General features: G+C 36.5%; 2 protein-coding genes across 2 annotated transcripts; both read left to right on the forward strand.

Annotated features, from left to right (window-relative positions):
- Nucleotides 1-9,503: 9,503 nt before the first annotated feature.
- LOC136800503 (dedicator of cytokinesis protein 7-like) lies at nt 9,504-59,265 on the forward strand. Its single transcript, XM_067057163.1, has 43 exons — nt 9,504-9,612; nt 10,069-10,177; nt 10,492-10,673; nt 11,324-11,395; nt 11,836-12,003; nt 13,593-13,740; nt 14,559-14,644; nt 14,904-14,970; nt 15,583-15,810; nt 18,774-18,956; nt 19,473-19,676; nt 20,135-20,228; nt 21,129-21,199; nt 21,776-21,867; nt 22,303-22,423; nt 22,762-22,832; nt 23,361-23,502; nt 26,590-26,778; nt 29,977-30,199; nt 31,517-31,693; nt 32,869-33,055; nt 34,100-34,262; nt 34,950-35,093; nt 35,529-35,642; nt 36,483-36,617; nt 37,334-37,500; nt 37,914-38,181; nt 38,694-38,824; nt 41,293-41,519; nt 42,121-42,278; nt 42,679-42,813; nt 43,356-43,503; nt 48,310-48,470; nt 49,117-49,229; nt 49,869-50,106; nt 50,613-50,831; nt 51,578-51,712; nt 55,971-56,060; nt 56,397-56,487; nt 56,824-56,969; nt 57,469-57,612; nt 58,211-58,329; nt 59,109-59,265. The coding sequence occupies exons 1-43, from the start codon at nt 9,563-9,565 to the stop codon at nt 59,263-59,265; spliced, it is 6,267 nt and encodes a 2,088-aa protein (XP_066913264.1). The 5' UTR covers nt 9,504-9,562.
- LOC136800502 (clytin-like) lies at nt 46,810-47,567 on the forward strand. Its single transcript, XM_067057162.1, has one exon. The coding sequence runs from the start codon at nt 46,865-46,867 to the stop codon at nt 47,465-47,467; it is 603 nt and encodes a 200-aa protein (XP_066913263.1). The 5' UTR covers nt 46,810-46,864; the 3' UTR covers nt 47,468-47,567.
- Nucleotides 59,266-60,948: the final 1,683 nt, after the last annotated feature.

Below are 60,948 nucleotides of genomic sequence, written 5' to 3' on the forward strand. Positions count from 1 at the left end.
ATAAAGGGATAGACCAACGGGACATATTTAAAAAGATTCTGTCGTAGACCTTACCTAGTCTTAGAGACATGTATTTTTGGCACTTGACGCTGAGAAAAACAAACATATCATATCAGGTCCTTTGAGGTGTTCGAGGTGACTGTTATGTCCGTCCTAAAGTTGGAAAACTGGCCCTTAGAGAAGCGTTTTTACGACCCTTAAAGAGACCATTTTCCCAAAATTTTAGTCCAAATTTCCCCAGGGTACTACTAGGGTTGCGAGCTTACGACATACGAATATGTACCGCGCCCAACTTTCTTAGCGGGACTGAAAAAGAGGAAAAAAAAGCGAATTTTATGAGCCTTATAGGGCTTATAGGGGATAATTTGACCAAATTTTGATCTTTCAAGCAGCAAAAAGTAGAAATTTCCAGTCCATGGGACTCAAATATAATTTTTGTATTTTTTTCAACCCTACTTTGTCTCAAAAAATGCACCCTTGGCTGGAACATAATGTTCATATCCAGAAAGTGGCGTCTCGTGATTTACGAATTTACTCGAATTTACTGACTCAGTAAAGGGTCAAATTAAATTCCTGTCAACAAGATTTTATTTTCAAGAACTTAGATTATTAGTCTGCGGCTCAACTTTGAAAGTGATAGAGTATAGTGACTAAGGAGGTACAGATGGAAAAAAATTATAATCTAAACCCTGCAATCAATCTTGATTAACTAAAATAGGTCTTTTTCAAGACTATTCAGAGTTCAGACCCGGTGGAAGCAGGCAGAGGAGGCTTCACTTTAGCCTCGCTTCTTTTCAACATAATGCACTATTTTCTCCATATCCTGGTCTAGTGAAATTTAACTCATTTAATAGGTTTTCAGCCCCTACATATTTACGGTCGTTCCTCCGGGTCTGTTTATTAAAGCAGAATTTGGATTGATTAGTAAATTTTCCTTTTGCCTTGAAAAAATGTGGTCGGGCAAAGCCAGGCTGCCCCCTTCCATACTGCCGTGGTCCCTGCTTAGTTAAATCAAAGCAGAATTAGCTAGTCTTGTTCAAGAATACACTTCACTGGCTGATGATACACTAGGGAAAATTACGTACAGAGGTGACAGTGGAGTGATAGCAGCTCATTTTGAATGTGTTTCAGCATTTCCTCAGCACCTCTTACAGGTCAATATTTTAAATCTTAGTAGTTTTGAAAGAGCACTTATGAATTCGAACTAGAGTTTTCAGGACAAAAATATATCGCTAAATACGGGGATGTTTTCCTTTACCTTTCTATATATTGCAGTTCATCCGTATACTTTATAACACATAGAACATTCCCTTTAAGAGTTAAGTAATTTTACAGACCAATCGACAGGGTAAAAAATAAACTTTTCTCCAGCGATATTCATCAACTCCCTAGACCAAGACACATAAAATATTAGATTTAATATGTTTGTTACAATTTCATTGGTAAATTCGTTACGGTCAAAGAATTCTAAAGTGAAAAGAGTGCAAAAGTATTGGTCTGTAAAATACCCTCTAAGGTCACGTGGCTAGACCAAAATACAATACAATCATTTTGTTTTATGAAGGTCTTTTAGTGGTCAAAATTTGGAATCAATAGCATTTGGCGATCCCGAGATATCGGGGGGGGTCAAATATGTCCCCCCTGGGATTAGCCATACAGTAAACTTTTGTCCGTGCAAGGCCCCACAAGTAAATTCAGAAAGGCAAGTAAACGGTTTTGTGACCCTTTAGGCCTACTTAACCATCCCTGAAAGTTTCAAAAAGTCCCGAGTGTTATTTGATTTTTTTGGCGCTCTGCTCCCTGACTATATCCATCCAACCTCATCATTAACCAAAGTCTAAGCTATGTAACGTGATGGTATTCTGGTAAGGTAAGGCTTGATTGAGGGGTATGCATACGATGTCAATTTTATTCAATTAATTGGGGAAGCATAGACCTTTTCGCCTTTGCGTCCGCCATATTGAATTGTATGCAAAAATTATGGTTGCCGAATTGCCGTGGTGAAATTCCCTTAGAAAGTATGCAAAACATATGGAAAAAGAAAGTATTAAATAAAAACTTACATGCATAATTGGCATTATATTAAAGTGTAATCTTGTAGAAGAAAGATTAAATTTGCTTCTTTTGAAAACTAAAAACAATTATATTCACTCATCTCTTAGAACAAGCACTTCAAAAAACCATAACATTAGACATAAACTCAAACTGAAAAATCACCCGCGAAGGTAAAAAACAATACTTATTCGGCTGACGGCAAATTATTCTCCTGGGAATAGAGCCGCCAAATGATCAAATCAAAACATTGATGAAGTGTGACGTCATAATTACTGCTTTCAGTTTGCGTGTTTTGAAAGTTTGATGTGTGTACTCCGTCTTCGTGGAATTTTTTAATGGCATGAAAACAGAATATGCAATGTCTTTAAGAACAAATTCCTAAATGCTAAAAGGCTTTTGTTGTTCTGTAAATATTTCCTTTTGGATTAAGAAATTCCATCTCTTATTGTTCTAATGATTATAATATTTATTTATAAGATGCTTTGTTGTCTTTTTAATCTTTGTGTAAACTTGCATATGTTTTGCATACTTTCTAAGGGAATTTCACCACGGCAATTCGGCAACCATAATTTTTGCATACAATTCAATATGGCGGACGCAAAGGCGAAAAGGTCTATTGGGATAGCTTGATGCTATATATCTACTAGGTCACAGTGTAACACACTGAGGCGACCGCGGTCAAATCTTATGAAATTTATGAATTTGTACACCATTTACCATTATGAACAGTACATCGAAAAATCCTTAAATCTTATAGAAAGTTTGGTTTGACTACAGTTAGTTTTAACCAGACGGTTTTCCAAGTTTTTTAAGAATTATAAAATCGAAGTGATTCGCGATCTGAAAATGTCACGAATTTGAGCCCTAAAAAACACTGTTTTCATGCTGTTTGTAACAGTCGGGTCGAAAAACTATGGAGTATATTGTACTTTTTCCTTTAAAACTGTTTTATCTCTGTAATACTTTGCAAATACAGAAATCTAAGGAAGATAATTACTTTTTCCGAGCGAGTGTTATTCAGAGACTTCAAAGATAGAGAAATGAGATTGTTGATTTCGTCAGCTTTCCGTGACTTTAGAGAACGGATTACCGCGCGCAAATATGCGAGATTTTTCACCATACAAAACGTCTCTGAATACACCGCTCCGCGGTCGATTATAAGGCAGTTAGTCTAGTCACTAGTAGTTTATAGTCACACACTAGGAAATCTAGCTTTCAGAAAAAACAACATCAGTCATCTACAGGATGTATTTGCACAACAAGGATGAGAGTTACCTGAATCAAGTTTGCAAGACAATTAATTAAAACTTGAAAGTTTGAAACAAAATAAACCAACCAAAATTTGGCATTCAATTCCCGAGACAGCGCTTCGATTTTTAAGGCCTTTGTTTGTATGCTAAAGTAAAAATAATTCCGCACATGTAAATGGGTCATTGTATGAGGTCCGGCAAAATTTCCGGGAAACAGCCTATCCGCTGGTGCGCGGATCTCTAGACAGTCTAGTAGACTAGGTGGGTTCCGCCTCCCCCAGTAGATCTTTTTCTTGGGAAGTTGATCTTCAAATTAGCTTTCAAGGTTGGCTTGGCTCAAATTTTTTCATCTATGGCTCAAATTTTAGGCAATTTCTCAAAGTTTTTGAAAATATTAATTTCATTAAAAAGCGGCGGGTTATTTTTTCATGAATTCCTTTAAGAAGTTTTGCGGCGCATTTTTTTGCTTGAGAGTCAAGTAAACAATATAGCGCTTTCGTAGCATTAATCTTACATACGCATTTTGGCGGGACGCTAGTGTGACTAACTGATAGGTGCGTTTATCTTTCATCTTTTCATTCCTCCTGTATTTTCGAGTTTAAATAATCATTATGTCATTCATATTATATATATTATTGCAGATGATTTTAAAACTTTTTGATTTGAAAATATGTGGAATTTTTTATGTCAATTCTGTAAAGACTAGCCGTATCGAATAAGGGTTGTGTAGCGATCCAGACTCTACCGCAATTCGCAAGTTGCTAGCAAAAATAAGAGCCACTCCAGGCCACTCTGATAAAACCCTAATAGAGACAGGGTCTTAAACCTTATAATACCCCAAACACACCATAAAAAACCACGGCAGCACAACACCTGCCGCCCCGCCAAAGGCTCTTTCTTTCCTTATCTTAGTTCTTCTAATGTAAATGGTGCCTTAAAAAATCGAACAATATTTTTTATTCGTATCGTCTGCTGAAATCATCAAAAGTAAACAAAAGCAAAAATCTACAAAAGGCTTGTAGATGGCTTGTTGTTGGGTTGGTTCTTGGCCAGTTTTGATTTGTTTTCTTGACAAATTCGACAAATTTGATTACCTCCGTACCTCTTTATCATTGTATATCCACTTGGTTTTGCAAGGTGAAGGCTTCTTCATAAAGACGAAAGACATGTATCTATTTTTCGGATTCGGTATGCAGGAATAGTGTCAGGACCTGCAGGCGACCTGATAGGGTTGGGTATGGGTGTGGTTTGGGTGTGGTTACGTATCAGATTGGCTAGGAATTGGGTTATTATCAGTTAGGGTTAGGGTTGGAGCTCGAAACAAGCACTCTTTTGTGATTTTCTCTTAATACAGTCTGTTCTGCAGTTTGTACAATATAAATAGCCATCAGAAGCGCTATCTTAGCATGAATCCGTGACACAGTGGATAACTATCAAAACATCTTCGTTTTTCAATCAGCTATTGCAGCTCAATAAATCAATGAAATAATTTGAAATGAAAAGTAAACAAACCTTCAGTTAGGAACATTTGGCAAGTTCCTGTACGCGGCTGTAATAAAAAAAATTATAACAACACTCATTAAAAAATGGCGTTCGTGTCTTTTCTCACTTTTTTAGCCTAGACGATGTAGCAAATAAAGTAAGTATAAGCACACTGTGCTTTTAATTGACTGAAATATTTTTTCGCGTCAGAAAAACTTTTTCAAACTTTCAGCAATGATTGACCAAACTGTTATAATGAAAATTATCCACCCCATTTTTTATCTTCTTACCTTCTTCATCTTCATTGAAGCACTCAAGGTTTACTGAAGTCAAGCACATAAGATATTCTTATAATCCAGACCCGATCAATCGAACTTGTCGAACCAATCGAACAATCGAACTAATCGAACTCCATCGAACGATTAAAGTTCGATTAAATAAATTAATCGAACTCTAAGATTTTTTAAAAGATTGTGAGTGTTCGATTAAGTTCGATCAATGGGTTTCGGTTCGATCAGTTCGATAAACCACCACAATTTTGTTTGACAAGTTTGTGCTGCTCCGCCACCGTATATTAGCTTCTTTTCAAAGCCAAATTCGGAATGTAAATCGTGAAATTACTTCCGATAACGGATTACACACTTTTCCTGTAGTAGTATTCCGCCTCTCGGACCCTCTCGGCCGCACGAGAAATCGCAACAGAGGGGCTACGGACTTTTTTTCCGGATAGACAAATATCCGGGTACAATAAACATCAAGTCCGGGAACTGTCGAAATTGGCAATCGCGTGCCAGGACAAAGTTTTTAATATCATCGAACTAATCGAACTTTTTACTGACCGAACTATAAATCGAACTGCTATTGCTTCAAAAATTGTGAGTGTTCGATTAGGTTCGATAAATTTTTTTAATCGAACTTTAATCGTTCGATGGAGTTCGATTAGTTCGATTGTTCGATTGGTTCGACAAGTTCGATTGATCGGGTCTGGTATAATTATTGATATTCACTGAAACACCGTTTGTTGTGCGCTGAGGTGGAGTGCGTGACGTAACTCGCGCGGCAACTAACTCGCCTTCTGTTGGAAGATCATATTGGGCGTTTTGGCGCTACCACCCTCGAAGCAGCGGGCGCTTTTGTCCTTCTGCAACTCTTTCCACCATTTTAGATGGCCTTAACAATAGATCCAAAAGGGCGCCATAATCTTGGAAGATAATTTGTTTTGGTCTCCGGCTTTGGGAAGTAGTCAATGTTTTTGGTTGTTTTCGATGGGAAATAGTAAGAAACTTAAGTTTATAAGTGTCATTTAGTTTTTGCTGGTTTATAGAACGGCAGGATCCTGGAGGGTTTCCCTAACTGACCTTGAACCTTTCATGAATTCAAATAAATAAAAGTATTCATCTAAATTGAAGATTACATTTCAAATTAAAACGATTTCCAAACCAACCTAAAGTCAGTGTCTGCCAACTACCGTGAGTGGTCCTAAATCCGACAGCCCTGCCTAAATCCGACCCCTCAAATAACTGCTATGAAAAAAATTCTATGTTTACAAACATTCCCTCTCCAAGTTGAACAATAAACTATTGCAAGAAATCTCAAAACAAAACATCTAACGATGGCTATAATGTCAAGATGTCAATTAATGTGATCAAAAAAGTGCGAGTTGTAAAAATAATTACCTCTATTATCACGGTTGTCGTCTGAAAAATGCACAAAGATGGCGGAAAAAATTCAAGAAAATAATCAAGAATCACCATCAATAAACGACTTTCGCAGCCTGTCAAAGGGCATCATAAATGAAGAAAACGCACTAAAAGATACCCTACAATGCAGGAAGTGCCACCGTTTAGTCCATTATCTTTGTACAGAACTGCCACTTTACCAGATCCAGATATGCTTGTCATACAAATCAAGAAGTTTCCAGTGTCAAAACTGTACCAAAATCGCACCACAGGTAATGGAAAGGTATAATTCAAATGAAACATCAAAAATTGAAGGATTCAGAAACGAAATCAAAGCCTGTGAGAAGATAATGAAAAGGCAGGACGAAGAAATAAACCATTTGAAAGCACAAGACGTCAATGTTATGGTCAACGAAATGAAAGAAACTATCAACACCAGAATAGCCACGCTTGAAAAGAAGATTGAAAGCATCGTCGAAAAGAAAGAAGAGAAAAGACCACCAATGAGCTACGCTAAAATCACATCCAAACACATCGAGAAAAACATTGGAGATGCGATTCGAAAAGAAAAGCAGGAGGAGCAGCTGATTCAATCGACAGCACGCAACCCAATTTTTCATGGGATTGATGAATCGACATATGAAACTGAAGAAGAAACAAAAATCGAGGACGAAAAATTTATCCATGACAAAAATATTGGTAAGCGGCTCCATCTGAGGAATATAAAGATTACCGAGACGCAGCGGATCGGGAAATTTACGAAAGAAAGAGAAGATAAAGCGAGATACCAACCAATTGTTTTTAAAAACAAACTTCAAAATAAAATTGTTATTAATGAACTTGTTACTTAAAATATCACTTACTTACATAATTTATTTATGATATAACACCCCTTTCTTAAATAAATGGCCTCTTATAAAGTCTTTTATGTTTGCCGCAAGAAGGGAGAAAAATTTAATTTGACCCCCGGTTTTTTCTCTCTTTTTCTAGACATTTCCTGCGTGTTAGTGTAGACGCAACTTTAATCCGGGGAAATGAAGCGTTTTCATTGGTCTAAAATCACGAATGGTCATGTGACCAGAATTTTTATCCAGGGAGATGCCGTGGCGGCAATGTTTTGCTTTAGTGAGATTGACCATTTTGTTGTTTTGATTTGAGCGGGCAAAATTTCTGTACAAACCAAAATATGGCTTCGTTGTAATACCGGTTGAAACACTTGTGACTTGCATAGCCATCAAATGACTGACCAATCAAAGCAGCAAAATATCAAAACAAATGAACTATACAGCTCCGCTTGCAGCTCTACTCTACCATTTTGTTTTGATTTAACTTTGTATTTTAATGACCAGCAGACAGGTCATTCATTTCAGGGGTATGCAATTTTGCCTCCACTGATGCAAGTTACCCGATCTCACGGTAAGGCAAGGGGAATTTGATGTTTTGTTTACCGTTGACTATTATAAGTTCACTATTTCTTAAAAACTCATTATTTTCTTCTTTTCCTGTGTTAATCCTATCCAAAACACTCAAAGTGAATCAAAAATAACATCTTCGCTAATAAAATATGCGCCTAGAGTAAAAAACATGGTTCCAATCATGTCCGCGAATGGGGCAGACATTTTTTTAAGCAGTGGGCGGCTACAAGGGCGTTTTAGAAATTCGCATTTTAGATGCGTCTCGAACACGTTTGAATTTTTGCGTATGTCATTTTGATTCCGAAAGTGAAAGCAGCTAGATTTCACGGTGGAATTCAACTTCGTTGGAGATGGGAAGCACCAGGTAGGAATAATGAAAAATGAATAATGAAATTTTGCCGCATCAAATATTTTTTGCAACGCGACGGTAAACAGAACATCAAATTCCCCTCGTCTAACAGGCAGTATAGCCTGTTCATATAAAAGTATGGGAAACGGGCACATTTATATCTGGCTGGACTTTGAACCCAATGCTGAACGCAAGCATTTGAGCTAAAGTCCCACAAGAGTGTGACATAAATCATTTTTTTGAAGTTTGCAAAAAAGGCCAAATAAAAGATCTTTCAAATTCAATATGTGGGTAAAGACCACATTTTTGGTACACTGTCCCTTCTGTTACGTTTTTAAACTTTCTCTTCGTTTGTATATTTTGAAATGCAAGGTAAAGTTGGTAAATTTTTTTTTTGATTTGAGTTTTATGGTGTGGTGCCCCTTTAAATTCAGAAAGGCACCTCCATGACCATTTTTGAGAGTTGAGGGGCCATTTGAAACCTGAATTTCCCAAATTTTCAGTAAAAATCTTTAAAAATAATGTTGATAAAAGTGAAATTACAAGGATTTTAAACTTTTTAAACTTTGATAAATTTAGGGTCAATCTCAGACATAGAAGTTTAAATTGTTTGATGCAGAGGTGCCAAATCTCATTGAGTGTGAGACTCAAATATTTTCACATGGTCTCACGCAATTTTTGAACTATATTTTGATTTCCCATTCACTTTCGATATTCAACAAAAGTTTCCACACTTTTCCTGATTTTCCAATTTTCATAAAAAGATTTCCAATTTGTGGAAAATTTTTTCTCAATTTTCCAAAATCAGGCTGAAATTTCAGATCTCGCTTCAAAATTTTTTATATCACACATTGTGAGCATCTGACGTTGGTACTTCTGAAGTTGAAGGTTCTTCTTTCACCAAATAAGGCAGTTAAATATCGTCAACTGCTCTAACTTTGGACTATCTGACAAAACATGGGACGACAATTTGACCACCATTTCACCAAACCTCTAAAGTCATTTCATTTGAGTTAATGAACGGCGCATTAAGAAATACATGATTTTTCCTTCGCACTGAGTATGCTTTTAAATTTAAATATATGAAAAAAATTTATAGTGGAACACACACACAAATGTCTGGAACAAAGAAGACCAAATTAGAGGCAAAACAATGGAGCGTTTGTTGTCACTCGTTATTTGTTAATCCCATCGGGTGATAGTATAGTGCTAAGTAAAAAATTTCAATTATATTTTTTTTCATGTTTGAATCTCTACTAAATATTCTGTTTCAGGTACTTATATGAAAAATGTATTAATGTAACGATTTCAAAAGTTTAATAGCCTTCTGTGATGTCAAGTCAAGCTGGTAAAGAACGAGCATTTGCTCAACGCCTGCATAGGTAAAATATTTTCTTTTCTTTTGATCACAAATCATAGTCAATACAACAGGCCATTTTTCATGCCCTTTTAGCAACTGGTTATCCGGCGCTGCCCCTACTGAAATTATTAATATAAACCAGTATAAACAGCCTTTACAGCGGAAAACACTAGAAAAAGTGCCCTTTTTGACTAACAATGAATGCTACCCCAGGCTACCCTGCTTTTCGAAAGTATGGCCTGTTTTCTCAATTTAAAGCACATAAAATTCTTTGAGCAGCCTTCATTTTTTAATGTCAAACTGCCAAAATTTGATTTAGTCTTTGATTTAATTTTTTATTTGTATGGATTGTTTTTTCTGCAAGAGACCTTTTTTTATATTATGTCTTGATAACCATCACTTGAATAAAACAACTAACAATTACTTCCAGATAATGTTGTATTTTTTTTCTTTACCCAAACTTCCTTTTATTTTATAGAAACACAACATCACAAACACCTTCAGCTGCCAGTATCCCTGGCGACAGGAGATCACAAATTTCACGAATATCTTTTTCTGAAATACAAAATTATCAAACTGGAATAACGGTAAATCATGGACATTTGTATATCCGTTTCCTTTGATAAAACTGGAAATTAAGATTAATTCTGGAAATAATATAATAGTTAAATTATGCTGACTTTTCACACAAGTTCTAGCTAGGTTCTAGCTTAGCTATTCTTTATTTTTCTGTTACCATCCTGTACCATCCTGTACCATCACTAATTTAGGTAGCAATAAATTTTTTAAGAATTTTAAGAAGTAAAATCCAAATTCATGATTAAGGATTAATTGCATTCCACAGAAAGCCTTGGTATCAGATAAATGTACACAAAGTATATCTCTCTATTTCTTCCAACAGCCAACCTATCAAGATGTTGTGGACCCTTTAGATTTTGAAGAGTTCATACTACAACATCAGCCACTGGCAGATGATAGTTCCACCATTGCAGTGTTGTCAGAATTCCCTGATGATGATATCGAAGTTACCAGTATTCAACGCAAGTCAAGAACAGTGGGACTGACCGTACCTGATGTCTTACAGTAAGTTAATACATGAGCCGTTTGTTTTGTGCTTTTTTGTGTTTTATTTACGACTGACTTTTTATTTGAACTATGAAATATAAGGGGTCTCAATAACCTAGCCCTGTTTTATTAACCCAAAAGAATATACATACAATTTGTTTATTCAACAGTGAGTGTGGACTTCTTAGTGTTACAATGTACCCTTTGTAGCTAAGTGTTAGTCTAAAGTTCATTCCCTTTAAGCGGGCATTCTGTTTTGCTACCATGTAGAAACCACATCAGTCTTGATACGATAGTCGACTAATAACTTTATGGATGGTTTCTATATGGTAGCAAAAAGAGAGTCACAAAACAAGCATGAGAAGTAAAGTTTGAAAGTGAAGGTCTATATTCAAGGTAATCCTGGGGGACCTTGGGTATCAAACTGTAAGCTCTTATGTTTTTCTACAAGCTCAATATTCTTTTATCTTTTTTTATCCAATTATTTTCCAAAATAATACGTTAAAGTCACACACATTTGCATTTTGCAAACAAAAGAGAAAATAAGTTAAATGTTTAGCAGGAAAGTGTTGTCAATACCAAAGAAATAGCTGACTGATTTGTGACAAGAATTGTGTTATGTCCTGTGAATTACTTGCCTAGTAACTGATTTTTTTGTTTTATTGTAGTAGTTCCAATGATCCACTGGTTAAAGATTGCGTCAAATCATACACTGATGATTGGTCCATTGTCAACCGAAAGTAAATGTTTATAATCTCTGAATCTTGAATAGCTTTAGAAAATTACACATCAAAATGAATATTGCACATGCTACAAAATTGTTACGCCAAATACTTTTTTTTGAATTTTCTCTTGGTTTTCCTGCATTTTTAATTTTTATAGTTTTTGCCAAGGTTTCCGAAACAGTGTTGTCTGTAGACTGAATACAAATATATCATTTCCGTCTTGCCAGTGTAAGAGGGTTTTTGGTTCAAATGACCATCTAATCCTAAGGTTTCCGTCCATATTCACAAAACCTAGTGTAAACACAGCCGAAAAGAAAGTTCTCAGATTTTCAAGTTTTTCAAGTTTTTTCCTCATCAAAAATTGGTTACATAGGGAGATTGTGTGCAAATTTTATATTTTGGCTTATTTTAAAAAAATAATTAAAAAAAATAATGTTCATAATTTTCAATTTAAGGTACCAGGTCAAAGGCTTTGGAGGAAAACAAAAACAGCGTAGTCGAATGGATAGTTCCACACAGCGTCTTCACAAGCATGAGTATGAGGTTGATGAACGAAAGGAAAACGATGGTAAAAACAATAGGCAATTATTGCAAGCCACACCACGTGGGAGTTGGGCTTCTAGGTATTACTTTTCTTCCAAATTTCATCAAGATAGGAAATACTCATCAACTTTTGTTCTAATATTTATAATTTTTGTTTGCAAATTTGATACCATGTATGATAGTCATTTTGGTAGTCAATAGGTTTAGGCCGATAAAATTTTAGTCGTGTTATCGAGAGTCAAAAAGCGTCATAATTTTGTTTTTCCTATTTTGCTATTGCCATTTTGTTATTAATTCATAATATTCATATTCGTAATGTTTTGTACGAAATAGCCCAGTCGTTTGCTACTAGTTTTGAATTCAAGCTAGTGGCAAACACACAATCTTTTTTGAGTACTTCAATATAAAATATTGCGTCATGAATATCAAAAATTGAAGTTTTTAAAGCCTTAACAACAAAGAATTTTACAGATTTTTAGTAAGTTGACTACAGTGTTGATGGTTTGATGGTATATAAATTGTTTTGTTTATATTGTTTTTTTTTCTTTATAGTAACCCATAGTTATCAAGAGAAAGTTGATTTATAAAAGGGATAAAGTCAAAGTTGTGAGCAGTACCTTTAGCTCCCAATGATTTGCAACTTCTTCATTTCCTAGCTTCGTTTAAAAAGTTAAAAGAAAACCTAATTTGCTCTCCCATGAATGAATTTGAAAAAATGATACCAAAAAACTAAATCAAAAAATATCTTAGATTTAATATTCTATGCAAAGCTTTATTTCACTACTCACAATTTGAACTATTTATCCCTTTTTATCGATTTTAACAGAAGATATGAACAAGACAAAGAAACAAACTGAGATTAAAAAGAAAGAAGCAAGAAGAAAAAGTGTAATTAAAGCGCAGTAAGTAAAGTTAGAAGAATGAAGTAAAGTTTTATATAAAAACTGAAAAAACCGTAAGTTGGTCTAATGTCGACATCCCTCTTCTAATTTCGACACCCTTCTTTAGAGATAGGAATAATATGAAGGTTGGGATCACTGATAGACAAAAGATTTTTCCTCCCTGATCGCTAAGCAAAAAAGATTCCATCAGCGATTCCGACCTTCATATTATTCCCATCTCTAAAGAAGGGTGTCGAAATTAGAAGAGGGATGTCGACATTAGACCAACTTACGGTAGTTAATTATAATAATAGTTGAAGGTTTCTCCCAGTGTCCTAGTGTCTTATTGTTATTTGTAATGAGATTCGAAATAGAAGGCATTGTTGAGGAATATCTTTGAGGAATATAGTAATGTAAGACTGCCAAATACATGAATAGAGCAGCAATGCTCAGAAACTTCTACATTGTTGGTGTTTAGGGGGGAGGGGTAAGATATGATGCCTACCCAGCTGGCACACAACGTTGTTTTAACGTTATATGGACGTTGCGGACGTTAGATAAACGTTAAAAGAACGTTGCGTGCCAGCTGCCTTACTGATAATGGTACAGTTAACTCGCACTAATTCGAACGGAAAGTCTAATTTGCTCGAATTATAGAATTAACCGAATTGTAGAAAGCATTTTACAAGGGTTTTCCCTTTACGAAGACTGAGAATTAGTTAGAATTATAGAAATTCGAATCAGTGAGAAGCCACTTTAATAACATTATTACTTCACTATGTTTTCAGTATTTTCGACCTTCAATCATGTCAGCCGGATCCATTACTTCAAGGACTTTTGGATAACATTCCTATCGAAGACGTCGATAAACAGAATAAAGTTTTCCGAGAGAAGAATCGAGTCAGTTCCATCTTCTCGATATTCCCACAAAATGAGGTTCGTTTTATAAGGCTTGTTTACATGTTTACCAGGAGGAGTTGCTACTCATTGCTTTTATGTTTATGTTTCTTTTCTTTAAAAGTTGATGTAAAGTAGTACAAATTCTACTTAGCTCGAGGCTAATCAATATCAACTTTTAATTACAATTCTATCTAAAAGGCTGATAGTCAAAGTCAAGTATTATTTACAAATTAATTTAAATTCAATCGATAAAACCAACGCCATGGATAAAGGTGCGACAGTTTCGGCAAGGACAAGTAGTGGGCCTCCATTGCTTGATTTCTTTTTTACACCGGGCTACAGCTTCGCCAACTTGGCAAAAACTTGTTTCAGATTCCCAAAGGATAATGAGAGATAATGAGAAAACATGAAAAAATGATAAATTTTACACACTGGACTATTGTTCAAATTATAGTTCTATCACTTAGGAATATCTGCCTCGTCTGCCTCCTCACCGATTCCCCCGATCTTTAAATACTTGACTGGATCGGGATTCTCGTATAAAAGTAAGTGCGCCAGGTTTTAAAAGCAAACTAGGCCACCATGTTGTTTTCTCTTCTGATTATAAAAAGTGGGATTCAAATGTTTTGAAATTTGAACGTTCCAAAGTCTAGTGTAAAGCAGAAAACAACATGGTCTCTATCATTCGACCATAAAACTGGACCCACTCTCAAGAGAAATCTGTAGGCAGTTAGCCTGTGTAGTGTGTAAAGGAATATGATATCTAATAGTATACTCCCCTTTTAGCAAGTCTCACTACTACTTGTTATCCACCTGTGCCTTTCTCTAAATCCTCTTTTTTTTTTCTTTCTCAGGAAGAACAATTTGTAACTCGAGCTCCGGCTGTTATCCCTCAAGAACATGTTGGACAACGTATTCTTGTTCGGTGCACGGAATTGAAGTTAGTTCTATTTTTTGTATATTCATTTTGAAATTTCTTTTATTTTTCTATTGGCATTTTAAGATAGAGGTGCTTCGTTTAAGATATATTTTTTCCCAGAGTGAGTATTTAGAGTGCGTTGCAAAAAGTGGTTATTGAAAGAGTTTTATTTGATAAATAATGAAAGCTCGATTCTTGTTCCTTAAACTTGGTTATTTCTGTGAAATTTACAAAATGAAAATTCATTTAAATAAAATTTCATTTTATTGTTATCCCTTAGGTTAGAGTTGGATATCGAACCAATTTTCGCCACAATGGCATTGTATGACTGTAAACAAAAGCGAAAGGTGCGGCATTGTCAAGTTTACAGACAGAGTTGATATCACTTGATTATATTTTGTAATACGCGATTCCGCCCATTCTTTTGTTTTCCATCTTTCAAAGAAGGGATTAGAAGAGGGTTGACTATTTAATGGTACAACAATAGTTACAGAAGATACTTGGATATTTTCAAGGAGACCAATTAAGTTCCCTAAATAGGAAAAATTCATCTGTAATCGTTGATTTTGTGTACCTTCTGTAACCGCCGTAGCAATAGACCTAACCAATTCTATGGTTTTACTTGTCATGTTTGTTTTCCAGAGACAGAACTTCCTGATTTTTAGCCTGACATTCTAAAAGTTAGAAGGATAATTAGATGGTGTGTAAGATATTTTTGTCTGTCAAACCCTTCTATAGCCTTGAGCAAAAGCTTTGAAACTTTTTCCGTAACTTTTTTCCAAGGTTAAGATATTCAAATCACAAACTCTTGACTTTTGAAAACAACTGGGTCAAAAGACTTGGAGGTTTTCCTCATAACCATAGAAGCGTGCTACAGACCAAAAATTGCAAGCGATCTGATTACCCCTTGAAGTTCTTATCATATGTAACTATAATTTGCCTTTTTGTTCTATATTTAGATTTCGGAGAATTTCCATTTCGACATGAACCAGGACTGGCACAAAAAGATGTTATCACCTTACAACAAGGGCAAGATAGACATCTCCACACTGGCAAAGTCTTGTATTTTTTCGGTGACCTACCCTTCAAGTGAAGTGTGTTTGGTTGTGAAACTCGAGAAGGTTCTCCAACAAGGCGATATCACTGAATGTGCTGAGCCGTACATGAAAGATACTGAAAGCCAAAAGGTAAACGATGACCGAGTGGTCAAAGGCGTTAGCGTCTTAAACCAGGGATTCGCAGTTCGAATTCCCGCTCCTTCCGATGTTCCGTTCAGTTATGGCCGTGGACTCCGTGGAAACAATCGAATAACTGCCTAAAGGTCCTAGATTACTGGACTATCCACGTAAAATATCGACTCTATCCATCCAAACACTCGAAAGAGTTACCCTTTTTATAGAGGTTTTCTATGTTTTGTTACATTGCGTAACTTCCACCATTATGGAAAAAACGTTCGATTTGCGCAAGGGGTCACGCCCATTGACATATACCCTGGACCAAGCTTCTTCTACTTTCCATCGAAAACTTTTGATGATGTAGCGCTGTTAGACGCTAATTGGTCAGCCCCGATGACCCTTCAAATCCCTTTTTTCCAGCCGACGCTTAAGAGTTTGGTTTTTTTATTCCGATTTCTAAAGTTTTTATCCGATCGGGTTAAGTTTGGTCTCCCGATCTGTGTATTTACTCTCAAGCTTTTTTAGGGCAGTGTTCCGGTTGGGATACGCTTTCAATTCATCCAATCGGGCTAAGTTTGGTTTCCCGATATGTGTTAAAAACAATTCAATATGGCTGCCAAAGCGGTGCTTTTTCGTTCGTTCGTTGTTTATCTCTTGCCAGCTTTTATTTTATATACAATCATTATATTTTGTTGAAGTGGCTTTTAAACTTATAACTAAGGAAGATACAACACTGGAGTTAGATTATTAGGATGTTCTTTTCTTTAAAGTATGAAGATTAACTTATTTGCTCAAGTTTTTTCCTGAATTGTGAGTTATTCTTTTACCTATGCTAGACCTCATTATTTTGTAGCATGAAAACATAGTTTTTCATTTTGAACTTGAATATAGAATAACCACCAACAATTGCTGGAATTTGATGGAGTGTATATATATTACAGTTCACAGCTTAATTATCTGATTATTCACAAAAATAATGTTTTCTCGAAATGAGTGTTTTTTTTATTTGATACATTTATAGACATTTTATATGCTTGTTCTTCTGGACAATTGGAGATAATATTGATAAAGCGTAAATGGAAATTGTTCAAGTATATTAAAGTACAGCTCCTATGTAAATTTGAGAAGGAACGAAGTTCTTTATCAAATTATATTGACGCAAAAATGATTTTTTCTAGACTTGCGTTTTTCACTGGCAGTTTACGTTTGTTTTTTTGGACCGACTTGGAGATAATTATTATAAAGCGTAAATGGAAATTGATCAAGTATATTAAAGTACCGCTCCTATGTGAATCGAGAAAGACCGAAGTTCTTCATCAAATTATATTGACGCAAAAATGATTTTTTCTAGACTTAAGTTTTCACTGCGATTTGAAAGCAGACACTTGCATTTGTTCTTTTTGAATTGGAGATAATTAGGATCAAGCGTAAATGGAAATTAATCAAGTATATATTTAAAGTGCAGCTCCTGTGTAAATTTCAGAAAGGCTGAAGTATTCTTCATCAAATTATTGACAAAAATTATGTTTTTCTAGACTTGCATTTTTCCACTGTGATTTGATGTCGGACATTTATACATTCTGGACTAATAATGATAAATAATAAATGTATATAAATGGATTAAATATTTTTTAATAGATAAATATTGCACGTTTAAGCATATATATTTAGGCTCAGGTTAGGGAAAATACAGGACAATAATTACAGTCTTTCTGGGACGACAGCGGGTATGCTAATCATAAAACTTTAAATTTGAATAAATTTTAGATGTCAGTGTAAACCTTATTTTGAATTTTGAAAAACATGTAGTTTTAAGCTAAACTATTTTTCTGCAGTTAAGATGAATAAGAATGACACCATTTTAACTTTTACTGATTTACAGCATCTTTGTTTTTGAAACTTTTTTGATTTTTTGTCCAGCTTGAGCTTGAATATAATTATAAGTCTAAGCTTAGTAAAAAATAATAAGTGTATAAATTTTTTGTGATTTTTGATAAGTACTTGCATTTAACTTCCTTGCAAGGATTTTTATTTTCTTGAATCTGTTGTTGATGTAGTCTTTTGTTGCTGTTCATCTGTATATCTAAATATCTATCCTAATTAAGAGACGAATAATTATTCTGTCATACAGATTGTAACATGGCATATTTTCGTTAATCCATATTGTGTACAAACGTAAATTTGATGATTTTTTTACTCTCGTCTTAGTAAATCATATCAATTTTTAACAACATATCTTTCTAATCATATTAAGCAATTTAGGCTGACCTTCCAGCGCAGCTGGTTTATTTTTAACACTGCAATGGCTTCTTTACGGGTACCAATTCAAAAAAAACTTCGATCAAAGATGGCGGATATAACTTGGTCCAGGGATATATAAAGGTTTCGAATTCGAACGTTTGCTTCCATAATGAAGGAAGTTACATACACAAAGAGGTGAAATAAATAATTTACAAAATTTTCGGATTGATTGATTAAAGATATTATTTTTAAGATATAGAAAGGAGATGCGCTTCTATGGTGACAAAGCTGAATAAACAAAAGAATTTCTTAAATTTGTGCCCGTGCGGTGCCGAAAAGGGAGAAAGTTGTTCCTTCTTTTTTGTTTAAAAACGCTGTGTAAGCAAATTGCAAGAGATGCGTTAATTGATGTCCTTTAAAACTTAACCAATCCATTCGCTAGTTGGATGAAAGATACAAAAAGATAAAAGTTGTGATATGAATAATTTTCAAAAAAGACCTTAAAATCGGAGTTTTTGATTTTTTTAAAAAAGCGATGCATTGTTGGGTTGTTTCGAGGGTATTACAATAGAAATCTCTTAGGAATTCCTCGAGGGAATTCTATCGTAATACTACAAAAACACTCCCATAATGCATTGTTTTTTTAGAAAAATCAAAAACTCCGATAAGATCTATTCTAGGGTTATGGTAGAGCTTTGATCTGAATCTTGGTCGACTTCCCTTTTCTTTTGTAGAGTCGTGAAAAGGCCAGAGCACAAGCTGAACAGTTCTGTGGAAGAAACGGTGCATACAGAATGCCATTTGCATGGACTGCCATTCACCTTGTTGATGTCATCACTGGTGCTTCTGCTGCAGAACCGCCAAGCTCCAACAATGAGAAAGACCAACCTTCACCAAAAGATCCTGTTCGAAGAGGAGTAAGTCCACTTACTTTATCAGCGGCCGTAGCATGAAGGTAGAGCATCCAGCTACGGTGCGCAAGGTTGTGGGTTCAATCCCCAGCCGGGTCATACCAAAGATTCCCAAAATGGTACTTGATGCCTCTCTGCTGGATGCTCATCAATTAAAGAGACGGATCAAGGGTAAGTGGAGAAATCCAGGGAAAGGAGTGGCGCCTTCCCCTACCTTCGGGTAGACAGCTATACGAAAAGGGAGCCTTCGGGTCGCCCTCGACTGCGGAAACTGAATTACTTACTTACTTTATCACACTTGTATAAGTATTCAAGTTACTTTTGACACGAATTAGTTACCATTGCGTTAATTCAGACAGGCTAAATGGATCATTCAACCACTTTAATTTATAATATTAACGAGGCAGATGCTGCTTACAAGCAAGATAATAACCTGATGATCACCTCTTGCATGTATATAAGAGTTTGAGTTTCAATTTCGTAAGACTAAAAGTATTTATCTTTTCGTTTTTCTTTTTACAGTCACCTGACATGGGCGGTGGACGTTCGTCAATGCGGCGCCAAGGAGAAGGTGTATCCCGGCGTGTTTCCAATAGCTCGGAAGTCGGGAAGCCTGGAGTCAACCGGTACAGCCATGAGCGGCCAAGCCGAGAAGCGGAAGAAAACTCAGTCGATTTGGCAAACTTCAGAGCTATCTCGCTGACGGTCAGCACTTTTTTCAAACAGGTACGGTAATTTGTTTCATTTATATCGGATGTAACAGAGAAGCCTAGACGGTAGTTGTTTGAAATCTGTGCTAATACAGGAATATGGGAGTATGGCTTCTTTTACAGAGGATGCCGGGTCCTTTATTGAGCGGTATAAGAGTCGTCTCGTTAGAACAGTCTTTGTCATAGACTGGAGTCGTTTATAATGCGTGTAATACCGTAGTATAGGCGTTAAATGATAATACAATTATAGTTCCGAGATTTAGTTTGCATAAACTAAAATTCGTTCCATCCGATTATGTCTGAATTAGTTGTCTATTATGTTAGACTAGCAGATGTCTCATTCATTTAGAGCTTATGCATCAATTATTATAACATTCTCAAAAACTATTCAAACGGCCACCCATTTGAAAGATTTATTTCTTACATTTTGAAAATATTTTTTATTCCATTTTCGCTTTAACTTCCATTTTATAGGAATCAGAGAAACTGAGCGACGAAGATTTGTTCAAACTTTTGGCTGATTTGAGAAGACCAAACTCGTTGCTAAGGAAACTGAAATGTATCACAGGTAGGAGAAACGATAGCAAATAAGGTAGCCCAGTTGGTTGGTCAGAGTCTTTTTGAAAGTGGTACCTGCAACAGCCATTTCAGTATTAAAACTTTGACTAGCATTCAACGGTGCTACATCAAAAGTGTGCAGGAAAAGTAGATAAGCACTCTCGGTGTATTTACACCGCCATTGAGTACCATCAGGAAGCACTTTGGAAAAAAACTCCGGTCAAATACTTTGGTTGGCAGGGACCGAGAAACTGCCCCCAAGGCTTATATAAAGCTATGAATAAAGGTATAGACTTACAAGTAGACTGTCATACCAGATTGGCACTGGTTTTATTAGGAAATTTATGTAAGATAATTTGATTTTACTATACCCTGATTAAATTTGGTAAAACCAGACGTCAGCGACCTAATTTTTCTCCCAGGTTTTGTTCTAATAGACGATATCGGCTATACATAAAAACTCAGTTTTGACCCCCGAGAATTCTCCACAATGCTTTGTGCGGAAAAAAGTTCACGGTGAATTTTTTTCTGCACAAAGCATTGTGGGGAATTCTCGGGGGTCAAATCTGAGTTTTTATGTATAGCCGATATCGTCTATTCGAGGTTTGACGTTACACAAGACTTAATAGCGCACCGCGCTGAATCTAAAAATAGATTTTATTTTTGACATAATCATTACTCTCGATGTGTATGTACGAGTTCCAATCCCATCAACCTTTGCGCTAATCTCCTTTGCAAGTTAATTGCCTCATTTGACAAAAAATATGTAACAACTTGCACGTTTCTTTAATTGAGCCGCATTGAATTGTGGGATTGAAACTCGTACAAATGTCAAAAAAAAAAGGAAAATAATAATTATGACGTATGCGTTGCGGAGAGCGCTATTAGTATTTTCATCTTTTCTTTATAGGTTTATTGAAGCTGGACATAACACCACCTCAAGAAAATCTGAAATATTGTTTGACGCCTGAACTCATACCCGTAAGTTCATGAAACGAATTCGACTCGAGCTAAGAAACGGAATCGATACAAGCTAATTCGAGCCTCCATTATTCTACAACTCAAACTATAATATAGGACCTCTCAGCTGGAAAGCAATACGGATTTCCAGCTTAGGGGTCCAATTTTTTAAATTCGAATTATAAAACGATTCGAATAATAGACTTTTCCAGAAATAGTCCGTGCCCCCTCCCCTGTTGAGGATATCGGATATCCAGGGGGTTAACGATTTTTGTTCAAAAGTGGATATCCAGTGGGGTTAAATATCTACAAGGGGGCGGATATCCAGGGGTTAAGTGTCTTTTCAAGTAAAAAATACGATATCCAGGGGGGGGTAAGCATCTTTATAAGAGAGGATATCCAGGGGGTTGAGCATATTTTTAAGAGTGGATATCCAGGGGGTCTTTACTAATAAAGTAGGATATCCAGGGGGTTCGATACTTCGAAAAATCAATATTCTCAATAGTGGGGGTAAAATTTATTTTTGGAAAAGCCCAATAGAAGGCTCGCTCACCCATCCCAAAAGGTCAAGTGTTTAAATAGTGTTGTATATTTCAGGTTGCGCCATATCCAGACAAGCAAGGAGCACCAGTCAAGGAAGTCCAAGAATTCGCACCTCGAGAAGTTTTTGTACCTTATGTCACATACAGGTGATTGTTATAACTCGTTTCGTCTTCATTTGCGAAAAATTCATTTGCCAATCATTCATAAATTCACTAGAAATAGAAAAACGCATCATGAGCGTTGAATTAGCGATATTATGAATGTGTATTTCTGCGATGAAGATGGTTACCTTCTGATTCGTCTAAATCATAATTAAATGAGGACAACGGTAAACAAGCACACTTTTACCGTCCTCGATTTTGCGGGTAGATACTGCGCGGTATTCCAAATCGCTTCAGTCACTTCGCCGTCCTCAAAAAGGCAAATACATAAACTCGCTATTGGTTCTCGCGGTGGTCGGGTGTCTAGCTGAAACGAATTCGTTTTGCAGTCAATACAGTCAAGATTTTACCACAGGTCAGAAAGACTCGCAGATCTTTTTTTTCAAACGCAAAAAATCATCACCGTTTTCTTTTCTACAGGAACACGTTGTACATTTACCCAGAATCCTTGAATTTTTCCAACCGTACTGGATCGGCGAGGAATATTGCAGTCAAAGTACAGTTTTTGGAAGGTGAAGATGTCCAAAACCACGCACTGGCTGTGAGTGTTGTTTGTGTCTTTTAAATGTAAACGTGCGAAGTTTAACAAAAATTGCGTCTTTGTCATCTTACATTCTCTACCATAAGTGAACTGTTACTTTGACTTGATATAAAAGTAAATAAGCCATAATTTTCTCGTAGGATGTGTTCCTTGAATTAAAACTCTGTTCTAAGCTATATCCCCATCTGTGTCATTAGGGTATAGTCTTCAAAAAATCTCTGATCAAAGATTTTGGCTTGCCGCCTTTAGAAAGGATTAATATAAAGGTCAGTGCGTAGGAATAGTACGACTTTCAGTTGTTTTAATGTTTTTAACTATCACTGATCTCCTATTTTTAGTGTATCTATGGTAAGTCTAGTGGTCCAGAATTCGTCAAAGAAATTTTCACACCTGTTGTCTACCATAACAAGTAAGGACTCAACTATATATTTCGAATCTTTTTTAATACGTTTACTGCCGAGCCCTTTTAAGAAATGGAAAATTTAACCTTTTGGAATTTCATCGTAAGTTTGACTTGACTTTGATAGACTCACGTGTCCTCGATTTTGCTTTGAATACTTTCAAATTGTACACCAATCGACGCAGAATTTCACGTATATTCAATATAAAACCAAGCAAAAATTTCTATATCAAAAGTTATGGCCCTTTGAGAAGTCCTACCGGTATATTAACCACTCTACTACGAGTATACTAGTAATCGGCAGCGAACGGATTAACGCATAACGTGTTTTGAGATAGGATAGGGTTAATTAACTATAGTTTATTTAAATGCTCTTCCACTGTTCTCTTCCTCCTGATATAATCCAAAATACCTGAAACAAAGGTCAAGTTTTGCGTGCGTGGGAATCTTTGCTATTGAAAGAACAAATCTTCACTGTTCCTTAGACCTCTTGGCCATTTCTCCTTAAGAACGCTTTTTATTTTTCATTCATTCAAGGACACCGTATTTCTATGAAGAAGTGAAAGTGAAGTTACCAGCACAGCTCGGTGAACAACATCATTTCTTATTCACATTCTATCACGTCTCCTTCAAAACTGAAAGTGGAGGGCCCATCGAATCAACACCTGTTGGTTGTACTGTAAGTTATATTCTAGTTAGGACGACCGGCGACGACCCTGGCTATTCTAATTGTTAGAGTAGGCAAAAAGCGGGCATAAAGTTGGCAATTAAAATCTTTGTTTAGAAAACGTCGAGAGAAACCATTGCATTGACTTCAAAAGGGGACAATTCATGATAATCACCACTGGAGAGTCTTCTGAAAACCACCACACTTCTTTCCGACCAAACGTCACTTAAGGCCGGTCTCCACTTGCGCGCGCTACGATCGCACTTTTTCGAACAAAGCTTCCACGCTATTGGTAGGGTAGGGTGTCAACAGCCATTTTTGGGGCAAAGTCAAAAAAATCAAGATGTAGTGTTTTTATATGAAAATTCAACCTATTGTGAGGCATTCTGCACAATTTTTAAGGTCAGAAGTCCAAAATTGGCCGAACCCCCCTGGGGGTACTGATTCGCACTACAGGCAAAAATTGGAAAAAATGACATTTTCTGGCCTTTACAGGCCTGCAAATTTGTCAAAACTATTTCAAATCTTATTTTTTTCATTTGCTGTACTAAATTTTATGAAGAAACAACAAAATAATCATATTGGGTTGAAAATTGTGCCCATTGGAACCCTAAACGAGCCGTTTTAAGCCAATTTTGGGTAGCAAAATGCTTTTTAAGGCCAATTTTGCAAGTACATAAACTTTAAACTGATTAATTCACATGTCTGAAATTTTCAGAGATGGAAGTCTTCAATAAAGTCTTTAAGCAAAATGAATTTCAAGTTTTTTCACTTTTTTCAAAAATTCATAATGGCGTTTTCAAAAATCGCTTTTTTGCAAAAAAAAATTATATATATCAAAAAATAGCATTTTTTAAGGCAAGCTTCTACAAACTGAGTTTAAAATGCTGACTGAAATTTTTTTTGCAGTGATAGTATTCTGGAGATACTCTAGGAAAATCAAAATCATTTGGGTCTGGGATGCGTCTATGTCCGCCATTTTGGAAATAAAATCCCTGCTCAGAGCCATTTTTCAGGCAAAAACCCAAATTTGGACTGAAAAAATCTCTAAAATGACAATAGACATGGGCCCGAATTTTCTTGCAGTGATAGTATTCTGGAAATACTGCAGGAAAATCAAAGTCATCTGGGTTTGGCATTTGGGTATATCCCCTATTTTGGAATTGAAATTCCTGCTAAAACGCAATATTTTGAGCTAAACGGATGGAAATATGTAGCATTTTGACAGAGATTTCATTTCCATAATGGTGGATGTAGACAAATCCCAGACTCAAATGATTTTGTTTTCCTCGGAGAATTCACAGAAAACTAACACTTCAAAGAAATTTGGGTCCATATCTATTGCCATTTTATAGCAGTTTTTAGTCAAAAATGGGGTTTTTGCTTGAAACGTTGCTTATTTAAGCCAATTTTAGCACATATTTCAATTCCATAATGGCGGATATAGCCATATCTTAAACCCAAATGATTTTGATTTCCCTGGAGTTTTTCCAGAAGGCTATTACTGCAAAAATATTTTAGGTTCATGTTTATTGCCATTCTTAAGATTTTTTCAGTCAAAAATGTGATTTTTGCTTGAAATATTGCGTTTTAGCAGGGATTTCAATTCCAAAATAGGGGACATAGACGCATCCCAGACCCAAATGATTTTGATTTTCCTGCATTATTTCCAGAATACTATCACTGTAAAAAAAAATTCAGTCAGCATTTAAACTCAGTTTGTAGAAGCTTGCCTTAAAAAATGCTATTTTTTGATATATATAATTTTTTTTTGCAAAAAAGCGATTTTTGAAAACGCCATTATGAATTTTTGAAAAAAGTGAAAAACTTGAAATTCATTTTGCTTAAAGACTTTATTGAAGACTTCCATCTCTGAAAATTTCAGACATGTGAATTAATCAGTTTAAAGTTTATGTACTTGCAAAATAGGCCTTAAAAAGCATTTTGCTACCCAAAATTGGCTTAAAACGGCTCGTTTAGGGTTCCAATGAGCACAATTTTCAACCCAATATGATTATTTTGTTGTTTCTTCATAAAATTTAGTACAGCAAATGAAAAAAATAAGATTTGAAATAGTTTTGACAAATTTGCAGGCCTGTAAAGGCCAGAAAATGCCATTTTTTCCAATTTTTGCCTGTAGTGCGAATCAGTACCCCCAGGGGGGTTCGGCCAATTTTGGACTTCTGACCTTAAAAATTGCGCAGAATGCCTCACAATAGGTTAAATTTTCATAAAAAAACACATCTTGAATTTTCTGACTTTGACATTTGACGCCCCACCCTAATTGGTCAAAAGAAAAATGAGGCAACTCCAGCGCGCGCTACATTTTTATGACGCCATCTTTTTTCCAAGCAAAAAGGATTGAAGCCAAAAGATGCGATCGCAGCGCGCGCAAGTGGAGACCGGCCTTTAAACAATAGAAAAAGTGACGTATTGGGTGAAAAAAACAACAGAAAAGTTGCATAATTTCGTGAAGTCATTGCAGTGGTGCATATCATGAATTCTTAGACAGCCGATTTCATACCCTTTTTAATTCACAATTAGAATAGGCAGGGCAAATATTCGGCTGTCTAAACCACAGCTTATGCTCATCCTCCAGGTTAGCCGTATAAATGCAATCTCTTAACGAGTGCCACTTGCACCACTTTTCGAAAAATAAGCCTCTAAATTAAATATATGCGACATTTTTCAAAGCGAGTGATTCTCGAAAATAAATCCAAAAAAGTTCGCGATTTTTTTCTCCTCGTGAAATTATATATCTGTTGAGAATAAATTTCATTAAATCGGCGAAAATAAAAAAATGTAGTGTTTCCAGAAACCGGCCGGGTGAAAATTTTTTTTTTCTGACCCGGCCGCAGACTATGGATTCATCTATATGGTTCATCATAAAGAAAATCAAGTTGGCCGTTCAAGCTATCAAACGTCGTTTGTTTAGATATTCCTTCTTTAAAGTTATCTTTAAAGTTCTATTTCAATGATCTTAAGTTATCAAAAATAGCCAAAAACAAATTTTTTTGCCGGCCACATGAGAGCTGTTTTCCTTCAGCTGCATTCCGGAAACACTACATTTTTTATTTTCGCCTCTTTTTTACTTTCCAGTGGATCCCAGCACTGAAGGATGGTCGTTTGAACCTCGGTGAATTTGCTTTACCAGTAGCTGCCGATAAGCTACCACAATCGTACAGCATGTTGGCGCCCGACGTACAACTGCCCAATATGAAATGGGTTGATGGTCACAAACCAGTGTTTTCGTGTTCACTTCACACAGAATCATCTGTTCACCCGCAGGTTTGTGGTAGTTATTTTTGTGTTTTTTTTATTCGAACCACAGATATCTTATATTAAAAAAACTAGAAAATCAATGTTTAGAAAAAGGGGTTACGCGCGCTCCAGAACGCTTAAGTACATTCCTCCACTCTGTTTGCGTTGCAAATAATATTGAGGTAATCCAGGATAATCACGACGATCGGCGAAAAATTTAAGGCTAGTGAAAATACGCTATTTTATTGGTTGAAACTCACTAGCCTGTTACATTTTTCGACCGTTTTCGTGATGATGCCGATTTGCTAGTTAACCTCACAAATATTTAAGAGTGTAGAGTCTTGAGAAGCACTAATGAAAGGTGAAAACAACAGCTTTTTAATTGCTAGTGCCTTTTCTGGGTACATATGTCGGGGGAAAGTGACAAAAATTATAAGAATTAAGGCAACGATATTTTTCCTAGTTGAAAAAACTTTTATTTACCTGTTTTTTATCCCCAGCCGAAAATTTTACAACAGCCCTAAAATATCTGAAAAACGCATTGGCCAAAGGGAATGTAAAAAGAAATTCCAAAATACCAAAATTCTAAAAATTTAAAAAAATCCCGAAAATTGAGTATATTGCACCAGCCCAGAGGGAGCGGGGGTACCTTTTTTCACCTTCACGAGTCCCAGGTAAATGCCGCAAAAACACATTTCAGTCCCATTCAGGTCGCTTTTATTCAAAAGAGAGTCCCACGAACGAAGAGTCAATTTTTCGAACCTCTCGCTGCGTATTATCAGCTTTTTATGCTTTACTGATAGCGCCCTTTTACTTCCGCCTTGTAGTTTCGAATGTTTTTATTCGAAAATCTAATTCGAACGTTATAGATTCGAACGAAAATATTCGATTTTAGTGTTTGCATCTTTTGAGAAAATAGAGAAGCATCTTTCGATCCCAGAAGCTTTGTTTCGCAGTGAGGGGTGTTGCAGATTTTTCAGAGATGTATTTGAAAGTTTCTAGACTGATAATTGAAAATGCAGATGGTGTACAGTATTATTTCGATAGAGAAGAAACCACCCTTCATCATTGGATTAATCAGATTGAAAGCACTGAGTCTTTTTCTATGTTTTTGTTTCGATATGCATGGAAAAGAAAAGCAGAGGAAAGGAGTTCCATGATTGAAACGTATGCGTTGGTTGTAATAATGGTTATAAAAGACAACATTTTTGAAACAGTAAAACAATGTGAATAATTTCTTGATTATCGTCAAGCCGTAATGATTGTTGAGATTCTTAAAAAGTCAATCACGTATCTACCTTTGTCGCAAACGAGAGAATCGGGAGAGAACTTTTATAAATATCGCTCGTCATATGGTTTTTAAATACAAGACATTACATTCAATTACATTTCCCTTATTATGATATCAGAAATCTCGCATATTGGCAAACATTCAAGAATCTCAATATTTTGTATGCAGTGATGAAAAACTGTTTGGCTTCACACGGACAATACCAAAAGCTGAAAATATTTGGATCATGTCAAGTAGTAGTTTTATAAATTTCTTAGTTCATCAGATTTGATTTTAGTGTATTTTATGGAAGAACTCCAAATTAAAAGTTCAACTGAAAATATTTTTGTTGCGTTTTCCCCCTTTCCCTTTCCCTTTGACACTCCCTACTCCGAAAGTCATCTTTTCGACTGTTTTAGATTTGATTTTTCTCAGACAGGCCTGTTGTTGTTGTTGAGTAATACTGTATGAAGATTTTAACTTGAATATGAAACTCTTTACCTTGAAACTTTGTCTTCACAATTAAACCACAGTAATGTCTATGGTTAAAACCAAGAACCAACAAACAAACTGTATCTTACTCTTAGTAGGTTCTTAGTAGCAGGAGGGCTAATTGGCTAATTTTAATTCTAAAAAGCCAAAAATAAGCTAAAATCAGGCTTTATAGAGCAAAATAAGGAGCCTTCCTTCCCTCTGTCAGCCGAAAATATTTTTACAAATCAATAAACGATGGGGTTTCGTTTTGGAGCAATCTCATTATTTAAAATATAAAGCACTGAGGATCCTTCACTTGCGATCGGAGTTATCTGAGGATTTAAAAATTGATACGAAAATTGATGTCATGTAGTCATACACGAACCTTGAATTTGTGCGCACATTATACCAAAGGAGACGCGCTGCGCGCGTAAACAATGTTTGACGGTTTGCTCCCAGCTTTAGTCGACCGCGCGGACATTATACCAAAGGAGACGCGCTGCGCGCGTAAAAATGTCGGAGTTTTATTTAGTCGGGGAGAAATTTCGTCACCTACCTTATTGGAACTAATTTTCGCGGGAACTAGTTTTCGCGGTCGAAAAAGAATATCCGAAAAATTGCATTTCGCGGGTTTTAATTTTCGCGATTTTTTTCATTTTGGAAGTTTTAATTTTCGTGGTTTTAATTTTTGTGGTTTTGCCCTTTTTTGGACAAATTTCTTTCATTTTCCTAGGGATTTTTCAAACTTTTCAATAAAATTGGAGAAAATTGCAATTCGCGGGAATTAATTTTCGCGGTTTTTAACTCCCAAAATTTTTCACGGGCTCAAATGTTCGTGATTTTGACGAAAAACCGCGAAAAACACTAAAATTAATCCCCGCGAAAATTAGTTCCAATAAAATAAAATTTAAGGGTAGTAGTGACAAAATACTACCTTGACCGACCCGTCGTGCTGGCAACTGATGTTTAAAGTGCCCAATATGAAATGTGTAGACGGCCACAAACTTGTCTTATCAATCGGGTTCGCTCCGTTTTGTGTCACTAATCTCATCTTTTAAGATTGCTCAGTTCAAAATTTGAGAAATTTTATCGTTTATTCTGTCAGCATAAAGAGGCGAGCCTCCTTTCTTACTCTGTACCAGAGTGTATCTCACGTTTATCGCTTCGTAGTACACTCTGTGCGCATTGTCTTTTTGATAAAAAAATTCCCGTACGGAGACCTCCGCGAAGAAGTATGATTTATAAATAGCAACACAACTCTTATCGTCTCCCCTCTCTCACCAACACTCCATCGCAGCGGTCGGTTTGAAAAATCTCAAATGAGAAAAGACAATGACAACAGACCCTCTACGGCAATGAATTTTGAAATTAGCCGTAGATACTGGGTCTTTTCTTTATCATAAAAAATAACAATATCTTTAACCTTTGTTTTTTAGGACTATCTCGAACCATCTGATTAGCCCTTTAACTTTGTTTTTCAGGACTTTTATTTACACCGTTTCTTTAAACTATGTCATTCACTGGAGGGCCGTCTTCAAAATACTTCCAATAAATCACAAGAATCCAACATGGAAGCCAACCTTCATAAGTATATCAAGGATCTGGAGAAAGCTCAACTGGAGCCTCTTGTCAGATTCTTACATTTGGTGCTGGATAAATTGTTCACTTTGCTAGTAAGACCGACTGCTATCTCGGGGACAGTAGGTAAGACTTTGATCTCTCTTATTTTAAAGGGCTACATACCGTATGGTTCAAAAAAAAAACTTCGGGTGTTTGACGGTTTCCTTGGACCATAGTCCTTATAAAAAAACACTGGTCTGGAAGCTTTTTGTTCAGTTTTTTATCACGTTACCAAGTACTCCTCTTGGGATTGGTTTAAAAATTAACCACATGATTAAAAAGTGAGCAAAACAAATTAATTTCTCAACGCAAGTTCAAGTAAGAAACATTGGAAAAAAACAAAAGGTTTCCAGACCGGGGTTTTTTATACGGACTATGCTTGGACCTAACAGCTTGTCCCATGATCTTCATTTACCTTAAAATTAGTTAGAGCACGTTCAACATTGAGTTTACAGGCTAGGTATCAATTTTATAGCCTTCGTCTCAAATTCTTTAGATTTTGGCACAAATGATGACACTACTAATGAACTTTAAACCGTTTTTATCTGGTTGAAAATGTCACTTCAGTGCCGTAGCAACTGGGGGGGCAAGGGGGGGCTACGCCCCTCCCCAATAATTTTTTCAAAAATGGTTATTTTGCAAAATGCAAAGTTTTTCTCTTTTAATTTGTCATAATTGTCTTTATGTGCATGTTTTGAGTGTACTTTTAAGCAATCTAGAGCTCAAATTTTCAAAATTTTCCCCCTCGGGCCAAACCATGGTTGGCCCTCGCGGCGTCACTAAACTTCAGCCCCCCCAATATGAAAATGCTTCCTACGGCACTGCACTTATATAAAAACAATTGCAAAGGTCTTTGCAACTTTTATCGGATTAATATTCGCGAGATTTGATTTTGTGAGACAAAAAAATCACGAAATTCTCTGGGTTTATTATCCCGGATCTGTATATTTCTATTTCGTGTGAATTTAATTTCGCGAATCGACCAAAAGTCGGTTGAAAATGGCCCTTAATGTCATAAATAATAGAGTACTTTTAGCCGAAAATCTGATCTTGAAAATTTGGCTTGGATTTAATTCCCCCCGTCAGCAATAGACCTTTTCATAAATTACGTCACGAACATCATTTGCGTCGTATTCAAACAATTTCCATGGTCATCATATCCCTTGAGACATTAAATGATTTTTTTATGAATAGAAAGTAGTTGCACTAAAATCCGCTGGGAGTTGATCACCATGACAATAATTTCGAAACGAGGCCAGTGATGTTTGTGACGTAATTTATGAAAAGGTCTATCTCACATGATTTTGCGAGTTTTATTTTCGCAAAAAAAGCGAAAAATCTTGCAAAATTAATCTGTAATTAATAAAGTAATGATATCATGAAATTCCATTTACTTTTCAGTCAACGTTTCACAATTCGCTTTCGATGCCTTGACATTGATCGTTCATCGAGTGCACGAATTGCCGTCAGCCGAACAAGATAAACATGGCCACAACAATCTGTTGGCTTCTTATGTATCATACTTTTTCAACACTCCTGGATCAGGAACTCCTATCGCATCACCGAAAGATTCTCCTAGTAAGTGTTTGATGCTGATTAGCGAGTTTATGTATTTGAGATAAATCGAAGGCGTTGTGGTGTGTGGTGTCACTCATCCTGTTCCGCGCCTTCGACGAGCTATATGCTCTCCCGCGTGGCTCGAGTGTCATCACTATGCATCATGGTATCTGTATCTCGCGTGCACAGAACCAGCAGAGTCTTGACAGCGCTAAGCATTCCAAATCGAAAGAGGAGGAATTCCTACTTCGCAAGGAGTAGGACCCGTTCCCAAGTGGGGAGGGCTCATATTATCAGATAAATCGAACGAGACGGTATAAAGCTAAGCTGACATGTCCCAAAAATCGCCGTCCACTTTGCTCAAAGACGGTAAAAACACCAAAATACAGTCGTCTGTTTAGGTGATCGAAAGCGATATAAAGCTGTATATCAACTACCGACTTTGTTTGCATCGACTTCACTTACCGTCGCCCTCGATATCCTCGGATACATAAACTCGCTATTACCTACTCATTTATGATCTATGTCTATTTCAATGGCCGAGTAGCTCAGCCGGTAGAGCATTCGTATGGACACCTTTAGGTTGTGTTTCGACCCCCGGTTATCGCCAACTCAGCAAATGAGTAGTTTATATTGGGTAATCTGATCTAGGTGATAATTTACTTAGAGCTGAGAGTAGGTTTGTAGTAGTAGCTTTTAGGCTTTATATCGATATAAGGGTGGACACACATTTCCAGAGGGTCATAAAGGAGTATTTTTTCATTTTTTCCACCCTCACTTTTAAGGTATGAAAAGAATTTCCCAGGGGTTCTTTCGCAAATTTTGCCATTTCCCAGGGGCTATCCATATTTCTAAAAATCTTTTTTTTGCCTTGAAAAGGTTTGTCAACTCCCACTGTATGGAAACTTCATGTAACAGCCCAATTTATTCGTTACAAACTTTCTCAATTCTAGCACTCCCTAAAAACCATTCGGAAATGTTCGAAAACTTTCCACCATCACTCAACTAACGCATACAAACTTACTTCATTCTAGCACTCCCTAAAAACCATTCGGAAATGTTCGAAAACTTTCCACCATCACTCAACTAACGCATACAAACTTACTTCATTCTAGCACTCCCTAAAAACCATTCGGAAATGTTCGAAAACTTTCCACCATCACTCAACTAACGCATACAAACTTACTTCATTCTAGCACTCCCTAAAAACCATTCGGAAATGTTCGAAAACTTTCCACCATCACTCAATCAACACAATCGGAACATGAGCAACAGTAATCCAACAATTCACGAACAGAGTAAAGGACACAACAAAAGTGTTTCCATGGTCGGTGAAGCTTGGATGGATGACGTCATGAAATATGATAACATAGCTGGAAACAGGTACATTGTTTGACTTTTCCAGAAATAGTCCGTGCCCCCTGTTGAGGACATCTGACCTTATAAAAGGGAGGGGATATCCAAGGGTACAGGAAGAAATGTCTGGGTATCCTCAACCCTTTTATCCACTTTTTCAGATCGGATTTCCAGGGGGTCTTTATTTTTAAACCAGACATCAAGGTGGCTTTGGAAAAATGGATATCCTCAACAGGTGGGGTGCGGAAAGTTTCTGGAAAGGCCCATTTGACTACAGTGGACTTTTTCTATAAAAACTGATTTCCAATTACTTCAAGTAGTAAGTAAGTCTTGCGACCGCAGTCAGAGTCGACCTGATGACTGTTCTTTCGATAGATATCTACCCAAAGGTAGAGGGCATCACTCTTTCTCCCTGGATTGCTCCACTTATCCTTAATCCTTCTCTTAATTGTTGAGCATAAAATACAGAGACGACAAGTACAAAGTCTTTGGTGTAACCCGGCCAAGGGTTGAACCCACAACCTTGCGCACCGTAGCCGGATGTTCTACCACTGTACTACGGTTGCTTCAGTTGAAACTCTTACGAATTACTTTAAGTACTAAAATTTGAATAGCCCTGTTATTCAGTTCCGATTATCTTTTTAAGTTCAGGTTTAAATTAGTGAGATTTAACTGTATTAAATACAGTGGCGTACACTCTGCATCATTTTATTAGCCCTTTACTAACTGTTAATGAGGGAAATACCGTAAAATATTGAACGATCTTAAAAAGTATAGGTTCTAACTTGCGTCATGTATATAATATAAAATTTCCAAGGGGTAAAAGACTGATTTTACTTCGCCCACCCTCACTTTAAGGTATGAAAAGAGTTTTCCCAAGGGTATTTTTGCAAATTTTGCTATTTTCCAGGGGGTATCCTGGGGTATCCACACATTTTCAATAATTTCTTTTTAACTTGAAAAGGTTCGTTCACCCCCTGTATGGTTTTTTAATGGAACAGCCAAATTAATTAGTTCGTACCTAGTGTAGTAGCAAACGTCTATACTATACTATTTAAAACGTCTTTTCAGGAGCAGCGTTGCCGAGTCATCATCTTCACGTGCTTCCCACAATACACCGTTTGCCAGTCACCGGAAGTTGGTGCACGAGGAGTTAGCATTACAATGGGCGGTTGCTAAGCAACCATACAAAGAACGTGCTTCCGAACACGCCTGGTTCTATTTCACTATCATGGTTAGTGATCGCATCTGTTCTCAATTTTGTTTGCCTCTACGAAGAAGCTATTAAACAGTGGACTTTATAAACCCTGGTCTAAGATATGTCCGCCATCTTTGATCGGAGTTTTTTTGAAAGTGGTGCCCGCAAAGAAGTCATTGAAGTTTTAAAACTTTGCTTAACGTCCAACGGCGTTGCATCAAAAGTATTTAAGCTATTGAGTAGTTCTACTATTATTATTCCAAAAAAACTCCGATAAAGGTACTTCATCCTGCACCAGGGTCATGTAATAAAGCTCAGTGCTTTTTAGACCCATTAGTGCCACTGGCATCGTAACACGTTGACGTGAAAATTTTGCAACCTTGTGTAACATCTCATTTCCATTTTTCATTCGAGCAAATGCCTGTTCGAGAAAAAGACATATCTGTTCTGGGAAACGTCCGGCCGGGAAAAGATCCTTCGGGTAAACCGGTCGGGCAATAAACTGCCCGTTCTGGGGAAAGTTCTGGTCGGGGAAAAATCCTTCATGGAAAGATCTGGTAATCATGAAAACCTCTAATTATCGAAAAATTCAAATTAATATTAAACGTTTCATAGATGAACCGTTCAGACGAAAAATGATGGCTATTCCGTTATCAAGTTATGGTAAAATATGATAAAGGATAAATCATGCTTTAATTATATCTCTGTTCCTTCTTCTTTCAGGCCAAAAGTATGGCGCAGTATTTGGATTTAGCTGACAAATTGTTTTTCTACCGTAAAGAGCGATTCCAAGAACGCTTTTTGGATGATTTGATTGCTCTGGTCAACACGGTGGTGACAGAAATTATCCACAAAAGTGAAAATAAGGTATTGAAAGGAGTTTTCTTTTTCAAATTTCAGGAATAAAACATTCGATTTGCTCTACAAACTCGAATGTATTTTATAATTGTCAAAAATGAGAAAAGTTTTTACTCTAAACTAGAGCTTAAACTAGCTTGCCTTACTTTCGGCTTTGCCTGTAAAAAATTGCCGTGGCTTGAACGAAGGCTAGAGGATTCATCGTCCACCGTCCTGATTTATCGATATTTAATCTCGCTAATGTCAATGGGCTATTCCATGAAAAACTTATACCCCTATTTTGACCCTCCTGGATTTTTTTTCAATTTATCAAGATCCCCTTGGATTTTTTTTCTCATTTTTTGGACCACCCTGGATTTCCACTACTCAATATAGACTACAGTACAGACTATTTCTAGAATAGCCCAATATTATAATGCAACTTTACTGTGTTTACTTTTTCAGATGCATCACTCAGCACGTCGTTTGAATACAAGTCTGGCTTTCTTTTTGAACGATCTCTTATCATTGATGGATCGAGGCTTTGTCTTGAAACGAGTTGCCAGCTATTTGAAAGAGGTGAGTTTGTAACACATCTACAGTTGACTCTCTCTAATTCGATCTTCAAGAGACAGAATCTTGTTCGAATTATAGAAAGATTCAATTACAGAGAATATTTTATACAATCTTCCGGTTAAGGGGACTAATGTTTTAGTCAGAATTACTGAAAGATTCGACTTGCAGAAGTTCGAATTACAGAAAGATTCGAATTTCAGAAGTTCGAATTAGAGAGAGTTGACTGTATAGAGGTCTTTCAGATGTGAGAAAAAGTTACAAAATTTCCGCCACCTTATGAAACAAAACATTCGATTCGTATAAGAAATTGCCTTTGGAAATCGAATGTTTATTTCAAAATGTCGAAATTCCACGCCCAAGCTATATAACTTTGCCAAACCTGAAATACATTTATCAACCCTAGCTCAGTGAGCTGCATGAAAAAAGGTTTCATTCTAGTTTGAATTCTGACCCAAATTCAAAAAAGAATGGCGCCCTTCGGTAGCCTTAAAGGGAAAATAGCTATCGAAAGAGGAACGTTTAAGTCTCCTCCGACTGCGGTCGAAAGACTTGCTTACCAATACAGGGCCAATGCCCAATACAGTGAACATTCAAATTGTAGCCAAGAAAAAAATTGAAAAATCAGGCTGAAAATTTCGTGTGAATTAACCGAGGCTTGACTAGATCTGTTTTAAGCCACACACTCACTCTTAGAAAAACACCCTCTACCTTGCCCTATGACGGAAGAGGAATCTCTCGAAACGTAGGCAAACATGAATCCTGCGATCTAAGCTACGATAAACTTCAAATAAGAATATCACTGGGTCGATAAACTCAAACTTATCGTTAATTTTCTCTTTTTAGATGCAGCAAGCGGGAGCTGCCATAGAGAAAGGATTGACCTTCCTGAAGTTGGAATTCCTTCACATTTTGTGCTCACATGAACACCATGTCGTCCTCAATCTTCCCTTCCCAATTGAAACGGAAGAGAAAGAACAGGTGAGCAAAGCTTCTAGTCTTTTTCCTTCACATTTTTTTTTGTTCTCACAAACACAACACCGTATATTTTTGTGGTATTCAGCTTCAGTCAATCATGAATTTTATTACTCATGCAAAATCTAATCAGGATCTATAATAATTTCATCATTTTTAAGGCCTTTTCAGGGCACCGATTTTCTAGATTATTCTGCCGGTGTCCTCAAAGTTACAGCTTCAAACTTACCCATAGGATTCATATTTCTTTATACACTAGTTAGGCTAACTACCACAAGAGATGGAACACTTTTCAATTAAAGCATGCCATATAGCTCTTCGGGCTTTACAGATCTGTGGTATGTAGTGGTTAGAAAGACACGATTTTACAATATGAAAAGTCCAATCCAGTCAAGTAGTTAGAGATCTTTGGGCTTTACAGATCTGTGGTATGTAGTGGTTAGAAAGACACGATTTTACAATATGAAAAGTCCAATCCAGTCAAGTAGTTAGAGATCTTCGGGCTTTACAGATCTGTGGTCTGTAGTGGTTAGAAAGAATGGACACGATTTTACAGTATGAAAAGTCCAATCCAGTCAAGTAGTTAGAGATCTTCGGGCTTTACAGATCTGTGGTCTGTAGTGGTTAGAAAGACACGATTTTACAGTATGAAAAGTCCAATCCAGTCAAATAGTTAGAGATCAGTGAACTTATATACCCCATTTTCGCTATTTCATTCTCAGATCTCTCCATCACCATCAATGAACAGTATCATGTCGGCTGGTTCTTCAATGCTTTCCATGATCGGAAGAGATCCCGGAACTATCCCGGAACTCTCCTTTATATTCCGGGAACAACATTTCTTGGTCGGCCAACTGTTATGTGAACTGAAGAACAGCTTCGATACAAAGTAAGAATTTCTCTTTTATCTGTTCATTTCTCTCATAAATTTGAACAATTTGAACAATTTTTTCCAACCCCCAGACCTTATTAGTCCCTCCCCCGTTTATTAGTTTAGAAAATGAAATCAGCTGTCAAATTGACTCTAAATAGCCTGGTTTTAGTCCATTGTATACCTTATTTTTGGGTATTTATAGGTACAATTTGAAAGACGTGGCAATTAGGTCACCTGTTTATTTAAATATAAAGATTTTCCAAACATCCCTTTATAGACACTCATATAGCCCTCATCAGCCGAAAAATGCGAAAATGTTGCTCAATAGTATCCGCTATGCCGATAGACTTAAATCAAGATCCATGTTTGTTTTAGAAAAGCATTAGCTAATAACTGCGTTGCATTTATATCCAATTCTTCTTTATTAGCGACCTGGATATTATGACAGACGCTGTAGAAGTCCTCCGCGACATCATCTCAACGCACGATCAAGACAGTCGCTACGAGTCCTCTCTATGCAGAGGCCGTGTTGCTAGTCTATACTTACCACTGATTGGCGTTGCTATGGAAGTTTTACCTTATCTCCATGGTTACGAATCAGATCGTGACGAACAATTGATCAATGAGAACGTTGCTAACGCGATCGCGAATTCGAGCGTGCTCTCTAAGTCATCAACTGGAGATTTGCAATCACAGGTATATTTCTCAGCTGGTATAAAAAGTTGTTCCTGTATCTATTCTAACGCTCACAACGTCCATGAAATGTTAAATGAACGTCAAAACAATGTCTATCTAACCTTCACAATGTCCATATAACGATAAATGAACGTCAAGAAATGTCTATTTAACGTTCACCACGTCCACATAACGTTAAATGAACGTTGACACAATGTTGTCTGCCAGCTGGGCTCTTCTTAGTTTAAAGGTTTGGAAGAATGCTTTTAATAGTCTATCTGGAACAGTAGACTTCATAAAAATCTTTGTCCTTGGGGTTACCTTCCCCAAATCGTTTCCAGAACTTCTGGAAATAAAATAACGAAGTACGTAGCATTTGCTGATACATTACCATAAGGAATTATTAAAAGATGACTCGGCGAAAAGTCTAGGCTAGAGATCAAAATTTGTTCACTATTTTTTATAGCTGTTTTAATCACAAGAAATCGATGCCTGAAAAACACTCTTAAAAACATTATCTTATCAATTTGTAGATGTCATCGACGAAGCTGACAAAACTATCGATAGACGCAACTCGTCACTTTTTGATGTGTTTCATGTGGGTGCTGAAGAACCTCGGTGAAGATCAACTTAAACAATGGATCTCCAGGAAGTCTGCCAGAAGGTATACACACTTTTTCGTTTGGACCTTTTCCTAATCGCGATGTGATGCTGAATAGTAGGGGGAAATTTTTTCGTTTTTTTCAGGTCGCTCGATTATTTTGGTCAAAGCACTTGTACAGTACCTAACTCGAAATATTGACCTTGAAAAAGCGCAAAAACTGGACAAAACAGCTGTTTCTAGCTGAAAAACACTGTTTTTAAGGGTTAATATCTCGAGTTAGGTACAGAAATCACCTATACTTGCAATATATCTCTAATCTTAATTTTTTTGAGAGCTTTCCAAAACTATACAACAGGTCTCCGTTTTCTCAAGCTAAAATTTTCATTAATTTTTTACCCTATGATTTTTGACTGAGACTGTCATATATGTCCAAAAATCACACCAAAGTTTCCGAAAAAAAAAATTGGAACCTAAGCAATTTGATTCCCCTAACCTTTAGCTTTCCAAAAATGTATAACAAGTGCTTTGACCAAAACAATCGAGCGATTTTACAAAATTCTCTCTACTAGAATACGTAGTTATGAAAAAACTCCAGCACAAATCGCGATAACTATTATATTTTGATATTTCTCCGACATGTTTCGGACTCGGTCTGTTCTCAAGGGAATGATATTTCTATATTGTTTGACGTCCATTTGAGAAAATACGACACTTTGGGCGATTTCGGCTTGAAAATAGGTTGGTGCAAACGGGGGAGGGGGTATCTGATAAGTTTGGTCTAAAATGAACGTGTAGATCAGACTTAGGCGCTCGGGTGGAGAAGATTGAGCAACAACATATAATCATTACATCGAACCAACTACCCAATACCCCTTACATGACATGGGTTGACCCAGGCGAAGGATTGTTCTCTGTGAACTGCTGAACTCCAGACCTCTATACTACAGAAGCGCCTTAGATCGAGTAAGACCTTATAGACAGAAAACTGTAGACCGCAAAGTTTACGCTCAGAAAAAAAGAATATATTTTGTTGGCATGTGACCACACATTTAGAAATATCTTGACAACTTTTGGAATAAGGCTACGAGCATGCCTAAAATAGTTCTTATTGTAAAGGATACGAATTAGACTCCAATTCATTCAATTCAATAGCGGTACTTACGTAAATTATAATCTGCATACAACATACAACGAATATGGAGATAGTATGATGATCGAAGAAAATTTAGGCATAGGTGCGAGCTAAGCGCGGCCCCAAGGGCCTTGCGAACCATTTAAGTCTGCGTGATTTTTCTTCCTCTGACCACATAGTAACAGTCACCTTCTCGTAGAGTTTGATGTTGTAGATTACATTCGGCCATTTCAAGTTGAGAATTATCTCCGAATAAAAGTCCTCTGATCTGTAATTTTGCTAAGCGGACATGTTTTCGAGGCTGATTTAACCATAGATTTATAAAGCCCGAAGGGCTAGATGTCGTACTTTTGCCGAAAAGTGTGCCGTAGTTAGGAAGGAAATCCTACCTAGGTCACGTGACATTACAATAGAATTTCAGCATTTAACTAATCAGAAGCTTCGTTGGTTTTCGAAAACAATAGCAGCAATATTTTTTCTGATATTCAATTTGCCTGCTATGGCTTAAAGCACGACATCTAGCTCTTTGGGTTACAAATCACAAAGTTGCTTGCAGTCTTCACTGAACTTTGTATTGTTTAAATTTCATTCCCAAAGACCTTTATCTTTGGAAATCCACCCACTCTAACCAACTTTTTTTTCAACTCTTCGTCTTGAAAAGCTCCGTTCAAGACAGCTGAAAATCAAGTTTTAAATTAATTTGCTGTTTTCATTTTTTTTCCTAAAAGAGATCTTTCAAAATGAATATTTGACGTCAAATAATTTTTTAACAAACTTTTCTAACGCCCTTTATACACTTCGCCATTCTGCAATCAGTTTGTAGACGATACAAAAAAATCGATAATTTATCTAGAGCCTAGTTTTTTGTTACAGTACTGATAGCTAACATAGGCATAACATCTGGAGACCAAAAGAATAATTATAAACCAAAATCACTGATACTTAGCTTTTTCACACTTGACTCGGCTCTGTCATCTAAAAAGCGATCGACCTAGAGCCGAAGAACAGCCTTTTTCTACCTGAACATTTTTTGTCACCATTGGGAGCTAACAAAGACAAAAATAGAAACAGAAATAACTGATAATCCTTTTGGCTTCTTGGTGGAGCCGAACTTTTATTTTGGCATATCTAAAACATTAAATTCGAGTTTATTGTGTTGTCTTTTTAATCAAAAACAAATGTGCACTACTACATGTATTACTTCATAAATATATATTTCTGAAAAAATCAGAAAGGTTGGTTTTAACCTTTCGATTTTTTTGTCAAGATATCGAAGATTTAGGTTAGGAGAAATTTCAGAGCTATATAAGGGTGGTACTTAAACCAGAATCTATCACAATGAAAAAAATTCTACTATTTTTAATTTTTAATTTTGCAATATTAATGATTATTTAAGGTTGATCCAACTCCTGGAAGTTCTGGATCTCGGTATCAAGTTATTCGAGTACCAACCACGCAAGAAAGTTGCCTTAGCTTCCGTCAAAAGTGGAGGCAAGAACCAAGTCGCAACCACTGGTACGAATGATAACAAGGAGCGTTTGAAATCACTTGAGAATGCTATCATGAACCCGTCCGCCGCGCGTGACATGTTGAGAAGAAGGAAAGAGATGGACAGCTTGAGAGGTAAGGAGAAAAGCGTTTTTTGTTTTCTTATAGTCACGTAATTCCCGCCATTATGGAATGAAACACTCAAATCCCTTAAGCAGATCGAAAGGTTGCTTCCATAATGGCGGAAATTATAACAAATAGATAAAGAGTGGGACGACGGTCAGAAATTTTCTAGACGACTTTACGAGTCAAAGAAAGAAAATTGACCAATAAAAAATTTCGCCGATAAAAAAATTACTCCTCGACATAGTAGATGATATAGATTCTCCTCTCTCTTAGATCAACTGAAAAACCTCTTTTTATGATATTGATGATGTATTATTTTATACGGAAGCACTCAAAATAGCCCGGGCATTTGCCACTAGGTTTATTATTTAAATTCAAAAATAGTGAGAAACACGCGATCTTTTTTGGGTGCTTCCTTATAAAGTACCGCGTCATGAATATCGCAAATTCCCTTACGCATCAGTGTTAAAAGATACTTTTTCATCGCCAAATGCAGCATATTTCACCAAAATTTTCAATAACATGTGATTATTTGCTGCGTAAATTCTATTTTCCGTCTCAAAGGAAAAACCTTGATTTGACTACTGACACATCGCATTTTTTTTTTAAGAGCGTAAAGACGAGTCGCCGAAACTGCGCTGGAAAAAAGACCAAACGTATTTTAAGAAGAACAACGACAGCTCTGGTAATGATGATGTGCAGTTGGAAGGAAACTTGAGTGCTGAATACTCAATGACCACTCTTGATGCTTTAGAACTGTTAGTTCAGGTAAGTTAAATGATATGATTTAGTCTATATTCCATAATAGTCCGTTTATTTTTTAGGGTCAACCAGACCCGCAAAAGATCTCAACTAAAATATATTTCTTTGTCTTGTTCCGTTTTCTTTGGATTACAAGTTTTTTTATAAGAACACGCAAAGTTTTTGAAGCCTTCGGATGTTTTTACCTTTTTGAGTATAAGCCTAAAAATGTTCTCAAAATGTTCTTATTTTGACCATTTTTAGAGAGAGTTTTTGTGCAATCTTCAAGAAATTGCATGTTTTAGAGTCTGCTAAGCCTTAAGATATCCCTAACTCATTCTTAATTTTTTCGCCATTGAAGCCTTATGTTCTTTTTATATCGTTCGTTCTTATTAAAAAATTTACGTATTGTTTTTCCTTTTTTCAGAGTGTGGACAAAAGTGATGCAATGAAGACAGTTGTGGATAATTGTTTACGAGTTTTGCTACATTGTTTCACGTGCAACCAGAGCACGGAAGTCCTTCAAAATATGTTCGCCACTCAACGAAGTATCCTCAGCAAAGTGAGTGTGAAATCATGCTCGATGATTTTAAGCTTGGTACTCACGTATAAAAACACTATATCGACATTAGTCACTCGTGTTTAAAAGACTACTTTAATGGGATAAATTTTTCACGGGAATTAAATTTCTCGAACGAGGGGTTTCTTCATTTTTGCGGGTATTTAGTTTTGTAGTTCGAGGTAGAAATTGAAATTTTGAAAAGGTCCAAAGCCGTGGAATAAAGTTTTTCCAGCAAAATGAACAAATTTTTTTTTCGAATCGAATAATAAGAGTTATCTTTTTTGAAATAAAGCGAGTGAGATATGTATTACAATATCAAAACGATGAAAATTGGAAATTTCGCGAATTGCAAAAAAATCCAGATTTTTAGCTGGAATGTAATTTTGTAGAAAAGCCCTCATTAAATTCCCAACGGGACTTAATTTCGGAAAATTTAATTCCTACAAAAATTTACCCCATTAAAGTAGTCGCACGTGTTGTTATTTCTATGTTTTTGTTTCAATTTATAACTTTTTTCATCTTTAATTTTCCTTCCATTTTAGTTTCCTGAATTGGTGTTTGAAGAAGAAACGGAGCTTTGCGCGGATCTTTGTTATCGTTTGTTGACACATTGTAGCTCCAGTTCGCATCTCATCCGAGCACAGGCTAGTGCCTCCCTGTATCTGTTGATGAGACAAAACTATGAAATCGGTAAGAGGCAGGGATTTTTCTAAGCACTTTTTTACTACCGTATACCGGCAAAAATACTCAATCCAAGATTGAGTTATGAAACTCAATCCGAAATATAAAAAAAAATTTTACAAGAAAAAAGTTTCAAAGCAGTTTTCTCAGAAACGCCAATTATTTGTTTTTAATCAGTATAGAGTAAAGACAAGAGAATGGAAAAAAATGTGTTCTCTCGTAATGTTTCTTGGTACGCGGTCACGTCATAAATTCGATGTGTTTCATTGTTTTCATCAGAGAATTCATTCATTGCTACATTTCACAAACTTTTTTGGTTTTCACTAGACCATTTTATCTATGTATCCGGTGTTTACCAAAAATAAATTCTTGAGGGTGAGATAATTATTGATCTTTTCAAGGAAAAAAAAATTAGAGAGAGAGATAGTCTCGTTCAGTTTGACGCCACAGCTTGATTGAATTATAGCTTCGGCGTGAAAAACAGTAGGGTGTTTTTTATGCGAGGATGAATTATAGCTTCGCACTTCGCAAAATGCGAAGTGAATTTTAGATTTAGCTACCCAAAAAGATTTCCTAACTCGAAAATGCGAAGTTAAAAAATTATAAGAAAACACCTATTTTGCTACTTCTTTCATTCGTTTATCTATTGCTTTATCTACTTGCCACTTCGCTACTTTATTCATTCGTTTATCTATTGCTTTATCAACTCGCTACTTCTCTACTTTATTCATTTGTCTATCTATTTCTTCATCTACTTGCCACTTCGCTACTTTATTCATTCGTTTATCTATTGCTTTATCAACTTGCTGCTTCGCTACTTTATTCACTCGTTTATCTATTACTTTATCAACTCGGTTACTTTATTCGCTCGTTTATCTATCGCTTTATCATCTCGTCACTTCGCTACTTTATTCATTCGTTTATCTTTTGCTTTATATACTCGCTACTTCGCTAATATATTCTCTCGTTTATCTATTGCTTTGTATACTCGCTACCGCAACTTTCTTCATTCGTTTATCTATTGCTTTATCTACTCGTTACTTCAAAACTTCAATATACTTTGCTTTGTCTATAACCTCTTACTTCTTCGCTTTTCTAGAGAAATGAACTGAAGATACTTTTGCATTTACTTCCAAATAACATCGCAAAATACTAAAAATGTTTCGACAACAATGTAAAAATTTCGCCTGCGGCGCTCCTTTTTTACCTCGCTTCTCCTTCGCTACTTTAAAATGCACTCGTTTATATATTACTTTATCAACTCGGTTACTTTATTCGCTCGTTTATCTATTGCTTAGAATTTATAATTCGAACCCTGGGCGTGAAATGGGCCAAAATCTTTCTATTTTTACTTAAGCGGCGTTAATGTTTTCACTTTTTGTTCTTGTTTAAAGCAATCCAGGGTCAAATTTGGAGTAAAAATTTTCTAAAGGGGGCTTAGAGCGCCCCCAGACCCCCTGCTCTAAATCACGCTCGCTTCGCTCGCGTATTTTTACGCATCTTAAACTCAATCTAATTATACAAAAACGGTAGTAGCTCAAAGTGCTTGAAAAAATCCCTGGTAAGAGGCGATATATATCTTGTAATGTATCTACAAGCTTACACAGCTTTTTCAAACAAAAGAAAGAACAAGTCTAGCCAACTCCGTTCGTTCGTTCGTTCGTTCGTTCGTTCGTTCGTTCCCTTTTATCATGTTTAGGGAAAATTAGCATTTCTCGCGATTTCTTCAATATTTCTTTTTGATTTTTTACACAATGATGTAAAATGGTAATGTTTAAAATCTGATGGAGCCTGATTCTTGAGATAATATTTTTTTGGGCAAATTTGGGCAAAAAAAATGCCTAGAAATAACGGTGTCTACCATAAAAACCACAAACTGTTTTCATTGGGGAAAATGACAAAGTGATTTATAAGAATATCTTTAGAGCTACAAAAAGTTTAAACCATAGAAGTGAATTTTCTGTTGGTTGCTCAGGGGGGGGGACTCATATGGTCCGACCCACGGCATGTGCCTCTCATTTTGATTTGTTTTGCACATTGTGTCGACATCTCAGGCTCATGTTCAGGTGGCTTCAGCAAAATAAGATGTGAAATCAAACTACACTGTAAGGGTCAGAAACGTTCGATAAAATGCACTGTAAGGGTACCTTTTCACTGCTCAAGGGCTGCACTGCAAGGGTCCGATTTTGAAAGTCATTTTTTTCTGGACATGCAAGTTAAGAAATCGAGTGCCCCCCCCCGAATGGTTGCTCTATGCCACATGTCTTTAAGGCTGCATGCATTCCCTCTTATATGTTTTGAAATAAGGGCTGCGTATATACTATTCTAAAACTTTGAACTTCGCTGATTTCAGATATATATTGGGATATCTTTCTTTGATCAAAATTTACAGCTTTCCAAAGAAATTGGTCAACTTCGCCCATTTTGGGTCATTTTCTGCTTATTTTGAGGCCTATAAGTTTGGTCCTCAACAGAAATAAAAAATCTCAACACATATTTGAAATCGGCGAAGCTCATAGTTTCAGAAAACTTTAAATTCAAGTTTTGGGTCCGGTTAAAACAGAATATTCATTATTTCTGAATCTTTAATGTTCGATTAATTTTAAGATTTTAAAGCCATAAAATGCTCACAATTACCTTTCCCGAAAGTGACTATTTTTCATCATCTTTTTCAATGCATCTTTTTTGGAACAGACTCTAGATAGCGGTTTTGTGACCGTTGAAAAGAATAGGTTTCAAATAGAAACCAAAAAGGTATCGTAAAAATGAAAGAGGAAAAATCAACCTTGATAAATTTTTGATAAAACTTTGACCGTTTTTAAAGCGGAGAAATTGTTGGAATGACTATCATTATGGAGGAGGAAATCTAGAGAGAGTTTTCTTTTCCATACTCAACACTCAACACCTCTCGTCGTATTATATCTCGAAACTTTCCTACTAAATCGCTCTTTTAAAAATGAAGTTATCTAAAAATCTAAAAATTGAAGTTTTAAAATTAAAAGTTTAAAATTAACTTTTCTTAACACTATCTCATAATCAAAATAAAACTTGACAGCTCAATTAAATGTCAAATATCTATCGATTGATATTTGACACTCATACACACCTTTTGACAGATTGTAAGTTAGAAACTGCCATGTGACCTTCAGGGTTCAGCGACTCTCATTCAACAGTTTGACATTGAAGAGCTATCGCGTGAAATTATTTCATTGTAACCCTGATCAACAGCTTAAAGGACCAGTAATTTACAGAACCAGCTAGTATAAAATGACCAGAATGAAACTTTGAAAATCATCTCTCAGCTGAATAAACCAAGTGCAATAGCTAAAAGATCAATACTATCTGAAGCTTTCAGAAATCTTTGACAACCATGGCTCAACAAGAAACTGGATCAAAATACGCCGTCAAACTTAAACCTGATTTTAATAATCCAAAGTGGATCAACCGTCATAGATTTATGTTCAACTTTTTGGACATCAATGGCAACGGAAAAATCACTTTGGATGAAATTGTTTCCAAAGCTTCGGATGATATTTGCGCCAAATTGAACGCATCACCAGAACAAACCCAGCGCCATCAAGATGCTGTTGAAGCTTTCTTCAAAGCCATTGGTATGGATTATGGTAAAGAAGTGGAATTCCCAGAATTCCTTGAAGGATGGAAACGACTTGCTACCAACGATTTGAAATTGTGGTCCCAAAACAAGACCACCTTGATTCGCCGATGGGGAGATGTTGTCTTCGACATTTTCGATAAAGATGGAAGCGGTACAATCAGTTTGGACGAATGGAAAGCCTATGGAAGAGTCTCTGGAATCTGTGCATCAGACGCAGACGCCGAGCAGACCTTCAAACATTGCGATTTGGACAACAGTGGCAAACTTGATGTTGATGAGATGACCAGACAACATTTGGGATTCTGGTACACCTTGGATCCACAAGCTGATGGTCTCTACGGAAACTTTGTTCCCTAAGAAATTTTATATTACATATATACATACCATGGAAAATTGTATAATATCATGATCTTTACGCAATCCTTACATTGAATATATCAACTCACACGCCATACAATTTTACAATTTACTCATTACTTTTCTGTTGAAATCACAGATTCTAATCTACCTAAAAAGTGACGGAGCCTGGTTTTCGAAAAATAAATTTTTGGGCAAATTTGGGCCAAAAAGTACCTAGAAATGGGATTTTTTGGACTTTGTGTGAAATTGCTTCATTAATTTTACCAGATTTTTACACAGGGATGCGAAATGTTTTGCCTATGTCGTCACTATTTTGGTCATAAAAAGTTTTCCCGGGCCTAATCCGCGCCCTCCCTCTCAAAAATATCTTGTAATATACTGTTCTTTGGAATTGACTAAAAATGGTTAGGTCTTAAAGAAGATGCCACGGAACCCCAGGGTTGGCCCCCTACTACTATGAATAGGTTTCGGTCGCTGTCTTTCAAATCCTAGACCCCAATAAATTACGGTCCAGTCCAGTCCAGTCCAGTTTAAGAGCTGACTTGTCTGCACCCCCTATGTCGAGGAGGTGTGACGTCCAGGGTGGTCTGGTTTTTCGAGTGTAAAAACCCAGGGTGGTCAGTAAAATGAGGTGGAAGATCCAGGATGGTAAGTAAAACGGGGTAAAAAATCGAGGGTGGTCCAAAAAATAAGAGAAAAATATCCAAGGTAGGTCCTAAAATAATTGTAAAAAAAATCCAGGGTGTCACCTTTCCCAAAAACGACCTCCTCAACATAGCGGATACAATTTTTTTCTGGAATAGCCCAATGATATCTGTGTTTTTATGTATCATTTTCAGGCAACAATTTCGCACGTGTCAAAATGCAAGTGACAATGTCTCTCTCCTCTCTGGTTGGTTCAGAATGTTTCAACGAAGATTTTCTTCGCAAATCGTTGAAAACAATCATCACGTACGCTCAAGCTGATCAACAATTGAAACAAACACCTTTCCCCGAACAGGTAGGACTCTAGCCCGGGGTCCACTTAAAGCTTTTTCATAGACTGGATGAGGTGATTAAGTGGCCCGGTAGTATATGGTAATATGCTTTTGCTTAGGCGGACTGTAAAACAGTCAATCAACTCCAAGTAGCTTTATTATTATTTGAATTTTTAACGTTTTTCTCTCAAAATAGCGACCTCGCCAAACGTTCCTAGTCTACTTCGCTGGACTCAGCGTCAGAAAAAATTATCAAAAAGCAAAGTTTAGTCAAAAGCAGACTCTAGTCTTAGGACTCCCAAACGGTTCTGTATTGAGCGGTCTAGGAGTCAATTCGATTGAACCGTCTAACGCTTTAATTTATACTGCCTCCCAATTTACGAGACACTAAAATACGGTTATCAAGTGCATTAATGCGGCGTGAAGAACTAGGGTATAAGACCAGTGCACTCTTACCTCATCCACGATGTATTGTGGAATCGATGCCTAGCACAGTCACCGACAGCCTTCTTGAGTTTCTCTCTACCTAATTCCCATCATATGGCATGAGTTGGCCTAGGCTCAATTTGCACGTGATATTATATATAATTTTGATTTTTCAAAATAGATTTTTAATAACCCAAATCAGACCGTACTCGTTTTTCAAATCGATCTACCCATTGTATTCAGGTTCGCGAGCTGGTCTTCAATTTACACATGATTCTTTCGGACACGGTGAAAATGAAAGAATACGAAGAGGACAAGGAAATGTACATTGACCTTCAATACCGAATTGCTAAAGGGTAAATTCTTCTTTCAAATGATTATAGCAATTATATTATCTTTACATACACCAATTTTGTTGGCCGATAAAGGATTCGTGCATCTGTTACATACTATCTTCTACCTTATTGAACTAATTTTCGCGGGAACTAATATTCGCGGTCGAAAAAAAATAGCAAAATATTGCATTTGACAGGATTTTAATTTACGTGGTTTTGCCCTTTTTTGGACGAATTTCTTTCATTTTCCTAGGGTTTTTTCAAATTTTTCTACAAAATTGAAAAAATTGTATTTTGCGGGTTCAAATTTTTATGTCCGCTAAACGCTAAAATTAATTTCCGCGAAAATTAGTTCCAAAAAGGTGTTCAATTTAAAGGGAAGAAGTGCACAAACATTCACAGATTTCCTTTTTAAGAAAAGACGTTGAAAAAATTGTTTTTTTGTCATTCGATTATCTTGGGGATTTGACAACTCTTTCCGCAATGTACAGAGTAAACAACAGGTGCTCTATTATATAAAAAGGAATTTTCATTTTGTAAACAATCCCCCTATATTGTTGGAATATTGCAAATCGAGCTGACAAGATATTGCGGACACCTGACAATATATTGTGTAGTGTATACAACCCTTTAATAAAACTACGTTCTATTCTTTCACAGTTATCAAAATTCTCCCGACCTCCGGTTGACGTGGCTTCAAAACATGGCCAAAGATCACACCAAATATCACAATTTTACGGAAGCCGGAATGTGTTTAGTTCATTCTGCCGCCCTTGTTGCAGAGTATCTTTCACTGTTGGTCGATAAACGTTATTTGCCAGTTGGGTGTGTCGATTTTTGTAACATTTCAACGAACTCCATTGAAGAGTCGGCTGTCTCCGATGACGTCATTTCGCCTGTAAGTTCAACATTATGACTTCATTGCTTCTATAGCTCTATTTATTCTGTAAGTTGGTTCTAATGTCGACAATCCCCTTTTAATCCTGGCACACTTCTTTATGGAACTACATTTCGTTGTCTATAACAGCCAGGGAGGTTTTCATTATCCGATTTCGATCTTTCAATTATTCCCATCTCGAAAGATGGGTGACAGAATTAGATCTTAGATTTATTATATTTCTGCTTTGAGATTTTTCAAACCTCTGCGATTGAGTGGCGATGAGAGAAGTGTTGCTATTTGGAAATCATAAGGAGTTTCCGTACGGGAATTTTTTTTATCAAACAGACAATGCGCACAGAGTTATTATAAAACGACAGAAAAATTGTCTGAATCTACGGTCAGACATCTCGTATACGATATATGAACTGAATAGACATCGAAAGGAGTGGGAATTCGAACCGAGGACACGAGGTTTGTGTTGCTTACGCCTCTTTTATCACAGGTCTTCGTATTATTTTTTGTAGGGAGAAGAAGGGATTTGCACAGGCAAATATTTCAGCGAGACGGGTCTCCTTGGCCTCCTCGAGCACGCTGTACATATGTTCAAGAACGCGCAGATGTATGAACTGATCAACGAAGTGGATAAACTACTGATTCCAATCTTAGAGGCTAGACGTGATTTCAAGAAACTTCACATGCTGCATCAGAGGCTAGGTGAAGCGTTCAGTAAAATCATGTCCACGGTATGTGTTTCTGTTGTTTTTGAAAGACCGGTGTATAAAGGCCGGTGTCCACTTTCGCACGAAGCGCCCGAAACTTTCACGTTATTTGTAACGTCATTGGTTGATTGAAAAAAGAAGCAATTCCATTGGTCAAAATTGACGTAACGGTTGAAAAAAGTTAAACTTCCTTCAACTTTTTTTTTGTTCGCGCGAAACTTTTTTATGACGTAATCTTTTCTTCAGGCAAAAACGGTTAAGAAAAAATCTTTCGCGCGCTTCACACGAAAGTGGACACCGGCCTTAAGTGTCACTGATATCATATGAGATCGCCCAATCTTCACAATCGTGTAATACTGAAGCATGAACGACCCATGCCGCCTTGTTTTTACCCTGTTTGATTGAAAAATTCAAAAAGAGAGTCCATAAAATGGGGATGAACTGGAGTTTTTGGAATTTTAAGTACTACAATGACGCGTTCTTTAGAAAAAGTAACAATTTTTTTATTACAGGTTAATAACCAGCCAAGTCAAATAAGAACTTGTAAAAACTCGTCAAAAAATGAAATCTTACGTCACTTCTAACCAATAGAACGCCTTCATTTCGTTTCGGAGCGAAACGGAACCGTAGTGTGTGAACGTTTTCTTATTTAGGAGTACGCGCATGTGAAATCAGAAATTTTGAGTTTCACGATGTGATGGCATTTAATTGATTAATCTGATTGGTTTAGCCATTCATATCACGTGACATTTGTATCCTTTCTTTGATAGGCTGGTAAGCGAATGATGGGAACGTATTTCCGTGTTGCATTTTACGGTTCGTTATTTGGTGATATAGACACGGAAGAATTCATTTATAAAGAACCTGCCATCACAAAGTTACCAGAAATTTCCAACAGATTACTGGTACCGTACTTTATTTCTTTTTTTATTATTTATTATACAGTGTTTAATGTTTAGAGGGTTTCTACTTTAAGATTCCTGTATTTGCTAACAATAAACAAAAAGAACGACAAATTTCATAAAAACGGCTAAATCTCGCCATCCACAACCCGGTGACCAGGATAGGTTGTGCAGCCTAAAGCCTTGATTTTTCTTTTATTTGTTGTGAAGATTAACAACTTATGGTTAAAAGAACGATAAATTACGCATGCGTGTTATTAATGCAGGAATTGTCAGTCGCACTCACTGTTAGGGTCGGAATAAATCTCCTACCCTTTTTCTAATGATTTCTTTACGATGGCACCCATTTTAAGTAACACGGCGAAATGGATGGCAATGGGTTTGGACTTTAGGCATTAAAGCAGTCCTTTCATTCCAACTGCAGTGTCAATGCAAAAAAAAAAAAAAACATTTTCTTTTCAACTGTTAACTTACAAAGTCGTTCATTCGAAATCATCAATGCCCCTAAGAAAATGATGACTGGCTGCTCTTTCCAGAGGACAACCGGTTCAGTATTGAGCGGTCTAGGAGTCGTCTCATTAGAACCGTCTACGCGATGGTTTATACTGCGACCAGCTTGCGAGACACTGACACACAGTTTTTGGATCGAGTGCGTTAAGTCCAGCGTGAACCACTAGAGAACAAGGCCAGCGCACTCTCACCTCATCCACGATGAATTGTGGAATCACAGTCACCGACAGGCTTCTTGAGTTTCGGTCTACCCAATTCCCCTCACATGGCATGGGGCGAAGGTACATTCACTTGCCAAGTGAATCACGGCACCGAGCGGGAATCGAACCCCGACCTTCTGGACGGTAGTCAAGATTGATAACCACTACACTACTGCGCCTCTCCCAAGGAAAATAAGTATCAAATAACACACAAATCATTGGAATGTGATTTTGAGTGGTATCGTTTCATTTCTATTTTGCAAGAAAATGCCTAACCGGTACACGTTTCAAGAGTTTCTCAAGCAATAATCTGACACCGTAAGCTAGAAGAGGAAATATCAGTGTTGAATCCTACCACAGCTTGAAGAAAAACAAGTAGTATACAATTATATTATAATCCTGTTGGACCATGTGAACAACATCGATATTCTATTTCTTTCTCAAAATCTTCGTCCTCTACGTATCGTATACGGGATACTAGAATACAAGTTTTTCAGGTTTTTTATCTGTACAGTACTGTAGGATCTTTGACATTCAAAAGACTAATAACTTAGAGAAAGATTCGAATTAAAGGGAGAAGGGATTTTTTTTGGTTCCCACCTCCTGGTGGTATAATCTAGGGCTTTTAGCGGGAGGCTAGGAACCTTTAGTGTCTGTATTTTTATTCCGTTTAAAACCTATTTATAGACAAAAAAGGGAATAGATTATCCCACTTTCTAGCTGGAAGGGACCAATGTTTAAGTTAAAATTATAGAAAGATTTGAATAAGAGAAGTCTGGACTAGAGAAAGTTAAGTAGATGTTTTGATCTGTATAATTCATTTACCTGTTCTTGACAAAGCGGTTAGCAAATCTTTAAGAGTACGAACATGGTTGTCTCCTGTATTAGGGGATGGGGATCAACTAAAATCGATCTGAGAGCCAAAGTAGGATAGGGAATAGAAATGGACTGAACTGAAAGTTATGATGACGAAAGAACTATTAATTCTAATTAGATTCTTGCTTTCCCTTGTTGTCGACCCAAAGATATAAAGCATTGAAATAATTGTGACGTTTCATATTTCACATGTGCATGAGCGCGTTGACTTTCGGGTGACTTGGGTAAGCGGCGGGAGAAAAATGAAAACAAAACACCCAAAAATGTAAAGTCAAAAAATGGAGCAAAAAAATAAATAAATATGATAATCAAATCGTATTTTCTAGTCATGTACCTTTCAAAAAATATTATAAATCACATTGATGAAAATTCAATATCGTAAATCTACAAGTTGTAAAAATTCAAAAAGTTGAAGCTTTGGGCGTTCTAGAAAGGACCCTCCAGCGTTTAGCGTTTTGCAAAGAGATCAACCTTTATTTTTTGTCTGTTCACAATTTACGTCTAATTTTCATCTCGATAAACTCGGGATCAAGTTGATCAGAATTATGCCAAGTAATTTCGCCGTGGCCCTTTGTGAATTTGTAATTGCCTGTTAAAAGCGTTGAGTAGCACTGGTCAAACCACCATCCAACTTTTCCGTAACTTTCCGAACAACTCTCGAAGTTGTTAGCGTTATCCTGATCAAATGTTGAAAATTTTATGAAAATATTATGTTGATGCTCATTAAGGCATTCGGTTGAGGCGCGGTCCCTGATGGTCGAGAAACCTTTAATATGTATTTGCTGGCCTCATCTCCGATTTCAAAGGTGTCGTATTTGGCGTAAATTGATCGCATCTCTCCTTTCATCCGCATATTGATAAGCAATTCAGATTGTTTCGGTGCAAAGGAAGGTTTTGTGAAGTCGTGTATGTTTTTATTCCCGAACCAAAATTCAGTTAAAAGTTTTCCGAAACCGAATTTATAATCTTTCCATGGTTTTTGGAAGTTGACTGAACCATCTTGGCGTCGTAAAATTGTTATGAAGCCTCCTACCTGACTTGTTTGATCGCAAAAGACATTAATATCACGAAATCGAGGGCCATCGATTTTGTACAATCCGTTCTTTCGATAACCGGCTTGCAAGAATTCAAGACAATCCTTTCTAGACCCAATACCAGTACAATCGCAATAATTACTGTTTTTGATGGGTTTACATGGAGCGCAGTGTCCGTGGAGCTTCCTGAGAATGCCAACTTCAGATTTCAAATATCGAAGCTCCTTTTGAAGCTGCTCATTAGATTTTGCCAATAAGCTAAAGTTCCGTTGAAGGTTTGTGATCGATTTATCTAATAATTGACCAAGCAATTTGCCAGCAGTTTGCTCAGTGGCTGTTGTTGAAAAAACTTGAAGAATACAAACGATAGATTGTTATTTTAGGTACAAAATGTGGCAACTTACCAGAATTTAGAACAAACTTTAAAAGTGTTTTTTTTCTCAAAATCCATGAACAACTTATGGGCTGGATTTTAGGGGAACAAAAACAAAAATATTTTCTGATCCGGTGTAAAATTTCTCTCCTTTTTCCAACGGAGGAAGATTGTCTGTCCCAAAAAAACCTTGGGTACACAAAATTTATTTGTCTTGTGTTTATGTAACGGAGCATCTCCCATTTCATCTTCTTACTTTTCTTAGCATATATTATTTATGATATTACAGTCGTCTCTCTTTAATTCGATATTCAAATGACCATGAAAAGTTATCATTCGAATTAGAGAAATGTTCAAATTACAGAGAGTATTTTATACGGTTTTCCAAGCCCAATGTTTTAGTTCAAATTAAATAAAGATCGAATAATAGATGTTTGCTGGACTGTTCTTATTTTTTGAAATTTCCATGTTTAAGGTTCTTACGCCGTTCTTAATACGCTTACTTTCTTTACTTAAAAACTTAAAATGGGTTTTAAATCTTTTAAAATAAGTACAGTGGAAGCTCTCTAATTCGACGTTCTACTATTCGATAAGCTCCCGTTTTCGATCAAATTGAAAGTCACCATCAAATTTCCTTAAGAAACTCTCATAAACTACGCTCTACTATTCGACATTCTATTATTCGATAAGCTCCCGTTTTCGATGAAAATTTGAAGTCCCTTGAAGGTTTTTCGCTCTCTTATTCGATTTCTAGCGTGTAAAAAGGCCTTTAGGACGGAGTTCGAAATTCAAATTTTCGATTTTTTTGCGTTTGAATTATAATTTCGAAATTCGATTCCTCAAAACTTTTCAAAACAGGCAAATATCGAAAGTTTTCTTCCGAAGAACTTAGGTTTTCAGCAAGAACTTAGACATTTGTCCTGATTCGCGTTCAAACCAATCGAGTCTCGCTTATATTTTTCTTTCTCAGCTCTATAATTCGATATTTACCTCGTGTTTATCGGATTAGGGAGACTTCCTACTATTCAATACGCTCCCGTATTCGATGAAAATCCGATTCCCCTTGAAAATCGAATTAGAGAGCGTCAACTGTACTTTCTAAATGATACCTGAAATCTGAGGCTCAGCATCATTCTTAATTTGTTCTTATAAAATTGTTCTTATAAAAAAATCGTTTAAAACAGTCTGAAACTGCCAGCGGATAGCGGATAGATTAATCCCTTTTAAAGAATACTCATTTAAATTAACATTCTCTTTTTCTTTTACAGAGTTTCTACGCAGACAAGTTTGGCAGCAGTCGTATCGAGATTATCAAAGATTCAAATGTTGTCGACCCTACTAAATTGGATGAAGAAAAGGTATGATGTGTTTGATGACCTTTATAATAACCCTGGACTAGCATATATCCGCCATCTTTGATCGGAGTTTTTTCTTGAAAGTGGTACCCGCAAAGAAGCAATTGTAAATCAACGTCAAACGGCCCTACATTATCACTAAAATTTGAAATAAAGTAGATCTGTCACTATGCATTTACACCGCTATTGAGGCACACCAATTTTGTCGGGTGATATTTGGAATTCTCCAAGCAGCCTGAAGCTTTTTGAATCTACGTAAAATATCAACTATCTATCTAAGAGAAGTGATACTACACACTATGTAGGTCGAGTGAGAACTGTGCTCTCTTTATTACTCAGGGCTACATTCAAATCACTTACGTTGAACCTCATTTCTTGGAGTATGAACAAGAAGAACGAAGCACTTATTTTGAAAAGAATAATAATCTCAGTAAGTTAATTATTCACTTGTCTTTCCCTTGATCTCTTTGAACCAATATGGTTACTTCGCATTTTCTCCTCATTTCTCTCATCTCAAGATAAAATATCTAAGTTTATCGCCCTAAAGTAGGGGGAAACCTTAGAATCCGTGACGTCTTTTCTAGGACACAGCCACAGAAATTTCTTTAGTGTAGCATGCTAGACGACTAATCTGGCAAAAAATAATGGAAGGAACTATTATTCTCGTAACAATTATCTTATCATCATGTAACACCCATATCACTAATACCTGCTAATACATTGGTTATAAATGACTCTAGTCTAAAATTCCTCTTGTTTCTTCCAGGACGTTTCATTTTTGTGACACCGTTTACACCGAGCGGTAAAGCACACGGGGAGCTGTCCAACCAATACAAACGGAAGACCGTATTGACGGTGGCAAACGCTTTCCCTTACATCAAGACAAGAATCAACGTCACTCAACGAGAAGAGGTTCGGCAGGATTGTTCTTTTTCAAAGTCGAATATAATATTAAGTTATTTAAGGAAAAAAGTTTCGTTAATTTTGGATTGAGGAGTGAATTCTTCTTTCAGTTTGCGCCACAATTAGATTTGTGCTGTGATATTCTAGGCAATTTGATCTGACTAGCCAGGGTGCAGTTATGCAATGCTGATGAGTCCCAATAAAGACGAAATGCATACACCTGCTCTGCCACCAAATCTCCTGAAAGAAGATAGTTGGACAAAAATTTAATGAATTTCTTCAAAGACATTTCGTTTACCGCTGTCTAGCCCCCCCCCCTAAGCTCAGGGGGTGCATTCTTTGAGACCAAGACTTATATATGGATATTGCGACTTTTTTGATACCCCTCTGACGATACATCTTCCTCTCCCGCAATGAACGTTTTCTTTAGGATAGTAGATATTTTGATTGATTTAAAAAGGGATCACTTTTTGCAACATCCAACTTTTTTCATTTAATCTTACTGCAGCTGGTGTTAACGCCCATCGAGGTAGCAATCGAAGACGTGCAGTCGAAAATCGAAGAATTAAAAAAAGCCATGTGTCAACACAAGACTGACGTTAAAATGTTGCAGATGGTGCTACAAGGTTGTATTGGTACTACTGTGAATCAGGTACGTCGTGTAACAGGGGTCTTATATAACTGTTTGAGGGTAAAAATAAAAGGGAATTTTGAATTCTTAGGCTACTTGCATCCCTAAAATTTGATATAAAAGATGCGAAAGCAGACTTGAAAAAAGCTCTACTAAGTAAATTCTTTTTAGGGTGTGGCCCTTTTTATTTAACTTTTATCGCCAAAATTGATTGAAACAATTAGGGCCTAAAGTATGTGGAAACTTTCCTTTTTTAACACTTTCTCAGCACCCATTTATGCTATGTTAAAGCTTACACCGTTGCAAAGATATTCAAAAGGATAATTTTATGGCTGATTACATTGAGATGTAAGGGTTGAGCAGGGCGACTAATTCGTGATAGCCCTGCTTCCTCCTCGAGAATATCTTTCAAACGGTGTTATAACTTTTTAACAAAACATAAATTTCCTATCGCCAAAATGTTACAATTGGTTTTACAAGGCTTTTTTTAACTGTCAATCAGATATCTCGTGTAACCAAGGTCTCAGGCTGATTTGGATGATAAAACAGTGTCTTACACTCAGAGCCTGATATTTTATCTATTTAATAGCTTTCAATTTTTTTGAAATAATTTTTGCAGGGACCATTCGAGATTGCCAACGTTTTTCTGTCAGACTTTGAAAAAGATCGGAATGGCGTCTCCAACATTACTCGTCATCATCACAAATTGAGGCTGTGCTTCAAAGAGTTCGTCAAAAGGTTTGTCAATCATCTCAACTGATTATTTAACTGCCTTGTGTAGTCTAGATAATGTAGATAAGCGATGCACATTGGGCTTTTCCAGAAAAAAACCGTGCACCCCTTGTTGAGGAGGTCCAACCTTTTGTGACCTACCCCCTATGGAATTTACAAATTTTCAATCATTACTCCCTTGGGATTCCGCTTACTTTTGACGGATTTTCGTCTACCCTTATGGAATTCCTCTGCATTTCAAACCTTACCCCTTGGAACAGAAATGGACCTCCTCAACAGGGGGTGCACGATTTTTTTCTGGAAAAGCCCATTGAATAATGTGAGAGATATAACCATTATCTATTAGAAAGGAAAGGTACACTAGTTACACATTTTGGAAAGTATCTGAGAGAGCTTTTACTTATATTATAATTGGGAGGAAGTCTGCTTTAAGTTGTGTTTCAAAGAATTCAAATTCGATATACATACATGCTTTCATCATAGAAGAGTTGTTACAGACTACTCACACACTACTATTTTTTCCACATAGAATAAACGAATAAACGCCCCCTCGAATTAACGCCCCTCCTAAAATCCTAAAAAATAACCAACGCCCGGGCGTGCGTTCACAATAATACGATAACCTGTTTTTCCATCAGGTGTACCGACGCCTTTTTTCCAATATGCATTGTGCCTGTTACGGTATAAGATAAACGAATATACGTCCTCCTAAAATCCAAAAATACGATAAATGACGTCCGAGGCGCTTATTCGAAATAATACGGTAATCTCTTTTCTTCCTTCAGGTGTAGCGACGCTCTTTCTCTCAACAAATCTCTCATCTCACAAGATCAACGAGCCTACCAAAAAGAGTTGGAAAGGAACTACCACACTTTCGTGGAGAAGTTGGAACCACTTCTCAAAAGCAAGTTTGGTCAACTCAGAGGCTCTCTTAGAAGGTAAGGTCGATTCACAACGTTGTTTTAAGGTTTATCTAACGTTCACAACGTCCATATAACGTTAGATGAACGTTGAAACAACGTTATGGATCTTAAAGGACGTTTGCTTTTTTGCTTGAAAAGGTATTAAAATAAACTGCTTAGAAGGTAAGGTCGATTCTAATTTATAGGGCCTTTGTTATTGAATAAGCTTTTTAATTAAATTACAGTTATCTCTCTCTAATTCGAACCTAATTATTCGAATCTTTCTCTAATACGAATAAATCTTTTAAATTTTTTGGACCTACCTCCGGGTGCCCCGGTGGAGGTCCTATGAATTAACCTCTGTCTGTTCGTCCGTTCGTTCGTTCGTTCGTCTGTTACCAGCTTTTCTCGAGATTGGCTCATTAGTTTTTTCTGATTTTTTGCACAAAGATGCAAAATGGCAATGGCCAAAATGTGACGGAGCCCGATTTTCGAAAAAAAATCATTTCCGGCCGAAAATGCCGGAAATATGCCGGAAAAACTGGTTTTTTGGCATTTTCTCAAGATTTCATCATTAGTTTTTTCTGATTTTTTGCACAAAGATGCGTATTAGCAATGCTCAAAACTTGGCCGAGTCCGATTTTTGAGAAAAAATTTTTTCCGGCCGGAAATGCCGGAAATATGCCGGAAATCCGCCGTTTTTTCTGGATTTTCATTGGACTTTTTCCATATAATTGGTTGTTTTTTTCATTCAAAAACATTATTAATAGCAATGCCCACCATCAAGCATGTTTCAATTTTCAATAAAATAGATTTTTGAAGCCGGAACTTTCTAAAAATCGCCGGAACAGCCGATTTTCGCCGGAAAAACGGTATTTCTTGAATTTCTTGAGCTGTACTTTATATTCTTTCATGAAATTTTGCACAATGATGCAAAATGTCAATACCTAAATTGTGACGGAGCCCAATTTTCGAAAAACATCTTTTTCCGGCCGAAAATGCCGGAAATATGCCGGAAAAACTGTTTTTTTGGCACTTTCTCGAGATTTTATCATTAGTTTTTTCTGATTTTTTGCTCAAAGATGCGTATTAACAATGCCCTAAACATGGCCGAGTCCGATTTTTGAGAAATTTTTTTTTCCGGTGGAAAATGCCTGAAATATGCCGGAAATCGCCGTTTTTCTAGATTTTCATTGGACTTTTTCCTTATAATTGGTTGTTTTTTCATTCAAAAACATTATTTATAGCAATGCCCACCATCAAGCATGTTTCAATTTTCAATAAAATTGATTTTTGAAGCCGGAACTATTTTAAAAGTCGCCGGAACAACCTTTTTTCGCCGGAAAGACAGTATTTCTTGAATTTCTTTATTTTTGCAGATTTTCATTGGATTTTTTCTTTATATTTCTATATTTTTCACACAAAAACATTATTGATAACAATGCTCACCATCAAGCATGATTCAATTGTCAATAAAACTGAATTTTGTGACCATAACTTCCTATTTATTTTTTCCCTACAACCCTTCCCTCTCCCCCCATCAACAATCAATGATGAATTTATTGTGTTGTGTATTTTCGCTAAGCGCTATATTTTCTGACTGATTTTTTTTCATTTTTCTTTTCGCATTGCTATCTAACTTTCATCATCAGGTAGGTCCATTCAGCATATAGCTTGTTATACAAAATTTTGTAAGCCTAAATAAAATTTTGATATCAGAGCT

This window comes from Clytia hemisphaerica, unplaced genomic scaffold (assembly GCF_902728285.1).
Source record: "Clytia hemisphaerica strain Z4C2 unplaced genomic scaffold, Clytia hemisphaerica genome assembly, whole genome shotgun sequence".
Taxonomy (NCBI): domain Eukaryota; kingdom Metazoa; phylum Cnidaria; class Hydrozoa; order Leptothecata; family Clytiidae; genus Clytia; species Clytia hemisphaerica.

What these genes read in the sequence shown, in the direction of transcription:
- LOC136800503 (XM_067057163.1), top strand. Translation starts at nt 9,563, where the DNA reads ATGTCAAGTCAAGCTGGTAAAGAACGAGCATTTGCTCAACGCCTGCAT. An exon ending in TCCACAAAAGTGAAAATAAG is followed by an intron (nt 35,094 to 35,528) that starts GTATTGAAAGGA and finishes TTACTTTTTCAG; the next exon opens with ATGCATCACTCAGCACGTCG. An exon ending in AAACGGAAGAGAAAGAACAG is followed by an intron (nt 36,618 to 37,333) that starts GTGAGCAAAGCT and finishes TTTCATTCTCAG; the next exon opens with ATCTCTCCATCACCATCAAT.
- LOC136800502 (XM_067057162.1), top strand. Translation starts at nt 46,865, where the DNA reads ATGGCTCAACAAGAAACTGGATCAAAATACGCCGTCAAACTTAAACCT.